At 48.1% G+C, this 58,184-nt stretch overlaps 4 protein-coding genes and 2 long non-coding RNA genes across 9 annotated transcripts; 2 read left to right on the top strand and 4 right to left on the bottom strand.

The window, feature by feature from the left end:
- Nucleotides 1–3,364: 3,364 nt before the first annotated feature.
- On the bottom strand, nt 3,365–8,280 carry SBSN (suprabasin). The gene is given in 7 exon segments (XM_036013108.1): nt 3,365–3,542; nt 4,070–4,114; nt 4,223–4,288; nt 5,886–6,803; nt 6,857–7,357; nt 7,450–7,637; nt 7,640–8,280. Coding segments are annotated over 7 exon segments (2,121 nt in total). The 5' UTR covers nt 8,019–8,280; the 3' UTR covers nt 3,365–3,518.
- A 3,731-nt stretch (nt 8,281–12,011) lies between these two features.
- On the top strand, nt 12,012–21,599 carry GAPDHS (glyceraldehyde-3-phosphate dehydrogenase, spermatogenic). The gene is given in 14 exon segments (XM_028530522.2): nt 12,012–12,321; nt 14,821–15,016; nt 15,818–15,914; nt 16,080–16,186; nt 18,627–18,717; nt 18,816–18,858; nt 18,861–18,921; nt 19,321–19,417; nt 19,709–19,860; nt 20,022–20,140; nt 20,143–20,183; nt 21,195–21,292; nt 21,383–21,419; nt 21,421–21,599. Coding segments are annotated over 14 exon segments (1,242 nt in total). The 5' UTR covers nt 12,012–12,254; the 3' UTR covers nt 21,457–21,599.
- On the bottom strand, nt 15,006–21,743 carry LOC118497723. 3 transcript variants are annotated; one of them, XR_004900253.1, is made up of 4 exons: nt 21,606–21,743; nt 20,476–20,564; nt 15,685–15,850; nt 15,006–15,136 (listed from the first exon to the last, which is right to left on the bottom strand). It is a non-coding gene; the product is annotated as an uncharacterized LOC118497723 (long non-coding RNA). The 3 variants fall into 3 exon arrangements; XR_004900254.1 differs by lacking the exons at nt 15,006–15,136; nt 15,685–15,850 and adding an exon at nt 19,553–19,643 and having other exon boundaries at nt 20,388–20,564; XR_004900252.1 differs by lacking the exons at nt 15,006–15,136; nt 15,685–15,850 and adding an exon at nt 19,553–19,643 and having other exon boundaries at nt 21,606–21,739.
- Nucleotides 17,166–17,858, bottom strand: LOC118497724. The gene is made up of 2 exons (XR_004900255.1): nt 17,789–17,858; nt 17,166–17,756 (listed from the first exon to the last, which is right to left on the bottom strand). It is a non-coding gene; the product is annotated as an uncharacterized LOC118497724 (long non-coding RNA).
- A 54-nt stretch (nt 21,744–21,797) lies between the features above and the next one.
- On the top strand, nt 21,798–23,570 carry TMEM147 (transmembrane protein 147). Its single transcript, XM_036013107.1, is given in 8 exon segments — nt 21,798–21,984; nt 22,053–22,122; nt 22,587–22,611; nt 22,614–22,644; nt 22,729–22,866; nt 23,003–23,087; nt 23,174–23,295; nt 23,379–23,570. Coding segments are annotated over 8 exon segments (672 nt in total). The 5' UTR covers nt 21,798–21,907; the 3' UTR covers nt 23,503–23,570.
- Nucleotides 23,571–26,279: 2,709 nt separating this feature from the next.
- Nucleotides 26,280–54,710, bottom strand: ATP4A (ATPase H+/K+ transporting subunit alpha). Of its 2 annotated transcripts, none has more exons than XM_036013105.1 (22): nt 54,553–54,710; nt 38,844–38,984; nt 38,697–38,756; nt 38,071–38,274; nt 36,822–36,935; nt 36,329–36,581; nt 35,833–36,101; nt 35,013–35,211; nt 34,523–34,632; nt 34,309–34,443; nt 33,740–33,932; nt 32,839–33,014; nt 31,585–31,721; nt 31,347–31,497; nt 31,090–31,258; nt 30,844–30,998; nt 29,534–29,657; nt 28,963–29,108; nt 27,554–27,687; nt 27,062–27,163; nt 26,880–26,971; nt 26,280–26,698 (listed from the first exon to the last, which is right to left on the bottom strand). In XM_036013105.1, exons 1-22 carry the CDS (start codon nt 54,565–54,567, stop codon nt 26,670–26,672), a joined length of 3,108 nt encoding a protein of 1,035 aa, XP_035868998.1. In that variant the 5' UTR covers nt 54,568–54,710; the 3' UTR covers nt 26,280–26,669. The 2 variants fall into 2 exon arrangements, with proteins under 2 accessions (XP_035868998.1, XP_028386226.1); XM_028530425.2 differs by lacking the exon at nt 54,553–54,710 and adding an exon at nt 39,077–39,152.
- Nucleotides 54,711–58,184: the final 3,474 nt, after the last annotated feature.

Genomic DNA, 58,184 nt, shown 5'->3' with positions numbered 1-58,184 from the left:
GGGAACACACCGTTATGGGAAGAGGGGAGTACAGAGATCAGGGAGGAGACTTGGGGCAGTTGTGGAGGCTGGACTCAAGTATAGAGAAGAGATGAGGCCTTGCATATGGGCAATGTCTCTGCTCCCTCCTATGGGGTCTGGGTCTCAAAGTGGCATCTACTGTCTTACCTTGTCCACAGTGCCTGTTCTTGAGTCTAGGTTGAAATTCTAGATTCACTATTTACTAGCCATGATCTTAATTCATATGTACAACAGTTTCCTTATCTATAAGAGGGGTGAATGTGAAGGTTAAATGAGGTTAATTATGAAGAGAGCTTAGAGCAGTACCTGCAACACAGGGCACTCAATATATGTTCTTGCTAGTGTTGGGCACATTAATGTTGTTGGAAGGCTTTCTCAGCAGTTGCTTAATTTTGAGACATACACACACACCTCCTGAAAAGGCCAAATGCAGAAACTTGTTTTTAAAGAGGACTTATTTTGAAGCAGCCCGCTCCCCAAGAGCCCCAGGGAAGCATGCCACGTCACTAGCAGAGATCACCAACAGGGAAGTGCTCTTGAGAGAGCCCCACTATCACCACTTACTAGATTATCAGGCAACTCTCTCCCTTCTCTGAGCTTCAACTTTATCCTCTGTAAGGGGGATAATCATGGTACCTGCCTCACAGGGAGGTTGTGAGGATGGCATGAATCATGTCTGTAAGTGCTTAGCAAAGACATAGTAAGCACCCAACAAAAATGGCTGTGTGGTCCAGCCCGAACCCCTCTCCCTGTTCTGCATCTGCAGAAACTGGCCCCTCCCATCTTCATTACTCCCTAGCTCGGCTCCACCTATCTGTCTCAGCTGCCTCATTCTTGCTCACATTTACCCAAGGCCTTTCCCAGGTCTGCTCAAGCCTCTCCACTACCAGTTGCCAGCCATTTGTGCCTGGCCTTGAGCTCACCTTTTGAATCTCTTAATCTAGAGAGGAAATGGGTATGGAACAAGTAAATATACAACTACACATTGTCATAAGTGCTATGAAGAAAAAATATTAGTGTGCCATGAAAGAGTAACAAAGGTAGCCCTTTGTTCAGATTGGGTGGGCAAGATTGCTAAAACCTGAAGGGTGAGGAGAAGCCAACACAAGGGACAAAAGGGACATGGTGGTTTGTACCTCTAATTCCCCTTTACCTTTTCTACCTGCGCCCCACCCCTCCCCCCTCTAGCAACCATCAATTTATTATTTGTTTCTATGCATGTTTCTGTTTTGTTTGTTTTGCTTTTTAGATTCCATATGTAGTAAAATCATACAGTATTTATTTTTCCCTTTCTGACACTTCACTTAGAATAATGCTCTTTAGGTCCATCCATGTTGTCCCAAATTGTCAATCATACTTTAATTAAAATGGAGGGCATATAGAGAATATTTCTGGCACAGGAAACAGCATGCAATGACTCAAGGCAAGAACGTGTTGTGCCTATTCTACTCTTCAAAACCAGCTAAGCTCTTCTTTTCCAGAAACTTCTCAGGATTGACTCCAGTAAATATTGATTTATCCCATATCTCTTTGACAAACCCAGCAAGAAAATGTGCATATAGATGAAAATCAATGAAAGCTTTTGCTTTTTATGAAAGAATGATTCTCTTGAATATTCCCTTTTCAGAAGGGAGCCCTCCAATCCATATGAAATGATATCTAGCACAAAGTAGACTTCAATATGTGCTATGAATGAATGCTTTTTTTTAATGCAGGAAAGAGATGTCTGAAATTTACTTTGAAATGCATCAAAAATGTTTTGACACATGGCTAGATCCAGAGATGTGTATGCTGGCTGGATGTGTGGTAAAGCAAGCATAGTAAAATGTTAGTGATGGAATCTAAATAGTGGATTTGCAGGTATCCGCACTGAAGCTCTTCACCTTTGTGCTAACTTTGATATATTTGCAAAATAATTATTGCAGGAGAAGAGAAGGAATATAAGTGATAAAATGATGGTATTCTATAAGTAAGGAAAAATGTAATGAATATAAAGTTCCAGGAACATCACTTTTACCCCCCTCTCATATCGTTTAGTTCTTACTGCTGCATTGCCTTGTATTTGTTTTCATATTCTGTTCATGTGTCTTGTCTCCTCAAGAAGCCTATGAATTCCCCAGGAGCAAGAACACTGTCTCTTATTTTTGGTCCCACAATTGATGAAATTTTGAAGCTGGAAGGTGTATTTATAATCTTCTCCTGCAGACACAAGTTCCCTGCTTTATATAGGAGGAAACCGTGGCCCCTAGAAGGGAAATAACCTGCCTACAGGCACACAGTCCTGATTGGAATGCAGGCATCCCAGCAGCAGGGCCAGTGCTTGGCAAGTGTTCTAGAGACTTTATAGGCAGCTGTGAAAGGTTAGGTTCTGGCAATAGAAAGACCTGCTGCTTTCTTGTGGGTTACTCTGGGCAAGTGTCCTGGTCCCTCTGAGCCTCTGTTTCCTCATCCATATGATAGGGATCATAAAAGAACTCTGCCCTTGGGTTGGGGGAGGTTTAAATGGTTACAGAGCATGAACAGCTTTTCTCACAGGACCTAGGACCTAGTAAGTGCTCAGTATAGTAGCTGCTATGATGATTCCACCGGTCTTTGAGTCATCCACAGATCTGAAAACTGGGCCTCCTGAGTCACTATTCTTGTCCTTATAAAAAAGCTCTTCCTCCTGCCATCAGTGTGCCTTCCCTCTGAGCTTTGGTCCTCCCTGTGAGAGGGTCTCCTGAATGTATCTCTGTTCTCTCTCTTTATTCAGTGATTCCCATAGCTATTGATGCTAAACAAGGAAAGACCCCTTTGTTTGCAGAATATCCCTTGTACCCCTTAGGCTGTTTCTCCCCCCAAATACTGACTATGTGACCTTGGTCATGTTTCTTAACCTGTGTAAGCCTCCATATGCTTCTCAATAACAGTACCTCTTACCTAATGGGTGGTTGGGAGGCTTCAGCAATGTCATGCATATAAAGTACTTGTCAGAGAGCCTAACATGACTAAATTGTATAATAAATCCAAGTGATCATTGTTATTCCTTTGGTGCAACATCTCCTAAATGAGAATGCTGCCCCATTTGACTCTCCCTGGGTTCCCGACCTCTCTCCCCTGGTGTCTCTGCCCTACCACTGGCCTGAGTGGCTTTCCCTGTGTGACACTCCTCCCAGTGTTCACCATGAACTTGGCACACTAATGAAACATGGTTTTTCCGGTAACCGCTTTCTCAGATCTGATCAGCCTGAAATCTCCAGCTTAACCCATCCTGTACATCACACTCCCAGCTCCTTCAGCAAAGAAGCAAGAAAAGACAAGCCTCCCCACTCACAGCCCTCCTTAGGGAGCATGTGGACCATGATGAGAGTAGATTGTGTCTTATTTATTCACAAATCTCAGTACCATTCCCATAAGGGACTCCCAAAATCTACCCCAACCCCTATCCCCAGCTTCTTCAAGTCATTTCAGCTATGACAACAGGAACATCAGTCTGCTCAGCAAGGCCAGGCATCAGTTTAGGGAATGATGTTGGCGACGCTCTGGAAGAGAGAAGGAGATAGGGAGTGAATGCAGGGTGTGCAGTCATGGAGGCACTGAAATCTCTGCTCTCACATCTCCCCACCCCCGGGAAACAAGAGGGAAGCTGGCTACCTTGGCCAAGGAATTGCCTATGTTCTGGGGAATATCTTAAGGAAGGTAGCACCTAGATTAAGAAAGAATAGGGAGCCAGGACTCATAGGAGAGATGATGAGGACAGATGGTGGGCACATGGAGGGGATGGTTTCAATCTCCCCTCTTTCCCTGGTTCACAGATATACACACGCCCCTGGAGGTCTTTTCTGCTAGCCTATGTTTGCCTCAGTGGAAATTAAAAGATGAAATCAGGATGTGAAGGGCAAGGAATAAATGAAGAAAGGGACAAGCAGAGATGGAGAATGTGTTGAATGATCTCTGAAAGGCTGAGAGTCTGTCCACAGTGAAGTTGTCCATGAATAAGCAATGCAAAAGAAAGTATACAAATATCTCCTAAGATAGAGCAGAAAGCTGAAACCATATGGGCACTCACCTGCCACAGAGCTGGAAAGTTGATGAAGGGTTTGTTGACCGAAGCCTAAAATTCAAGGACAAGAGAGTCAGTACCCAGCATCCATCCCACCACCATCCTAGGAGGGCCTCCACTGCCCCACCTCCAAGTCCATGCTTTGCTTGGGAGACTTACTCCAGATGTTAATGTTGTGGTTGCGCCCCCTCCGTGATGGACGGTAGATCCGCCTGGATGACCGCCCTGTGGACAAAACCCAGACCATCATTACAACCCCTCAGCCATTGAAGGTCTCCTAAGTTCCTTTTCCCCAGTTACCTACTGCCCTCTAGGATGACTAACCTCCTACCCCCTCACTGTCCAGAAAGAAACCCAAAGGCCCTGTTACCATGGTAATTCTGTGAGAGATGGGGAGAAAAGCCAGGAAGGACATCTATCCCTACTGACTAATCTTTCCCCAATTCCCTTTTATTTTATTTGAGAGGCTCTTAATCATTGAGAAGAGGCCTGGCTAGAAAGGGAACCCAGAGGACCCATGCAAATACCAGGACCATAATTAACTTCAGCCCTGACCTCAACTCTACCCTTTCAACATACACATGAGCCTGATCCCCAACTTGGGTTGATCCCAATCTTTAATCCTATCCCAGACACTCAGCAGTACTGCAACCCAGAGTCCTATCACAAACCTCCCTCTCCTGCCGTCTATCTCAGAGCTGTTTCCCCCTTCATACACACTTTCTACATAGTCCAGGGGTGTCAAACTCATTTCCACTGGGGGCTACATCAACCTCACGGTTGCCTTCAAAGGGCCAAATGTAATTTTAGGACTGTATAAATGTAACTACTCCTTAACAGTTAAGTGAGTGCTTGGCACTGCCACCGGGTAGAAACAAGGTGCAGGGCCAGATAAAACAAGGTGGAGGGCAGGATCCGGCCCACAGGTCTTGCGTTTGCCACCTGTGACATACTCTCTTTCTCCCCACCCACCATTCTTGGCTCACTGCCTGGCAGCCAATGTGGCTATGGGCTTTGAGGCCTGGGCCAGTCCTCAAGAGGGTTTCCCAAAGAGTCGTCATGAAGATTGAAAAGCAGAGAATTGAGGCAGGCAGGATTCAGCCTTTTATAGCCATGCCCCCTCCTTGGTGCCTGCTCAGCTGTGCATGGTGCTGCTTACTTCTTCTGCCCTCCAGTGTCTGTTCCCTCTACACAATTGGGGATCAGAAATCCTTCACAAGACCTGCTCTGATGGGCCAGTATAGAGGAAGAGAAAGCCTGGACCTGAGATTTGCCAAAGATGTGTGCTAGCCACATGACCTTGGCAAATCCCCTTAAACTTCACTGAGCTCAGGTGTCCTTATCTGAAAATTAGGGAATCACGTCAATCTCCTTACCTTGACTACCTCAAATTAAACAGAAAAGGGCTTATCTCTGAAGCTATTCCTTATGCTCACACTCTGATGTTCTGCATTTTCTCAACACTCATTCTGCTCCCACTGTAATAGACCTTGGTTCAGCAACTGTTTCCTGTTCCCCAGCAGAGGCTTCATGTTCCTCCCTGTAGAACTCCTTAACTAGGAGGGCAGCTCCCTGAAATTGGGGCTGGGTGACATTCATACTGTCTAGTATAAAGCTTTCAGATAAGATGGCTTGATCCATCTGACCAGCTAACCACCAGCTTCTTTGTAAAGAAGGAGAGGAAGAAGGAGGACACAATTATACATCTGCCTAAGCTTCTTTCACCCTGTAAAAGCTACCTGGGCTCCCCAAATATCTCAAGGGTTTAACCTCTCCCTCCCCCAACCCCCTTCTCCCCTTTTCCCCGCCCCTGTTCACCTACATTCAGCAGCTGGTTGGCCTCCTTGCCGTCTTGGTTGACCCCATTATGAACATTCTGCTGCAACCTGTCCACCTCCTTTCCAGCCTGGCCAGCAGCATGGTGGACACCTTGGCCAAGTTTCTCCGCTTCCTTTCCAGCCTGGCCAGCAGCGTGGTTGACACCTTGGCCAAACTTCTCTGCCTCCTTCCCAGCCTGGTTGGCCCCATCGTAGAACCCTTGGACCACTTTGTCTGCCTCCTTTCCAGCCTGTTCAACGGCATGGTGAACTCCCTGGCCAAAATGCTCCTCCGCCTTCCCAGCCTGGTTGATTCCATTGTGGACCCCTTGGACCACTTTTTCCCCCTCTTTCCCAGCCTGCCCTGCAGCATGGTGGACCCCCTGACCAAATTTCTCCGCCTCCTTCCAGGCCTCATTAACCCCATGGTGGACCCCATGGCCAAACTGCTCTACCTCCTTCCCAGCCTGGCTGACCCCAGGATGAACTCCTTGGACTATTTTGTCCCCCTCTTTCCCAGCCTGCCCAGCAGCATGGTGGACCCCCTGACCAAACTTCTCTGCTTCCTTCCAGGCCTCATTAACCCCATAGTGGGCCCCATGGCCAAACTGCTCTACCTCCTTCCCAGCCTGGCTGACCCCAGGATGTACTCCTTGGACTATTTTCTCCCCCTCTTTCCCAGCCTGCCCAGCAGCATGGTGGATCCCCTGACCAAACTTTTCTGCTTCCTTCCAGGCTTCATTAATGCCATGGTGAACCCCCTGGCCAAACCTCCCTGCCTCATTCCCAGCCTGCCCTGCAGCATGGTGGACCCCCTGACCAAACTTCTCTGCTTCTTTCCAGCCCTCATTAATGCCATGGTGAACCCCCTGGCCAAACCTCCCTGCCTCATTCCCAGCCTGCCCTGCAGCATGGTGGACCCCCTGACCAAACTCTTCTCTGCTTCTTTCCAGGCCTCATTAATGCCATGGTGAACCCCCTGGCCAAACCTCCCTGCCTCCTTCCCAGCCTGCCCAGCAGCATGGTGGACCCCCTGACCAAACTTCTCTGCTTCTTTCCAACCCTCATTAATGCCATGGTGAACCCCCTGGCCAAACCTCCCTGCCTCATTCCCAGCCTGCCCTGCAGCATGGTGGACCCCCTGACCAAACTTCTCTGCTTCTTTCCAACCCTCATTAATGCCATGGTGAACCCCCTGGCCAAACCTCCCTGCCTCATTCCCAGCCTGCCCTGCAGCATGGTGGACCCCCTGACCAAACTTCTCTGCTTCTTTCCAACCTTCATTAATGCCATGGTGAATCCCGTGACCAAACTTTTCTGCCTCCCTCCCAGCCTGCCCAGCAGCATGATGGACCCCCTGACCAAACTTCTCTGCTTCTTTCCAGCCCTCATTAATGCCATGGTGAATCCCATGACCAAACTTTTCTGCCTCCTTCCCAGCCTGCCCAGCAGCATGGTGGACCCCCTGACCAAACTTCTCTGTTCTTTCCAACCCTCATTAATGCCATGGTGAATCCCATGACCAAACTTTTCTGCCTCCTTCCCAGCCTGCCCAGCAGCATGGTGGACCCCCTGACCATACTTCTCTGCTTCCTTCCAGGCCTCATTAATGCCATGGTGAACCCCCTGGCCAAACCTCCCGGCCTCATTCCCAGCCTGCCCAGCAGCATGGTGGAGCCCCTGGCCAAACCTTCCTGCCTCACTTCCCGCCTGGTTGACCCCATGATGGACCCCCTGAATCACTTTGTCTGTCTCTTCCCAACCTGTCCAGCAGCATTGTTCACGCCATGGGTAAGCTTCTCTGCTTCCTTTCCTGCTTGTCCGACGCCATTGTTGATCCCATGGGCTACCTTGTCCAAGCCGTGGTTGAGCCCCTGGACGCCCTTGTCCAGCTCCTTGCCAGCCTGGCTCCCCATGTTGCTAAGTCCATTAAGAACTTTCTCCACTTCCCTTCCAGCTTGAGTGATTCCATTGTTGATGCCTTCCAGGGCCTTGCCCACCTCTCTCTCTGCATTGCTCAGCCCTCGGTTGATCCCTTCAATGACCTTCTCAAGGGGGTCATTACTGGCTGCCCATCCAGGCAGGGCCCCCAATAGCAATAGGAGGCAGCAGGAACTGACCAAACTGGCAAGATGCATATTGTTAGGAGGGTAGAGAGGATGCAGAGAGGAACCAGCAAAGCCAGGCTGCTATTTATCCTCTGCCTCCCTCCCTCTTCTCCACCCCTCATGACTCAGTTACCTCTGTGAGGCACTGACTTGGTCCCCAGTCAGGGAGGTATTTCCCAGGGAGATTTGGGGTTGAGCAATGGAAAGGAGGAGGAAGAGAGGGTGAGTCATGAATGAAGAATACTCACATGGCATCTTTGCTCTTTGCCCAGCTTGGGCCCTCCACCCCAGAGCCTAGATGTCTGCCCTTCCAACCACCTCCTCTTTTCATTCCTCACCCACTAGCCATGTCTCCTCTCCCAATCCCCCACCTCCCCCACCCCCATCCCTGGTTCCTCAGCATCTTCACTCTCATGGAATCAAGGATCCAGATTCCAAGCACTGAGATTCTAGAAAGATGAGAGGTTAGTCGGGGGAAGGGAGCACTTTCAGTGAGTTGAGGGAATCATCAGATCTTGTATTTATTATTCTTCTTGATCCCCCTGCTATTTAGAATGATCCAACTACATAGGATTTCTCCCTTATCCTCAAATACACCAAGCTCATTCTTTCCTCATGACATTTGCACTTACTGTCCTCTGTCTGATATGTAGAATTCAGACCTTCGCATGGCAGTTTCATCATTCTGTCTTTGGCTCAAATGTCACCTTCTCAAAAAAACCTTCCCCGGTTGTCCCCAATTATACTCTGTAGTATCCTTTGGTTTTTATAGCACTTACCACAGTCAAAAATTACCTTTTTATTATCTGTCTGACCTATAAGCTTATAAATGTCCAGAGGACAGGGCCTTTGTGTGTTGGTTGCTGCTATATCCCCAATTTCTACCACATTGCCTGGAGTTCAGTAAATATTTATAGATTGAGCAAATGAATGGATTAGAAGAAACCAAGGAAAGAGAGGCTAGGTTTGGGCCTGAGTCTCAGAGGGTGCGGGGGGGGGGGGGGGCAGTGCCTGGGTCCTCAGAGGGTACTAGGGGGAAAGTTGCAGGTTTTGAGGCCAGGATCACATTCTCATCACAGAACCTTAGACTCCTGCCTCCCAGCCCTTGGGCAAGGGCAGGGGGCCGATTGCCATGAGCTGGGGCAGGACGCAGTGTCTCCTGAAAAGCCGGTTGAGGCAGCCATGGGGAGGAGCTGAAGACCCAGAGCAACAGGAAGCTGTCAGCCAGAACCTGGGCTGGGGGCCAGGATCTCATTCTTCCTCACTGCCTCTCCCTGGAGACTCATTAGTGCCCACCTGAAGCCTAGTATTAAAATGGCAGCATGGGTTGAAGGGGGAAACAGCTGGGAGTTTGGCCTAGGTATGAAGAGGTGTATCAGGAGGAGGGGCAGGTGGTGGATGGTGGATCTGTGGCAGAATACCTATCTGGAGCCAGTTTAGAGGGATGCACAGACCAGAAGGACAAGAATCAATGGGTGGGTACAGTTGGGCGCAGAGGTGAAAGATATTTGGGTTTTGATGCCAAGGGGAGAGACTGAGAGAGGGGGTGGAGGTGGGATTGCTAGTGGGAAGGCCAGGCAGGAAAGAATGTGCAGGGTGTGAACAAGTAGAGGTGGCAGAGTTATGTGTGTGGGTGCCAAGGTGTGGTGAGAAACTGCACGTGTTTTCAGCCTTTGCTCAAACAAGGACAACAAGGCCCACTCCCCTTGGAGGACCCAGAGTTCCACCTAGATCCTGAACACTTGGCTTTACCCAGAACCAGGCATCCCAGACCCAGAGGCCCAGGAGCTTCTGCCTTCTCTGGGCTGTCTGTAGAGGGTGAGTAATTGTACCACCTCTCTACACTTCAGCTCATCAAATCTGTTTCCTAGTTTCACACTCCAGGGACAAAGCCAAGTCCCTGGGCAACCTCAGGTGTGGCTTTTCTGCTCTGTCCAGTGCCTACATCAGGGAGTTTCCCATGCTGGGAGATTGCTGGGTGGGGAGTTCCAGAATCCTAATCCTCCCTGAGGTCGACAGGTACAATTTCTCCATTTCTCTTTCCACCCTTGTCTGCCCCATCCTACCATATCTGTCAGCCTCTGTCCACCTCCTTGGTGCTCCATTCCCATTGGCCACTGTTGGGTTCAGAACTTTGGCATCTTTCTCTGTGATCCTCTGCCATTCTCTGCTGGTTTTGGTAACAGTGGCTGTGCTGCTGTCCTCAAGGAGCTTTTAGTCACTGAGCCATCACAGCTCCCCCAAAGCACTCCCAAGTTTGCCATGAAGGTACCACTGTGTGCTTGCCAATCCACGGGGCCCCTGAGCACATGCCCTGTCCAAGAGCCTCTTTGGACAGGAGCTGCCATAGGCTTTCCAGCTCTGGTTAGGATCTGCTTGCTGCACTTCCTATGAACTGGGAAATACTTGCTCCCAACACTTTGGCAGATCTTGCCATAATATCAGGATCTTAATCAGTCTTGGGGAGAAGAGGGCTTAACTCTCTGTTTCATGTTATTGTCCTACTCAGATTTGCCATTTCTTTTTGTACCAGTTTTAATCCTTTATATTCTCTAAGAAATATTTTAATTTCATCAAGCTTTTCATATTTATTATTGTAAAGCTGTACAAAGTCAGTCCCTTTTAAGCCTTGGTTTTATTTGTGTGGTCTCCCCCTGTCCTGATGATACATATAAAATTTGTCCCCCTCTGTTTAATTACCTTTTTTTGGCCTTGGTTGATTGAAATCTGCCCATCTATATGTACACCCAGTTTAGTTTCAGTTCCACCTCTCCTAGGCCATCCAAGCAGGAAGGCCTCGCCCTCAGCCTGTCCCATGACAGGTGCTTAGCAAACTGAGTACTCATGGAGGTTTGGGGAAGAGGTTATGTCATTGTGCCCCTTCTTGCTTCCACACCTCTCTCTGAGATGGTGACTCCTTCCTGGCCCAAACCCCTACACCCCTAAATCTTGATCACAGCTGTGTGTCAACTAGCCCTACAGGTGAAGGTGCCTGCCTGTGCAAGCAAGCCCCCACCCCCAGTGCTTTAAGGGAGAGGAGCCATCTGTCCATTTGTTCCTCCTCAAATACGTAAGCAAGCTTTGCTTTGTGCCAGACACAGTTCTAGGTGCTAAAGGTCTAGCAGTGAATAAAATTGTGGGAGAGACAGTGAACAAGTAAATCATAAATAGATCATGACAAACTACATGAAAAGCCACAAGAATGGGGTTCTGTGAGAGGATATGGCTTGGAGGTTGCTTTAAGAGTGGGGATCACCCTGGCTGGTGTGGCTCAGTGAATCGAGGGCTGGCCTGCGAACCAAAGGTTCACAGGTTGGATTCCCAGTCAGGGCACATACCTGGATTTTGGGTCAGGTCTCCAGTAGGGGGCACACAAGAGACAACTACACATTGATGTTTCTCTCCCTTTCTTTCTATCTCCCTTCCCCTCTGTCTAAAAGTAAATAAATAAAATCTAAAAAAGGGTGGGGATCAGAAAAAACCTGAGGAGGTGACATTTATTTATTCATTCTGGTATTATTTATTGAGTACACACCTTTTAAGTGCCAAACACTCTTCTAATCAATGGGATAGAAAACTGATGACTTAGACAAGCACTCTGCCCTGTCTCTAGTGAGTACAATTAGTAAGAAAACAAATGAATAAACAAGATGATTTTTAGAGAGAGACATATGCTGTGAGGAAAATGAAAATAATAGAGTGTAACTCTGGAGTGGTTTTGCACATTGGAATATATAACCCAGGATGGGAAGTCAGACAAGGCTTTCTGAAAGGTGAGTACATTGAGGGGGTGAGGGTGATGGCAGGTAGTGACTGGGAAAGGAAAGAATATTCAACAGGGAGTCAGGAGGACCTCTTTTAAAGGGTAACACCTAGGGAAACCAAGAGGCAGCCAGCTAATGGGAGACTTTGGCAGGGTTTCCAGGCCTAAAGGAACATTCAGGGTAACTATGAGGAGTGGGGTGTGAGCCCAGGAACGGCACGGAAGCCGTGTGGAGAGGGCTTTGAGTATCCGTGCAAAAAGTTGCATTCTATTCTAGACACCAGCTGAGGCCTCAGAATGGTGGTACACAGCAAGCAGATGGCAGAGGCGTCCCCTGGGATGCGCTTTTTGTGCAGCCTCTGTGACATCACTGGATTGTGACGTCATGGCAGGAAGCTGGTGTCCCCAGCCTTGGCGCTCAGTGTGGCAGTAACATCGCAGCCTGGCGTGGCAGTAACATCGCAGCGGGTCCCTGGGTGGCTAGGCCATGAAACCTTGAGGCCATGCCGAAACGCGACATCGTCCTCACCAATGTCACCGTTGTCCAGCTGCTGCGACAGCCATGCCCCGGTGAGGGATGAGGGGGAGAGCCTCTGCGCACATGGGAAGGGGTGGTCGAGGAGCAGCATTTGCTGTGTCGGAGCCCCCTCCTTTCTTGAGAGTCCGAGAGGGAGGGGACAGGAGGCACAGGCTCTTCCATCCGGAGCTGCTTTTCTCCCACTCTTCACCCCTGCCGGTTTGCTGGCAAAGTGGTTTCTATAAATGATCGTGGAAGTGATGGGGACTCCCATCCTGAGGGTGGGCTGTGAGCTTCTAGAGCACGATGGAAGGATAGAAGTAGGGGCGGGGCGTAGGCTGGAGCAGGTTTTTGAGGGGCAACTCTGGGTACAGCCACTGGGGTTAAGAAGCTCGGCAGGCTGGGTTTCACATAAAATGGATGTTTCTGTCGACAAGGGTAGAAGAGCCGCTTGGGAGTTGGTGGGCTTCTTCCCTCCCTGTATTGCACAAAGCGTGGACACTTGCGACCTGCCAGGGCTGTGCCAAGCACTTTACAAGTGAGCTCAGTGAAGCCTTTTCGGAGCGCAAACCACCTCTCTGGGTCTCTCACACCGGATTAGGAGATAGAGTAGGGACTCGGAGTCCCTGGCCAAAATCACAGGCCAGACAGACGGGGACAAACGGACACACACACACACCACCACCACCCCCCCCCAACTAAAGGAGGCAGAAACCTTGCTTCAGGAGGGCAACCCCCATTTCCTCCCGCCCTGGTCACAGAGAGCGGAAGAGGGGGCAGCCGGGAAGCTCCACCTCGCGGGGGTGGGCGTAGCCAGAGCTTCGGTGAGCTTCATGGTTGGGGAGCTCCTGCAAGATACAGCACCAACAGGGTAGGGGCTATGGGCCTCTCCTTGCTCATTACTCGCTCTGGGACCTCAGGCCTGCTTCCCCTCTTAAGGATTCTGTGAGCCAATGTACATGGAGCTCAGCACAGCACTTGGCCCATGATGGAACCCAGGAAATGGAAGCCTCATTGTAACTGGGAGAGTGTACCTGTGCTTGTGTTTCACCTACCAGGTTGTGCTTCAACGATGAAGCTCCTCTCGGCTCCTCCTTCCCAGTGCAGAAGCTCTCCCAGTGTACTCCACCCTTAGAATGGAAGGGAATGGAGGGGAGGGGAGGGGAGGGGAGGGGAGGGGAGGGCAGGGCTGAGGGAAGTTGGGAGAGGACTATCTGAGTTTTCTTTGAAAGTCACAAAAAGGCAAGGTGATAGGTGCTAAAAAAAATAAATGTCACAAAGTGGACCCATCCCTACTCTTAATCCAGACTGACAAATCTCTTTTCGTGGTAGCAGAATCAGAACCCTAAGGAATGCAAACATCCTTAAGATCACCAATAATCACAGGGTGCCTGCCACCAATAAATACTAATACTTCAGTCCAGCCTCAGGCCCCAAGGTCTGTGGTAGCCCATCGAGGTCAGGAATACAACAGGCCAGGTGGCTCCTGGCTCCTAGTCCCACCACCTTCCAGGTGCTTGTGATTCTACTGCCAAATACAACTCCCACCTTCATCCTCCAGTCTCTCTTCAACCCCTTCTCTCTCCCTTTCTTCGTGAATACTTACATCAGTCTTCCTCCCCTCTTTATTAAAATCAGCAACTACTCAGCCTTGAGATCTCACTGAGCCCTCACAGAAGCCCCCAAATGGAGGGTCAGATATTATGACAGGAAACAGGCCAGAGAGGTTCATTAACTTACCCAAGGCTACACAGATGCAAGGTGGCTAAGCCAGGGCCAACAATCAGGCCTGACCCCCAGTATGAAACCCTGTGTCAGGCAGGCCCCTTGACTGCTGTTTGTACATCTCCCCTCGTCTCAAGACTTTACCTGCAGCTCAGGTAGCACACCTCCAAGCACAGGTGCTTTAATATGCAGTATGGGAATGGGAGTATAGAGAGGCGAAAGCTGATAAAGGTCTCTATTTGTTCATGTTTGGTGCACCTGTATTGTGAGGCTAAGAATCACCTCAAGTGCTTGTTCTGCAACACTTGGGCCTCAGAACAGACCTACTTCACTAGGAGAGGCTTCCCAGATGATGCTTATCAGAACTGTTTGGGGACCACTGGGCTACATGAGTTATCAGGCCATTCAGAAAAATATATTTGAAATACTAATGTATAATATGTGGAATGTTCCCAGATTCTTGTCATAAGCACTATATATATTTCCTCATTTAATCCTAATAGTGCCCCTCTGAGAGAAGTACTATTATCATCTCCATCTTAGAGAGGAAACTGAGTCACAGAGAGTGTCACCCCCAAACAACTGTTAAAAATACATAGTACCCACTCAATTTGACTCTCCAGGAAAGGGGCCCTGGTGTTGATATTTTAAAGCAAGCCCATCCCCTGCTCATTCTGTGGATCAGGTAGGTGTGGGAAACACTGGGCTAGATGGTTGGTCATTAGGGGTCAGAATCCAGCAACAGGTTCTAGGTGGGAAAAATGGTTTATTTTCTCTCACTGTGGTGGTGCAATTAACTGCTGCCCCCATCCCCCTACCTACAACAGTGACCAGACCACCACCACCACCACCACCCCAGCCAGCACCCAAAGTTGAGGCACAGCCAGAGCCAGAGCCAGAGCCTGAGCCACAGCCAGAGCCAGAGCCAGAACCACAGCCACAGCCACAGCCTATCAAGGAGGAACCCCCACCTCCTCCACCTAAGGTTCCTAGGGTTCGGGAACTCACTGTCGGCATCAATGGGTGAGTCAGCCCTGGCCCCTGATCCCTTCCTGAAGCCTTAGGGCCCAGGCTTTCCTCTGATTACTAGCAGAATGGGGTACCTCCACATTTTTCACCATCAGTGCTTTTACTCTGTTCACTCTGGAGAAACAGGGAAAAGGTAGACAGGGCTCAACCCTCTCAGTGTGCATATTGAGAAGACAACAATCAAATAAGAAACATTTGGTTTGGTGATGTGTGTATGAACAGTATTGGAGTATAGTAAGACTGGATAGGCCAGTGTTAGCTGGGGTGTCAGGGAAGACCTCTGGGAGGTGATACTGGAATGAGGTCTGAGTGACAGCTGTGAAGCAAGCAATGGCTCTGGGACAGAGGTGACAGTTCAGTGTGCAAAGGGCAGGCAGGAATTCAGTGTGCTGGTGTGCAACAAGCAAGGGAGAAGAGGAAGGAGAGCAATGGAAAGCAGACAGAAGCCTGGTAGGCCATGGTTAGGAGTTTGGATCCGGTTTTCTGACAGAGTATGGAAGTTTTCAGGCCAAGAGATGTAATCTGACCCAAAGTCCTACAAGATCCATCTAGCTACATGGTTAGGAATGGGGCAGAAGATGGGTGAGGAAGCAGGTAAATCAATTAAGAGGCTAGTGAGGTCATCTGAACAAGATGATAGTGGCCCATACAGGGCTGGTTACCTTCTTCCCCCAGACTGAGGAGTCCCACTCAGCCCCTTGAGGAGCCTTCTGCTACCCCCTTCTCTCTTGTCCCCTCCTCTGCCTGCTTGCCAAGGATTCTGAAGATAATCCCATAACACTTGTCCCTGGACAGGTTTGGACGCATCGGTCGCCTGGTGCTGCGTGCCTGCATGGAGAAAGGCGTTAAGGTGGTGGCAGTGAACGATCCATTTATTGACCCGGAATACATGGTGAGCAGCAGGCAGAGGGTAGGACGGGTGGAGAGGGGAGTTAACAGTGCTCTCTAGAAGGCTCCCAGCTGCAATGTGGAACCTGCATCAAAGCAGGGACTCCTCAGGAATGCCCACTTTCCCACCCCGCCACCCCAAGACAAGCAGCCACTCTGTCTCCTGCAGGTGTACATGTTTAAGTATGACTCCACCCATGGCCGTTACAAGGGGACTGTGGAATACAAGAATGGACGGCTGGTCGTGGATAACCAGGAGATCAGTGTCTTCCAGTGGTAAGGGCAGCTGTCTGAGGCATGCCTACAACTATTAGTGAGGGCTTGTAAAGATGACATTAGTGGAGGTGTTGTAAAGAATGGCCTTCCAGCCTCTCACAGAGGGTTCATAACCCCACAGATTGTGTGTGCATACCTCTTGGTGTGGATATAGGGTCTCGGAGATGTCCCTGACTGCCTAAAATGGTAGATGGAAAGATGCCCCACTGTACTCAAGAATTACTTTTTATTTAATGCACATTTGCAAGTTTTGTCACAGGCAAACCAATTCAGCATGTCTAAAACTCACCTCTTGATTTTCCTTCAACTCCCAAACCTATTCATCTCCCTTCACAGGGAGCAGCATCACCATCTAGCCAACCACTTCTACTTAATTCCTACACAGCAGCCACAGAGGCCTTTTTAAAACATCAACTGGCCCTGGCTGGCATAGCTCAGTGGATTCAGCACAGGCTGGGAACTAAAGTGTCCCAGGTTCGATTCCCAGCCAGGGTACATTCCTGGGTTGCAGGCCATAACCCCCAGCAACCACATATTGATGTGTCTTTCCTCTCTCTCTCTCTCTCTCTCTCTCTCTCTCTCTCTCCCCCCCCCCTCCCTCCCTCCCTAAAAATGGATGAATAAAATCTTAAAAAAAAAAAAAAAAACATCAACTGGACCTAGTTAGTCCCCTATTAAACCCTCCCATCACCCCACAAATAAAATCCCACCTCCTGATAGCACCCCACAAGCACTATGAGCCCTTTGCCTTAGCCTCCTCGTAACCTCAGCCACCCTGTCCATTCACCTCTTGGGACCCTGATCCAGCACCTCTACACTTAAGCAATGCTTCTCATACCCATTTCACAGAGTTCCCACTGATAATTTTCCTCCTTCATTTAAAGATATGTTCAGAATTGGTAAGTAGAAGGCAATACTAGATGTACAATATGCTTCAAATACAAACATTTCCAAGATATAAAAAAACCCTAAATATTTATAAAATAGGGAATAGTAAACCTACTTTATTTCTTTGCAAATGCATATAGCTAAGTTTAATTTTTTCCACTTTTTTCCCCATTTTTACTGTTGTTAAAGTACAGTTGTCTCCATTTTCTACCCACCAGTCCTCCCACCCCAGCCATCCCCACTTCCCACCCTGGATCCTACCTCACTTTGGCTTTATATTTCTAAGTAAATTGTTAGCTACTCCTGGCCCTGATTTTATATACACTTGTGCTTGCATACTCACAAGCCTTCCCAGTGCTCCTCCCAGCAGTTCCACTCTCAGCCCCTCTCCTTTTATTTGCTGGCAAGGTGAATGATAAGGACAGACAAGGAAGGCTTGAGGTGTCAGGGAGTGGGAAGTGGTGAAGATGGGGACTGGAGCATCAGTGTGAATGGGAGAAGCTGCTTGACCCAAGTTTGAAATCATACCAAAAACAATTCCAGCACAAAGGTCATTACTCAGACATACTGTGTCCTTTCCTTCCTCATCTGGGCACCATCACCCCTGCCACTTGCAGCATTCTCCCCCTCAACGTGCATTCTTACTCGGGTGCTGCCTTCTCAGGTCACTGCAAATGGTTTGCTCCCACTCCACCCCACTCTCCATTACTGCACTGTCCATGTTCTCCAGGCACAAAAAACCAAACCAATCTTGCTGTTGTGTGTACTTTAAACCTGCTCTAACCCTTCTTAGCAAGGGAACTGAACTTCCTTAACTGTTTTCCTCATGTAACTGATGGAGATGATCAAATCCACCACATTCATAGTGGATAGCAGAGCCAAAGTTAATAGGTGTACGGAGAAACACTGGGAAGAGCATTTTCCCACAAGGCCACAGCCTCCTTGTAGGAAGAGTTCTTAGTTTGTGTCATCACTGTTGTTTTGGCACCTACGGTGCAGGCTTCATTACACCCCCCACCCCCGTTGCTCCCAGGATATAGCCGCCTGTCTTCAGGGACTTGCCGGCCTCTGGCAACAGGCTTCCTATTGCAGAAGCTGGAGTGGTAAAGACAAGAGAGGCAAGAAGGGCCATAGTGAGGTTGCCAGGGCAGGGAACCAGAAGCAGTGGGGTGGGCCTTGGCCTCCTGGGGTCTACATTCTAGATAGCTTATGTAGAAAGGGCCTGACGTGGTTAGGAGTAGTCAGGGATGGTCCCCTAAGGGCAAGGAAGCCCTGAGCCCTGAGTAAGGGAGGTGGGAGCTTGTATACACCCAGGCATAGCAGGGGTGGGGCAGTCAAGAAAAATGGCCCACAAAGGGGTAGTTGGGTAAAAGGCAAGACAAGCAGGGTCAAATCCATCTGGGACAGCTAGGTATGTGTCGGGTGGGGAGAACAGATGGCTGCAGGCCAGGTGGGAAGGTGTCTGGTCAGCCTTTCAAACCATAAAGGCCATGGACTATGACAGCAAGACATGCAAGGGAGATTCATGCACAGTACTGCCACCCCTCCACAGCAAGCAGCCGAGAGATATCCCCTGGAAGTCTGTTGGGAGCCCCTTTGTGGTGGAGTCCACAGGCGTGTACCTGTCCTTAGAGGAAGCTTCCGTAAGTGGGGGAGAGGTGCCCAGGGCTGGCGCAGTGTGGGGGTGACACTCAAAAGCCTTATGAACTCATGACACCACTGCTCCTTCCTCCTTCCCTAGAACCACATTGCAGCAGGTGCCTTACGTGTGGTCATCTCTGCACCTCACCAGATGCACCTATGTTTGTCATGGGGGTGAAATGAAAAGGGGACTATAACCCTGGCACATGAAAATTGTCAGGTAAGGGGCAGGTACCAATCCTGTGCATGGTACCCAAGAGGACATTGCCAGCCCGTGATGAGGAGGGATCAAAATCATACTCAGCCTCCCCAGCTCCACCCCTACTGGTATTCCTTTCACATCCATCTGCTTCTCCCTCCCAAAGTCTTAACAGCCACCATGTTCACATTGCCCTAAAAGTGTTAAAAATACATGACTTCTGGAGAACATGCTTGGGGAGCTTCCCCAGCTGCACTTCTGGTGCCTCCTTGTCTGAAGGCATCCCCAATGATCCCAACTCATCCCCATCCTGATTCTTCACAAAAACCAAGCCTATGAGCGTATCCCCAAAGTGAGGTAAGGGTGGTAGGGTGGCTCTGACCCTCACCTCACAGTGTCCTTGCACACTGGGCTGTTTCAGCAATGCATCCTGTACCACCAACTGCCTGGCCCCCCTCGCCAAGGTCATTCATGAGCGATTTGGGATTGTGGAAGGACTGATGGTGAGTTGAAGGCTGGGGAAGGATGGATGGCAGGGAAATGACTTGCTTAGTGTGTGAAGTTAACAGGAAGAGACAGGTTTCAAGAGGAAAGTCCTGCCAGTGGTGAAGTCTCGTAAGACACTGTGTAAGTCGCATTCAAGGCTAGACCCTGGCTTACAGGTGTCCCTCCTATGGTCTGTGGTGGTGGCCCCCACCAACTTTCCACACCTGGTTCATCACCCTAGGCCTAGAAAAAAGAGGTATAGGAGTTTAGGAGCCCAAAGGCCTCACCTCAGTCCCCTTCTCTCCAAGACCACAGTTCATTCCTACACGGCTACCCAGAAGACAGTGGACGGGCCATCAAAGAAGGCCTGGCGAGATGGACGGGGAGCCCATCAGAACATCATCCCAGCCTCCACAGGGGCTGCCAAGGCTGTGGGAAAAGTCATACCAGACCTCAAAGGGTATGAGGGCAGGAAGCTGCAACCAAGAAGGGGGGGCATACCTTGGGAGGACTGAAGTAGCCCCAGTCCTTGAGGTGTTTAATGAGGGGAAGGGGGAGGGAGGGAAGATGGATGGAGAATTCCCTGGGTTCTTATTCCCACTGCAATGTGGGATTCTCCAGGAAGCTGACAGGAATGGCATTCCGAGTGCCAACACCAGATGTCTCTGTCGTGGACCTGACTTGCCGCCTTGCCAAGCCTACCCCATACTCAGCCATCAAAGACGCCATAAAAGCAGCAGCCAAGGGCCCATGGCTGGCATCCTGCCTACACCGGAGGACGAGGTAGGGATTGAGGAGAGGAGACCCTGGGAGGAACCCTCTGGGGAGCAAGCATGACTCCCCACTTGCCAAGGAGCTGCTCATAATGTATCAAGATAGGGAACTGCAGGGCTGGGAAGATCAGCTCTCCCTGACTCGGAAACCTTTGCACTTGGTGCTCGTTTGGTCTGGAAAGCTTTTCCCCAGGTGGCTATATATCTGTCTCACCTCCTCCAAGTCTTTATTTCAGCCTTTCCTCTCTGCATATGTTCTTTTCATGGCCTTTTCTTCACCTGAAATTTCATTTCATACTCACTGTTGATCCTGCTAGCACATGCATTCCAAGAAGGTAAGGATTTGGGGACTATCTTTTCACCTACATAGCTCCAGCCATCTTCTCAGGGCCTTGGAACACAGCAGGTGCTCAATACATGCTTCATGAACAAGACAACATATCCCATTTTTCAACATTTGCTCAGGGCAGCCCATGGGCAGGTACCTTCCCTGTAAGGAACAGATGTCACTGTCCCTTTGCTCCCACTAGTGTCATTTCTGTGCTGTCTCCTTGTTTAGCTCCTGCAGATCCATCCTCACACAGCCACCAGCACCTCTTGTTCTAACAAACCAAATCACATCACCCCCACTGCTGAAAAACCTTCTTGTGGCCTTCTACCACACCAGGGCCAAAACCTTCAGGGCCCCGTGCTGGAGCTCCTTCCACCTCACATACTGGCTGTGCTTAGAAGTTGAGGAGTCTTAGAGGAGTTGGCCAGACCCTCCTAGGTATCCAGACCCAGCCTAGCTGCCTCCACTCAAGAGCCTCCTTGCCAGCCCATTCCAAGTGTCTGCATTATTCCCAGAAAATGGTATTTATTGGTGCAGCATCAGGGTGTTTCATATCCCAAGCCTGGACACAGTAGGAGTCCGCCAAATATTGTAAATGAATGGATGGCCAATATGCCTGAGTCAGAACCTGGGCTCCTGGAGGCCCTTGCTCTGTGACCCACACTTAACCTTCAAAACTCTTACACCCAGGTTGTCTCTACGGACTTTCTCGGAGATACCCGCTCATCCATCTTCGATGCTAAAGCCGGCATCGCGCTCAATGACAACTTCGTGAAATTAATTTCATGGTAAGGGGGAAGGGGTCTGAGAACGTGGGGGGAGGACTGGGGGCAATTGGGAGGGATCCCCTGACCCCCTCCCTCCTTCCCCCTCCCCAGGTACGACAACGAATACGGCTATAGTCACCGGGTGGTTGGACCTCCTCTGTTACATGTTTAGCCGAGACAAGTGAAGTAGGACAGCCCCTCCTCTGTTTCCCTGTACTCCCAGTCCAGAACCTCTACCTCCCGTTCCCCGCCCTCGGCTCCCCAGGGGAAGCAAGGTGCCCCGGGCAAGGGACCCGCGCCGCTGGGCCACCAGTGAAATAAAAACAGTGCTCACAGCTGCGCCCCGTGTCTCTGCGCCGTTCACCGCGAGGTTCAGTGCGTTTTTCCGTCTGGCGAGAGCCACCCACCCACTGCCTCGGCTCTGCGCCGACTCCCAGCAGCAGGACTGGCTCGCCGCAGAGTTCAGGCGGGCCACGACCAGTGCCTCGGCGGCGCTCGCGACGTCAGCACGCCGGCGCCGTGGACTCCGCTCCAGAAGGCCGCGCGGGCGGCGGCGGAGGACGAGGCGCCGGGTGCGGGCTGGGGCGCCAGGCGGGCAAGGTAGAAACCTGTCCTCCGCCGGGCCGGGGCAGCGCCATGACCTTGTTTCACTTCGGGAACTGCTTCGCCCTCGCCTATTTCCCCTACTTCATCACCTACAAGTGCAGCGGCCTGTGAGTGCGGGGCGGCCGCGGGGCGGGGGGCGCGGGCCCAGACGAGCCCTCACCTCCGGCTCCTATAGGTCTGAGTACAACGCCTTCTGGAAGTGCGTCCAGGCTGGCGTCACCTACCTCTTCGTGCAGCTGTGCAAGGTAAGGACGCCCGGAGCCGCACAACAGTCCCCAGGCTCGCACACCCAGGGCTCCACCCTGCTCTAATCCGGCTGTGTGGGGTGGTCCTCAGCACAACACATAGAAGGTGAACTTTGGGAGGGTGGAACCTGAGGAGAGGCCTCCAAGCAACTTTTGCGTAGCTATTTTTGTAAAATTGAGAAAACTCAATTGTACAATTAAGAGGGATTTAGAATGGTTAAGAACCGCTAACCACCACACTGACTGCAAATGCCCAGGCACTTCCAGGTCTGACCGTGATCCCCAGTGATCACCATAGAGAACTTCCAGGTCTACCCCTTCATCTCCCGGGTCCTGTACTCTTGTCCTCATCTGGTGGTTCCTCTCCACATGGGAAGCCTGGAACCATGTACACACTAACTTCCCACAAAACCATCTTAGTTTGTCACCCTCACCTTGGGGTGACCTCTGTTTTCTGTTCGTAGATGTTGTTCCTGGCCACTTTCTTTCCACCTGGGAAGGCGGCATCTATGACTTCATTGGGTGAGTGGGGCAAAGAAGGCAGGAGGGGGTGCAGAAATGAGGCCTCCTGGTACCTATGCTTAAGCAAGCTTCACCTGACCCACAGGAGTTCATGAAGGCCAGCGTGGATGTGGCAGACCTAGTAGGCCTGAACCTTGTCATGTCCCGGAACGCCGGCAAAGGGGAGTACAAGATCATGGTTGCTGCCCTGGGCTGGGCCACCGCGGAGCTCATTATGTCCCGGTGTGTGCAGCAGCCTGGAGCCTAGATTCCTAAAAAAGGACACTTGGTTTCAGGGAGGTTCTGTAGGGTGGGGGCTCAGATTCTGGGTGCTGAGGGTTTCTGGGTACTGGAGAACTCTTCCCTTTGCCTTCTTCAGTTGCATCCCCCTCTGGGTTGGAGCCCGGGGCATTGAGTTTGACTGGAAATACATCCAGATGAGCATTGACTCAAACATCAGTCTGGTACGTAATCCCATTCTCTTGTACACGACTTTTTGGTGGTGGCACTACTCCTCAGGGCCTAGCCCTGACTTCCTGCCTCCCTTCAGGTCCATTACATCGTTGCATCTGCCCAAGTGTGGATGATAACACGCTATGACCTGTACCACACTTTTCGGCCGGCTGTCCTCCTGCTGATGTTCTTCAGTGTCTACAAGGCCTTTGTCATGGAGTGAGCGGGGTGGGGTTCAAGGCCGGGTCCAAATGGGGATGGGTTATCTTTTTTCCTTCTTTCATTGTAATATTTCCCCACAGGACCTTCGTCCACCTCTGTTCCCTGGGCAGCTGGACAGCACTTCTGGCCCGAGCAGTAGTGACGGGGCTGCTGGCCCTCAGCACCCTTGCCTTGTATGTCGCTGTTGTCAACGTGCACTCCTAGGCCTGGTATCCCACATACCTTTTCCTTGTCTCCAGGTTTTGGTGAAGTAAATAGTATTTGGAAAGTTGTTTCCGCCTACATCTCTCTCCGGAACTGTATACCAATACCATGCTCGCCTACATGCCAGAGTCCCTTGTTCTGGCTTTGGAGCCAGGTGGACAGGCTAGAAAAGTAGCTGGCCCTGATTTATCCAGTGTTCCTGGAGCAGTTTTTCAGCTTTTTTCCCTAGAGTAGACCAAGGGCTTGACGTATATAATCTTTGAGCAGTGGCAAATCAGAGAACAGGTGATAGGGAGCTAGAATCCAAAAGATGGTCTGTGGGGACTTTTCACAGCCTTAATCTGATCCTCTCCTGCATGGACCCTAGCTAGTCACCTCCTAGACACCTGTCCCTAATCTCCTTTGATCCACCCTTTATATGACAGCCAAGGGGATCTCTCTGAAACCCCAGTCTTACTAATTCACCTTCCTTACAACCATCTAGGGCTCCCTATTGCACACTGGCCCTTGGGGCAGACATCTATGATCCTGAGTTCCTCAGTGCTTTCACTCAGTTCTGTGGCCCGCAGATCAAATCCTGGACTGAGAATTTTTAGGGTGGAGTTCAGAGACAGCAGCAGCCAAATAGAGCATTTGAGCCCTTCAATTTGGGTATTGTCCTGGAAGCCACCCTCCCTACCCTAACCCTTCCTTGGTCCAGTGGGGTCAGCTCCCCACCCCACTTCCTCCCCCTCCCTGATAAGTATGTCAGAAGCAGGGCTTTGAATGTCATGTTTAAGCTCCTCCTCGATGCAAATCCTGCCGGCTGAGGAAAGTGCCGACCAGCCCTGGTTCTCCCAGTGGTATGCCCCAGGGTGTGGGATAGGGCAGTTGTACCCTGCCTCAGTCTGTCAGACTGCGAAGGTCCTGCCATTATGTAATTTAACCCTGGGCCTAGGAAAGCACCAGGCACAGCTCTGTTCAGCTCTATGACAGTCTTGGTGTTTTCAGAGGGTACATATAACTACCGTCTAGCCTTATCCCCCTCCTTGCTCGTAGTCAAAACAGGGTCCATAGGTGTCTTAGGAGAGGAGTGGAGAAGTAACTGATTGGTCACCCTGGCTTTGACTTGAAGAGGGATTACAGCAGGCCCTCTCCAAGCCCAGGTGGGTGGATATGTAATGGAGTTACTTTCTCCCATACGTCTACCCCATACACCACCTAGCTCTTAACTCTTACTAGAACAAGTGAAGTTTTCAGAAATTACTCAACAACTATTTACTAAGCAGGGACTCTGACCCAGGCCCCTTGCTGGTGGCCAGCTGTTTGTGAACTAATCCCAGCTTTCATGGAATACAGATAGACCAGAGTGGTTGGAGGAGGTTGGGGGACAGGGTTGGGGGTCCGGGCCAGAGAGATCAGGACTGTGATGGGTAAAACCTGTTTGGAGTAGTAGGACTGGTAAGCTAAACTACATTTATTAGGGCTGTGATGGTAAAACACAGGCTGTGGTGGCCCAGAGGAGCCAGCTGACAGACTGAGGGGCAGGCTGGGCTCCCTGGAAGAGAGGTTTATGTGCTGAGACCTGAAAGATGAGTTAGTGGTCAAAGAAGAGAAAAGCAGATGTCAAGGCCTAAGGTCTTAAAGTCACGACCTCCCCTTTCCAGCAAAATGGTTGGAACCTGTTCAGAGGGACTTGTGAGACAGAAATCAGCAGGGGCCGAATGCCAGAAGGCTCTAAGGATTGGGTGAGGAGTTAACCAAGGGCAGTGGGGAGCCATGGAGAGTTCTAGGAGGGGGCAGATAGGGTCAGATTTAGCTCTGAGAAGATCTCTGTGGCCACTATGGGTAGGGAGACAGACCAGAACACCAGGACAGGGATGACAAGTAGGAAGAAAGGCTATGAGCAGACTAGAGGTGGTGGTAACCAATAGGCTGTGTATTTTTTCCTGTGGGGTGAGGGGGTTGGGGAGATGACAGGTGCAGAAGGACTGAAGAACCCTGAGGACTCATCACATTTTCCAGGGAGAAGGAACCCACTGATGGGACAGTGTGTGGGAGCAGGTTTGGAGGGTGATGCCGAGGCCAGCGTGGGTGCCCTCAGACATGCCTGTTGAGACTGGAGACAGATGTAGGTATCACTGCAGAGACAAAACAGAGGGGCAGGGAGTACTGTGCTGAATGAAGAAGGAGAAGCCAAGGGCCCAGCCAGAGAGACACATTAAAGAAAAGGGAAGAAAGGCAAGAAAGGGGACCAAGAAAAGGTGTGTCCAGAGGGAGGTGGAGGGCCCAGGGATGGGGGAGTTTCTGGCAATTGGAAGCTTAACTTGAAGTGAGGGGGTGTAAGGAACAGCCTGTGAATCTAACCTCCAGGAGTTGGTTGGAATGCCCATTGCAGCAGCAGGGGACTGAACAAGTAGAATAAGAATGGAGACACCTGTGAAGTATAGTCAGAGGGGGCTGCCTGAGGTGGAAAAGATTTTGATACCCTGTGTCAAGGATGCTCCCCAGAGGGAGGATGGGTGCTGAGAAAGGAGAGAGCCCAGAAGCAGTGTTCTCTGGTTAGTGGGTGGTTAAAGCAGTGCTCTGAAGGTGCCTGTGGTCACATCCACCTTGCCTTTAAATGCTGTAACCCTAGGCAAAAAAAATGGGAATTCATTTCCCCAAGGAAGGGTTATTGAGCACCTACTATGTGCCAGGCTGTTGTAGGAACTTGTGATAAGGCCCTGAACAAATAGACCCTAAGTTGAAGGATTGACCAAAGGGACTCGTGAAAACCACATAAGATGGTGCCGCACTGAATTAGAAAGCTGTCACTGTGAGCTGGTTTATTACTATTATGTAGACACAGGTGTGTTTTAAAGAAGAACCCCCAGGTACCCTACCTCTCAGAAGCTGCTAGCTTCTATTCCCCACCACACCCTCCCCTCAGGTGGGGGGCTTCCCCAGGCCAGCTTAGAGGACTCGGCCTAAGGACTGTTTGCTTCTCCAGGGAGTTGGGCCCCTTGTAGATGGGGAAGGAGAGTAGGGAGGATCCCTCCAAGTTTGGGGTGCCATGGGCTACAGGAGTAGGCACAGGTCAGGCTAGGACTCTTGATTGCTCAGATGTTTTGGTCCAGACAGCCCCATGAGTCTTGACCCCACCTGGCTGTGATGGAGGCAGGGATGACACTAAGGCAGCTCTCCCTCTAATAGTAGAGTTCCTGGTCCCACCAACCTGGGAGAGAGAGAGAGCAAAGACTCAGTGCTGGGGGCATGAGGGTCAGGGTGTGGGGTCTGGGACTCAGGTTATGGCAGTTTGATTTGGAGGTCAAGTGTTGAAGATCAAAGGTCAGGACAGCTGCTCTGAAAACATTTCAGCACTCACCCACCCCCAGGTCCCCAGTTTCCACACTCACTCCCTGGACAACAGCGAACTCCAAGTTTCCGGAGCTCATCATAGACAAAAATGAGGAGGCCAAAGGGCATGGGGACCAACCACCACTGGAATCTGAAGGCACAGAAGATGGCAAGGTGAAGGCTATTCTCAGGACTATGTTCTACATGCCCATCCCTCTACTCACACCTCATGACCCCTCACCGAATGGGCATGAAGTTGAAGATGTTGGGCATTCCAGGGCAGTAGCACAGGAAGCAGCCGATGCAGACCTGAAACACGATGGCAATCACCAGGATCTTGTTCCTGCAGGTAGGACACGGTGGGACAGGCTGGGCTCAATAAAGACAGCCATTAGGAATTTGGGGCCAGATAGAAATAAGGTACTGGGTCAAAGGAGACCAGATGTCATTAGCAGCAGGAAGATGTTCTAAACTTTTAAACCAGAGTCGCCTGCACCTCTGCAGTAGTGGATGCTGGTCTTGTCAGCATCACCCCTTAAGCTGATGAAACACGGAAGGGCCAGTTGAGAGGCACTCGGTGGGGGATACTGACCAGCTATGATAAGGAATGTTAGCACCTGGCACCGGCACATCAGCATATTCAGTGCTGGTTTTGCTGCAGTAAACCCTGGTCAGGACCTGATGGAAGTTGAGGCTAAGGCTTGAGGGCAGGGCTCAAGGGGCAGCTGGACACCTGAAGAATCCCTGCTGGAAGGCAGAGAGGCGGCGTGTCTTGCGAATGAGCACATCGGCAATCTGGCACATCTCGATGCTGATGAAGAACACTGTATAGCAGGTGTACTGCTGATACAGGCGCTGCCCAAATGTCTGTGAGCCAGAAGAAACAAGCAGCCTAAGTCCAGATGGAGAGCCTCTGCAGCCAGCTAGGCACTCAGGACATGGGACCAGGAACCCTTAAAAGCTCTTTCCCCTGCATGAGATCCCTGGGTGTGGGGAAAGGAGAGGTGCAGGATCTGCTAGTGTGAGACTCAGAAACCTTGGTCAAGCAGAGCCAGGATGTCAGTGTGTAGACAGACGACAGGTCAGGCCAATTGCTTTCATAATGAAAGAACGGAGGTAGAATTTCCTGTGCACCCAAAAGGGATCTGGGAAAAATGAATTGGACTCCTAAGGCAGGATTTGCAAAGTCCAGTGATTCCAGGACCCAGGCAGATACCAAAAAATAAATGAAGTAGGCCAGGTGGGCACATGGGGAACAGGGCACTGAAGGTGGCAGTCACTATTAAGTCCACTTCTTTAATATAACTATTTTTAATACCAGCTAATTGTGTAGGGGACACTTTCTATACTCCAGGTACAAGTGTTTCACATATCTCATTTAATCTAATACTCCAATGAGGTAGACTAGTGGCACCCAAACTAAAGTGTGCATCAGAACCCCAGAAGGGCTGGTTAAAATACAGATTCCAGGCCCCACCCACAATGTTTCTGACCCCAGAGGTATGGGGTGGTGACTGAGAATTTGCATTTCAAATATGTGTCCATGTGGTGCTGATGCTGCTGGTCTGGGGGCCACACTGAACATCACTGAGGTATGAGTTATAGACATCAATGTCCTCTCCACTTTAGATGTGAGAAAACGGGCACAGTGAGGCAAAAGAACTTGCTCAGGGTTACACAGCAGTTAGGATCAATAATAGCATACCATGAATCCAAGGGAGTCTGGCTCCAAGGTCTACATTTATAATTGCAACAATAAATGTGTAAAGGTATCTGTAACTCTACAGGGCAAGCTAAACACACCTACCAACCAGGTCTGGCCTCTCTGCTCCAAACCTTCATTAAAGTCAGCCACAAATGCATAGTCGTATACTCTGTATTAGTGATGCAGGGAAAATAACAGAATAGGGGCCTGGTTTCACACCTGAGATGATATGTTACTGTCAGGGCAGGGAGAGGACCCATCTGCAGCTGGGATCATCAGAAGCAGGAGTTTGGAGCTCAATACAGTAATAGAAAAAGGCCCTTTACCCCAGAACTGGCAGAGTCTAGGTGTCTGGGATGCTCTAGCTGAGCTCAGTCACACATGTACCAAACACACTAGACTGGTGGCATTGCAAATGAGGGAGTCATGGGACTCACCCACTCCTGGCCATAGCTGTCCTGCAGATCTTGTAGGTGGTGGTTCTCCCATTGTGGCCGCAACCCCACACACAGCAGTGGGAACCAGCCCTCCTGGGCCATGGCTGTGAAGTAGTCAGTAAAGCCAGCAAATGACTGGATGGCACCTGAGAGAGGCAGGGAGACAAGAGATGGAACACAGAGAGACAGGGACATAGCAGTGACATAAGAATGACAGGAACATAGGCAGTGACAGGTATGGAGACACAGAGAGATAAGGGCCCCAAGAGAGATTGATAAGAACACAAGAGACAGGGCACAGAGAGTGACAGAGACATCTGGAGGTCTCAAAAAATGACAAAAGAATGCAACGACCCAGAGTCAGGATCATAGAGAACAGGGCCAGAGATGGAGAAGGGATAGAGGGGACCATAGAGATCATTATGTACAGATAAGGACTCAGAATGACAGGGACCCAGGATCAAATGCAGAGATCAAGATCCAGAACAAGACAGAGCCACAGGTAGAGACCCCAAAGCAGGTGAACAGCTTTTCAGGAGAGCTCAGGCTTCCCAGCCCCATGGGCACTCACCGATCTGGAAGTAGGAGTAGGCAGCCAGGGGTTCATTGACCAATCGGTCACGCTTTGGGTTCCGTGGACGCAGATGCATGATGTCACTCTCAGCCTTCTCATATGCCAGGGACACAGATGGGAACTGGCCAAGAGCAGAAGGAACCTGGGTTAAGAGTTCGCCTGGGCCCCTGTCCCTACTCTCTAGATCTCTCTTCCCCATTGCTAGTGGGGAGGGATAAAACTGAGGTTAGAAGACAGGACCAGCAGTGACCACACCTTCCTGGACAACCTGGATCCAGCTGGCCCCAATCAAGAGTATTGGCATGTCTGTCCTGGTGTCCATCTCCATCAGAACATCTGTATTAATCTACTCTCTTGCACGTTATCTCCCTATCTCTGTCTCCTCCCTTGCTGTTGCCTCTTCCTTCTCTTTCTCCTCCTCTATTTTTGCTCTGGGGTACTCTGGTCTTGGCCCTTCTTTCTGTCCCTTTGTTTCTTTGCCCTTGTCCCTGGTCTCTTTTCTCTGTGACTGTGTCTCTGCTTTTGTGTCTCTCTGTTCCTTCCTCTATGTCTATCACTATCTCTGTTTCTCTGTATCCATTCTGTCTTTGTATTCTCCTCCGAATTCCACCCCATATATGTGTGACTACAGAGTGTCAGTAGAATGTACTGATCAAGAACACAGGCTCTCAGGCATCTCACTGCCTGGCCTCAAATTCCCACTGTGTCACTTATTAGCTGTGTGACCTGAGGCAAGGTACTCAACCTACCTATGCCTCAATGAGTTCATCAGTAAGATGAGAGCGATAAATAAAACTCATGTCATAGAGTCATTATGACAAAATTAAGTAAATTAATGTGTGCCTGGTCCAGACTAGGCACTGTGTAAGTTGTTGAATAAACACGTCAACATGGCCAGCATCTGGCTACATCTGTGGCTATATCTGTGACTCTTTCCCATCTGTCTGCCTTAAGATCTATCTGATGGTATTTTTTGTCCATACCTGTTGAGCAATGTCTATCTGTGATCCAAGTTTAGCCAGACATCTGTATCTGTTAATAGATTTATTTATCTGAGTGTTTGTATCTGAGTCCATGTGTGTCCATGGGTTTTGGCCATCCCTACCTGAGTGTCCACCTTTGTGTCCATGTCCATAGTTCTGCCTGTATCTATCTGCCTGCCTGTGTCTCCATGTCTGGCTGTTGTACATACATCTTATTTGTGTTGATCTGTGTCCAAGAATGTCCATGGTGGTCTCTGCCCATCCTGTCTATGGGCACACATCTATGGGCATGTGTGGGTGGGGGCATTGGGGCTGTAGACTCACAATGTCAGTGCAAAGTTCTATGAAGAGGATGGTGATGCACCCAAGGGGCAAGGGCACACTGACAGTGATGTAGATAAGATATGGTGTCAGTTCAGGGATGTTCTTGGTCAATGTGTAGGCGATGGACTTCTTCAGGTTGTCAAAGATCAGTCGGCCTATGGGAGTACAGCAGACACCTCAGTCTCCTCACAGCCCACTTCCTCCTGTGCCCACAATGCCTGCCCCTATCTCTGACCCAGCCCGGACCCTGCTCTACGCCCGTCACAATAGAGGCAAAGTTGTCATCCAGAAGGATCATGTCGGCTGCATTTTTGGCAGCATCTGAGCCAGCAATGCCCATGGCCACACCAATGTCTGCTTTCTTCAGAGCTGGGGAGTCATTCACACCATCCCCTGTCACAGCCACAATTGCACCCTGCAGGTAATGGGCAGGTGGTCAGTGAAAGGCCATCATCCCAGGGCCAGTCCAGCCCATCTGCCCACCTTCATCATCAGGGTCGCACCAGTCGCTGGCAGCTCTCCACAATCACTAGCTTCTGCTGGGGACTGGTGCGAGCAAACACCATCTCAGGGTGGGTGCGCAGCACCTCAACCAGCTCTGATGGGTCCATGTCCTTCAGCTGCATGCCATTGATCACACAGGCACGGGCATCCCTGCAGAGGAAGATGAGAGGGCATCATTGGGGCCTTGGTCTGCGTAGGGTATGGAAAGAACCATGAGGAGGGCTGAAGAGGCCTTACTTCCGATTAACCTGGTCCACAGGTACACGGAGCCGGGCAGCAATGTCCTCAACTGTCTCACTTCCTTCTGAGATGATGCCCACGCTGGCTGCAATGGCCTTGGCTGTGATGGGGTGATCACCTGTCACCATGATCACCTGTGCAGAGGACAAGCAGATCCTTGACCCCTTCATATCAGCCCAATCTCCCTGTCTTCCCTTGTTATGCATGCATTCATTTATTCAACCAATTGTGACCACCAGCTCTATGCCTGCGAAATAGCAGGGACGAAAAAAATCCCTGTTCTCATGGAGGTGACATTCTGATGTGGGAGGCAGACAAGTTTTATATTAGAAATGAATGACATAGCATGTTAGAAGGAGGGGAAAAATTAAACTGGGTAAAGGAGATTGCAAGCATTAATTTAAAAAAAAAAAAGTAGTGGTTCAGTTTTAAGTGCATCCAGCGAAAGTCTTGTCAAAAAGGTGACATTTGAGGAGACACCTGAAAGAGGTGAAAGTTGGCCACGTGGATATCTGGTGGAAGAGTATTCCTGGCAGAGGGAACAATCAATGCAAAATGAGAGAGCAGCGACCATGCCTGAACTGTTAGAGGAACAGCAGGTGGGACAACATGACTGGAGAGGAGCAAATAAGAGGTAGAGTCTGAGTAATGAGCTTAGAAAGATAATACTGCCCAGATCTTATGGGGTCTTACAGACTATTGGAAAGATTTGGGTGATGCTTACTTAGCATTGGCTCCCCAACCCTTGATTTGTCTTTGGAGAGCCACTCATCCCCTCAGCTTGAAGTTGAGGCTCTGGCCAAGATTGGGCAGGTAAACCCAGACCTGGACAAACAAGATATTCCACCCCCCAAACACAGTGACTGGTTCAGGGATGAACTTGTGATCCAATCTAGTGCAACTACAAAAGAGGCACTCTTTCTGTGGATGCCTAAACAGGTAAGTTGGAGCTGCTGGGCATTGAGGTGGGGTGGTTGGTCACCTCTATCTACCAAAATGAAGAGACTACTTGAGAATAAAGCCAGCAGAGAGAAAAGCAGAGCTGGCATAAGAAGAAGGGCAAATTCATAATGACAATGAACACCTGGATCCAGCTATATCTGAAGCTTCATTCCCCAGAACTTTTTAGTTTCATGAACCAACATATTCCATTTTTGGTTCAAGCTAATTTCAGATATCACAGGGTTCCTCATCCCCAAATACTCCCATCATCTGTTCTTACCCCACCTGGTCCTTTCCCAAGTGACTTACCCGAATGCCTGCGGTGCGGCACTTGAGCACAGCATCGGGGACAGTGGCCCGGGGTGGGTCTATCATGGATACAAGTCCCGCAAAGCACAGGCCACTAGTTGGAAAGTTCATGGCCTCCACGTCAAAGGCATAGCCAGGTGGGTAGTCCTTCTCACTCAGGTAGAGCTGGCAGAAGCCTGATCAGAAAATAGGGAAGTCAAAGAAGAACCTTGGGTGGAACCTTTGCTAGGAAGGCTAGGTGGTGAACAAAATAATCAGGCCTCTTGTACTAAGCATCCATGGATGCCTGACCCTGTGCTGAATTCTTCATTCACATTATCTGAATCCATCCTCACATCCACTCTATGAGCCTACTAATATCTTCACCTTGCAGATGAGGCTTGGAGAAGGGAAAATTCTTGCCAGTGGTCACACAGCAAGTAAAATGAAAACTCCAGACTTGGACCACAGGTCTGTGACTGCCAGAGTTGAGGCAGGGGTTAGGGAGGTTTAAGGAGTCAGGACAAAATTGGGGGAGGCCAGAGGTCAGGACAAGGATTTGGGAAAGTCTCAAGGTGAGGCAGGGATTGTGGAAGGTCAAAGGGTGGAGAGGAGAACTCTAAAAGGTGAAAGTGTAAGCAAACGCAGGTCATCAGCTGGGGCATGAGCTGGGAAAACCAGGGTCAGTTCAGGTCAGGATAGGGAAGGTCCAGGTGAGGACAGGTCTGGAGAGGCTGGGTCAAGATAGGAATTGAGGATAGACAGGGAAAAACGAAGGTGAGTGTGTAGACTGGGGCAGGTCAGCTGTCAGCCAGGGGTGGGAAAAGACAGGGTCATGGCTGTCCAGGGAAGATTGGCCTCAGCCTGTTCCAGCTCCACCTTACATTCCGGTTTATCCCCTACCCTGCCTTGAGGGTCTCACCCAGCACCCGTTCGCCCAGGCCTCCCAGGCTGAGGTATGCAGTCTGGAAGGCCTCACGCCATTGCTCGTCCAGCGGCAGCTCCTGGCCCTTGATGAGGATGGAGCTACAGCGCTCCAGCACGCGCTCGGGGGCGCCCTTCATCACCAGCACGTGCCGCGGGTCCCGCGGGTCCTCCAGTGTGTGGATGGACAGCTGTGGAAGAGGCCGAGGGGGGAGGGGACGAAGCTAACAGCGCAGTGGCGCTGCCCGGAAGAGCCTTGAGAGGGTAAGGTGGTCACGTCCCCTCTAGAGGCCCAGGCTAGGGACGGGGCTGTATGTAGTTAGGGGCCTGGGTGTGGGGAATGGACTTAATTAGCACCGGAGTTGGGCTGGCGGTATTTGGATTGCGACCTACCACCATGGAAGGCCAGACAGCTGAGAGCAAACTAAGGGGCTGTGGGCGAGACAGGAGACAAGTGGGAGGGAGGAACCCCCACCATAGGCCAGCCCACAATGCGGCCCACAGTCGGCCACGCTCGCTGTGGATGGGAGTGAGCCTTGGGCAGCGCTGGCCCTGGCGGGCTCAGACCTGGAATTTGTTGGTTGAGTTGAAGGGGATCTCGCAGACTTTGGGGAAGCGCTCGCGGTAGCCCATAGCGTTGCCCAGCGTCAGCTCCGAGAATTTTAGCAGCGCCGTCTCTGACGCGTCCCCAATCACGATGCGCTGGGAATGGGGACCGGTGTCAGGTGTGAGCTGGACTGCTCCAGGCTCCTGGTATACCCCGAGAGCCCCGGGCTCTCACCTTTGGCACGGGAACCGCGTCCTGGCCAGACTTGAAGGCAGCGCGGTTGCACAGGGTGAGCACTCGGCACAGTGCCCGCCAGGTCTCCGAGGACTGGTCAAACGTCTGCCCTGAAGGACAGACGTCCAGGCTGGGTTAACGAGGGGACTACATGCCACACCAAACCCGAGTGTGGGCACTCCCACATAGGAAACGAGTCCTCCCGGTACATTTCGAACAAGATTCCCTCCCCAGACCTGTGTGGGACCCAACTGCTTCCTTCATACTCGGGGACAGAGCCTTCTCTCCAGACCCAGTATGGAGCCTCATAGGAGACTCCATAGGAGACTCCATACCAAGCCCCTTCACAGACCTGGACCCATCTGGATGGAGTTCCTCTCCATTAATCCAAAGCCCTCCCCAGATTCCTTTCAGTAACCTCAGGGCTCCCATCTAAGCCTCCATGGTCTACCAGAGCCTGCCAGAGCCCCATCTCCTTCCACTCCCAAACCTGACTGATCTTCCGTGGTATCAGCTGAGTGGATGTGATTGTCAAACCACAGGTGGGACACAGTCATGCGGTTTTGAGTGAGGGTGCCCGTCTTGTCAGAGCAGATCACTGACGTGGAGCCCAGTGTCTCCACTGCTTCCAGATTCTTGACCACACAGTTCTTGCTGGCCAGCCTCTTGGCTGTCAGAGACAGGCAGACCTGGAGGAAGGGTGAGAAAAGCCGGTGTGGGGCCTGTCCTTGCTTCTAGCCCCACTTCCCTTCTCTCAGCATTGAGGATCCTTCACCCCAGCCACAGTACTGAGTATGCAACATTTCTTTTCAAAACCCAGGCTTCTTCTTGTCTCCACACTTTTGTCCAGCCTGTACTTGCTACTTGGGATGCCTCCCCAATTCACCCAGATAAACATAGCCAGGACCCTCTGTAAGCTGCCTTAGTGGAGGTTCTATAAATTCTCTTATCAATATGATCAAAATGAGAAAACAAACATTCCCTCAGCCTCCTCTGAACTGACTGTTGACAGAAGTCCACACCCTTAAGCTTCAGCCTCCTTTAGTCAGGGACCCTGCCTGTCCATCTCTGAGTCCTCAGCATGTGGCACAGGACATGACCCACAGTAGCCTCAGTGGATGTTTGCTGAGTGAATGGATAGGGGTAGAGACGAGGGGTGGGAGGAAAAGATGGATGATAAGGTGGGTGGGAGGATGAGAGGTGAATGGATGGAGGGACACACAGGGAGAGGGTAGAGGGAAGCCTGGATGAATGGACAGGTCGACAGCCCTGTCAGCTCTCTGCACCTCTCTTCTGCCTCCACAACTCACCGTGACAGTGGCCAGCAGACCCTCAGGCACATAGGCTACCACAATGGCCATGAAGAAGACCATGGCCCGCAGGAAAGTGTAGCCAATGCACATGGCCACCACAAAAAATGTGGCACCAAAGAGGATGGCCAGGCCTGCGATGATGTCCACAAAATGTTCAATCTCGATAGCAATGGGTGTTTTCTCATTTTCTACTCCAGATGCCAGTGATGCAATGCGCCCAATGATGGTGCGGTCACCTGTGTTCACCACCAGCCCCTGTGCTGTGCCTGCAGTGGGGCCAAAAGGGTGACTCAGAACTGAGAGGGCAGCAGTGGGGTGTGCACAGCATGAAGGAAGAGGGTAGCAATAATGGGAGCTAGAGAAGTAGTATGACCTAAAGAGGTGGCAGTCATGTGAAGTGGGAGGCAGTGTGCCTCAGAATGTAGCAAAAGAGGGGCAGTGGAGGCAGTGATGGGGAATGTCAGCTGGGCAGGTAGGCAAGGGCCTCACAGACCCTCAAGGCACATGGTGGAGAAGAAGGCGATGTTGCGGGTCTCCAGTGGGCTCTCGTGTGTACATTCGGGGGAGCGGGTCTGTGGCTCAGACTCTCCAGTCAGAGAGGAGTTGTCCACCTTGCAGCCCTGGGCCTGGAGGATGCGGATGTCAGCTGGCACTCGATCTCCACCTTTCATCTCCACTAGGTCACCAACCACAAGCTGATCTGCATTGATCTGGAACTTGTCCCCATCTCGGATCACAGTTGCTTGCTATGAGACAGGGGAAACTGAGTTGTAGTGGGCAACAGATGGGGGTGGAATTTGCTGAGTGAAATAGGGATGTGGGGAGATGAACAAGGGGACGAATTAAGGATCTATGGGGACAGACGGAGGCCAAGGACAAAGAGCAAGCTGGGCCTGTTGGGAGAGGGCCACACAGATGCCAGGAGCCTGCCTGAGCTGATGTGGAGTCTCTGGAATCTGGAATGGTTGGAGGCTGGGGGAACCCACCTGGGGCACAAGATTCTTGAAGCTGGCAATGATGTTGGTGCTCTTAAATTCCTGATAGTAACCAAAGCAGCCGGTGACCACAACCACAGCAATGAGGGCCACTGCCAGGTATAGCTAGGGGAGAAGTGAGGACTGGCTTATGTATAGGAGCTGGAAGCTCCCTGTACAAGATCTCCTGTCTGCTCCCTGGTCCTCTGGTGTTCTTGTGGCCACTTCCACCATGGATTTCCCCACTCTACTAGGAAGACTCATACACTATTCCCTGTGGCCTTCATCTCCTATCCTCATATTCTTCATATCTCATGTTCAACTGCCCTGTATTGTTAGTGTCTTGTGTTCCTGTATAGCATATTCTCTGGCTCCTGAGTCTTAGGTTGCCCATGTCCCCATATCCTATGATTTGTGCCCCGTGTCACCATACACCTTGGTGGTATGTGTTCCTTTTTCCTGTGTCCTTCAAGTCTTGCATTCCACATGTCCACTTCCATTTGTCTCTTCATGCTTCATTTTCTGTCTTTATAATCTGCCTGCCATCCTCTGTGTGCTCTATACCCAATAGTAACTGTGCCTTCATGTCCCCATTTCTGTGTGTATGTGCTGCTGATCTTATGCTTCATATTCTGTGAACTCCACAGTGTCTCAGGTTCCAAATTCCAAGTACCTATGTCCAGTGTCTTTCAAGTCTATGTACTTCTGAGTCCTCATCCTATGTCACATTCAGTGTCATATGTCCCTAAGTCTCCATGTCTCTTGTTCTGACCCCTGTCATATATCTCATGTCCTCTTGTCCTGAATCTTGATATTCTCTCTGTCTCTATGCTTCCATGTTTAATGTCTTATGTCTCTCCATGTACTGTATCCTGAGTCTTGTGCCCCTAGTCTTGTGTCCCTTATGTCCCTATGCCCTTGTGGCCCATATCTGAGTCCCAATGTCCTTATGCCCTCTGTCCTTGATCTGTCCCATGTTCTGTTTCCCAAGTCCCTTATCTTAAGTATTGCATTTCTTTGTCCTTGTATCCCTGCCTATGTCCTCCATACCTGAGACACATTCTCCACTGTGACTCCTGTAACCTTGGGTCTGTTCCACATCCAAATGCCCTTCATCCCCTCCATGATCATGTCTTCAAACTGCATTTCTGTGTCTCTATATCCCCACCCTATGTCCCTGGTGTCCTGAGTTCCATGCTTCAAGTTGTCTGTCCTCTGGGTTCCTGCATTCAGTGTCTGCACCCCAGCATCTGCCACTCACATTGTCATCAGTGGTGAGGTCACCCTCGCTGGCCTGGATGCCAAAGGCAATGAGACATATGGCAGCAGCTACCCACATGAGGCATTGCAGACCACCTGCCAGCTGCCTTGCGAACTTGACGTACTCTGGTGTACCCTTTGGTGGCCGCAACGCATTAGGCCCATCCCGCAGCAGCAGCTCCGTGGCCAAGCTGGCAGACAGGCCCTGGGGACAGGGTGGGATGGGGGTGATAGTGGCCACTAAGGGCTTTCCTCTCCCTATACACTCTTCAGGGGCTGGCTCTTCTGTCTCTCCTTCCTGTTCCCCTCTCTCTGTTCCCCTTATCTGCCTTGCACCTCTTCATTTGATTCCCCGTCTTTGTCTCTGTTCTTGTTCCTTTCCCCTCCCACCCTTTATGTAACTCTTTGTGTCTCATCTCTCCTCTTTCTATCTGTCTTCCTGTTGTCTTTGCTCCTGTTTCTTTTTCTTGCCCATGTCTCTGCCTCTCTCTCTATCTCTGATTGTCTTGTTTTTTTTTCTCTCTCTCCCTTTCTCACTAATGCATTTTTCCCTTTTTTCTCCCTTTTTCTCTCCTTCTCCACCTTTCCCTTTCTCTGTACCCACTCCTCCCTCTACCCCCAGCTCACCTTGGTTGCACTGGTCTGGTATTTCTGCTCCAGTTCTGCCACTGACAGCTGGTGGTCATTCTGTGTAGTGAGGGCAGGACATTCGCTGTCCACCTCTCACTGGCCCCCACTCCAGCCCCCAACCCAGCCCTTCAGGTCCATGCTTACAATCTCCATCTCCTTCTTCATGTTCTCCAGCTTCTCCTTTTTCTTGCCCCCTCCACTGCCTGCCTTCTTCTTACTCAGCTTGGCTGCCATGTCTCCACCAGGGCCAGGACCCAGCTCTACTGAGTACAACTCATAATTCTCCTAGGAACAGAGGAAGAGGTGAGGCATCAGATCCCACCAGAACCCCTGCCCCCAATCCCTGCCCCTGACCCCTGGCCTCAGGCCCCACTCACTGCCTTCCCCATGGTTCCCAGTGCAGTCACCCTCCTTTGCCAAGACAGATCCTGGGTCTGGACCAGCCAGCCCTGATATACCCAGAAAAGGAGGAGGTGTGGCAGGACTGGCCTGATTACAGCTGATTACAGGGCTCCTTGGGGTAACCTCTAGGCCTGAACAGCTCAGGCATTCCTTATTGGGCTTCCCAATGAGCCCAGACCCCATCGCCACCTGCCACTGAGATCAGGGAACCAGTGGGAATATCCATAGTAACATGAAAAATAGCAAATGTATGTGCCATTATCTGCCAGACACTGTGCTGAGGACTTTCATGTGGTAATTTATTTAACCTCACAACCCTCTGAGATGAGTACTGTTCTTACCCTGCCTTATAGATGGGGAGAGTGAGGCACAAAGGGGTGACATCCCTTGTTCATTGACTCCAAGATAAGATGTAAAAGAATCAGAACTCAAAACCAGATAGGTTGGTTACAGAGTGTCCATTTTTAAGCCATACTGTCACACCTGGATGGGGAGGGTGCTCCCAACAGTTGCTATAACTAACAGCTGTCATTCATGGAGTTGTTACTGTGCACTGGGTCTGCTCCTTGTGCTTTGTGCAAATGTTTCATTAGTTTCTCATAACAGCCATGTTCCATTGTACAAATGAGGAAACTGAGGCACAGAGAGGCTAAGAACTCTGCCTAAGGTTCTAATGAGTAAGTATCAGGGACAGGATTCCAGCCCACATTGGACATGGAGCCTGGTTTGTATAAGGGATCACCAACAAAAAACCCAAAACCTCACAGTTGCAGTGCCAAGTATGTCCAGATACTGCATATATGTAATCTCATGGATCCTTGCAACAAACCCCTGTGAAGGTAGCACCCTAATTCCCATTGTGCAGAGGGGGAAACTCAGGCTCCAAGAAATTCGAGGAAGATTCCTAGAGTTACTCTACACACCCAGCTGTAGCCATCACAGCTCTCAGTCATTCTGCTGTCTCCACCCCAACCTGCCAGATGGATAAACCAAAGTGCAAAGTGGGAAAATGTGTGTCCCGGGGTCCTGGATTGATCTTGGTACTTGGTGTATGGTGCCAGGTTTGAGGACTGGGGACCTCCTCCCAATCCTCCTGGCAGGAATCTCTGTGGGCAGCAATGTGGGACTGGTTGAATGGTGGGTCCTTGATATCTCATGTTTGGGCCTGAGGGGTAGACATGTATCCAGGGGCAGGTGTGGGTGTATCCAATAAGATAATTGCCTTGGTGATGTCCTTCTCCTCTGGGGCAAGTCACCTGAGAAAGTCAAAGCTGTCAAGCAGTCCCAGCTCCTTCCCACACCTACCCAGCTGATTATCCCAAGCCTGCTACAGGAACCCCCAAACCAGAGGCAGGTGGGGCCACAATGTGTCCACTAGCTTACTGGGATTTCATTTCTCTGGGCTGCACGTGTAAAACAGCTTGTGTCACTCCCCTGCTTACAACCTTCTAGCGGCTTCCCTTTTCTCTCAGAACAAACACCACAATCATTCCAGCAAGATCTGGCTCAAGTTTACCTCTCCTGGCTCAATCTCTACTATGGTTCCACTGGCACTTGGCCTCCTTGCTGCACTTTGTACAGACTATGGTCATTCCTGCCCCAGGGCCTTTGCACTTGCAGCTTTTCTGACTGGTACACTTCCTTAGATACCTGCGTGGCTGTTTCTCACCTCCAGATCTCAGGTCAAATGTCACCTCTTCAGAGAGTCCTCACTTATATATTGCACATTCTATCAGGCTCCATCCACTCACCCTTCTTTACTCACACTTCTTATCCCAATGTAACATTGTATTTTATTTTTATTTGTTGACAGTCTTTTGCCCTAGAAGGAAAACTGGGACTAGGTTATGTTTGCTGATGTCTGCATAGCACCCAGAACAGTGCCCCAGGCTCACAGTAGATCCTCCACAAACATTCCTGAATGTTGAATAGTATCCATCTCACCCAGTGGTTAGGAATGTTCATCAAGAAACCTGGTGAACTGGGCAGGCCCTGAGGAAGTCTTAGTCACTGGGAATTCCTCAAGTGCCCCTCACTGTCACCACTCCTCCCACCCTGGCCTACCAGCCCACTACCTGCCAAAGTGTCCAGGGCCTGAGGCAGATATGGGGTCATGTCTGCACAGATTAGGGAAACTCAAGACCTAGTCACAGATGCAGAGACTGAGACACTATCACTGGCAGTAGATGGCTGACCTGTGATATTGTGCAGACCTTTGTCAAAACTCAAAGGCTGTCCTTCTCTGGTGTCTGACTCCTTTGTTTTCTCATTTATTAGTTTTATAATTCTATAATAATTTCTAACCTTTTATTTTAACTATGTCAAACCTACAAGTTATAGGTATAGTAAAATGACCACTGGCCTACTGTTAACCTAAACTTAATGATTTCACCACATTTGTACTAGATAGATGGATGATAGATAGATACATAGATACATAGATAGATATCTTTTTAAGTTTTGGCTGAATCATTTGAAAGTAAATTGGGAACAGGATGCTTATCCATAAATACTCAGGCATGTGTCTCCTGTAAATAAAGACACTGTCTTCATAACCACAGTCCAATGACTAAATTCAGAAATTAACATTGATATGACATTATTAATTAATCTAGAGAATTTATTTGAATTTGCCCAGTTTTCCCACTCATATCCTTTTCTTGGTCCAGGAGCCAATCCAGGATCACACTTTGCATTTAGTTGTCACATCTCCTGAGTCTTCTCCAATTTGTGACATCTTCTCAGTCTTTTCTGACCTTGACATTTTGAAAGAATATCAGTTATTATATAGAATTCCCCTCAGTTAGGGTTTGCCAGTGGCTCCTTATGATAAGATTGAGGTTGTGCACTTTTGGCCAGAACATACCATGATGCATGCACAGAGTATCTTGTCAGGACAAACCATGTTTTTGAGTCTAGAAGGTGGACATTTGGAGATATCAAGGGGCTTGGGGAATGACCGGAGGGCTTTCTATGATCTCTTTATTTTCTATCGAAAACACTGTCACAGCCACACTGGCACTCAGCTGTACTGATGATTAAAGTGATGGAAGCAGCCACTGCCTGAGCATTAGACCTCCCGTACCTGACCACCTCAAGGGGCCACTGGCCCAGCCCAACCAGGCTCCAGCTCCATGGCCTTGTCCATTCTGACTGGTCAATGCCCAGCCCTGTTAATGGTTAAACATTTTTACCAGCCCCTTTGATTGCACAGCCTTGTGGTGCTACTCAAGTTCTGCATCTTTGGTTGGGGTAGGGGTTGCTTGTGCATTTATTCTTTCAATGTGTGTGCCAGAAATCCTAATCTGTGTCTGGGGTTAGACACAGGCTGCTGCTCACAGGCAGGGTCTGGGTAAAGCAGGAATGTGCCAACACGTTTGGCACCCTGAAGTGGAGCCCTAGGTGGACTGTGCCATGCCATTTCAAGCTGACAAGGAACTCCTCACATGACCTACAGGCAGAGGCTTCTCACAAGAATGCTGCATTGTACTGAAAGGTTTCTCTGAGCCTGGCACATGGGTCATTGGAGACTTTTGAGAACAACAAGCAATTTTAAAAAATCTTTTTAAAAATCCTGAGAAAGAGCAGAAGGCACACTATTAAATAGTGAACAGTGAGTGGGTTTTAAGGGGAATTTGAACAAGTCTCCCAGAATCATGTAAAACACACTTTAGGGATTCAGCCCTACAAGGCCAGGTGCCACGTTCCCTTTCATGTTTTAGGACTCGAAGCACCTCCTCCCCACCCCAGGCCCTCTGTTTGTCAAAAGCAGCATATCAAGACCTTGGCATATGCATGTCCTCTGCCTGAAACATTCACCCTGCATCCTCCCCATGTTCAGCTGCTCCTCCTCTTTTCTGTTCTTATACAGATGTTCCCCACTCCAGGAAACCTTCTTGGACCATATACCAGGCTGAGTCAGGGACTCCCCTGCACTGTCATGGACCCCAAACTTCCCCATCCCAGCTCTGACCACTATGATCCATAATTACTCCATCATACTCCTGACCACTCTGGCCATCAGTTTGGTGACATTTTATCTTCCCCTTGGACCCATGAGGGCAGGATCCAGGATGTCCAGGTCCTCACTGTGCCCTGCCTTGTCCAGCCCAGGGCCAGCCCCTGTTGGCCTCAGGGAGTATTTACTGAGTGAAAGAACTCATTGTGACGTGACTTCTGCCATGTGTTTGGTCTCTCTGATAAGATAGTGGAATTAGCAATGCCCTTCACCTCTTGGGCATGTGACCCCCATCCCACCCCCAGACCTTGGGAAGACTGAAATTACAACCTGGGCAGGCAGGAACCTACTCCCTCCTCTTTAAGCTGGCATAAGAGCAGGCAAGAAGGTCAACAAAGTAAGGTTGAGGTCTGGTCCCAGCCTGGCTAAGCTGGCAGGCTGGTGTTCTATGTTCTACTCTCCCACTTTTGTCCAGATATGGAAAGGTCAACCATCCCCAGAAAATTGCCAGGCTGTTCTTATCTATGATCTTAAAATTATATCCAGAATGCAACCACCTCTCCCTTTTCCTCTGTTCTCACTCTGATACAACCTCCATCTTCTCTCTCATGGATATCACAGCTGCCTCCTCCTTGGTCTTCTGCTCTGGTCCCCATCCCCACAGTCTGCTGCTCCCCACATGCAGACAGAAGGAGCTTGGGAACCCAGAATCAGGTAAGGATGCTTCAGGCTCAGAGCTCTACCCAGCTGTCCCTCACTCCTGGTAAAAGCAGAGTCTCCACATTGTTGCCTAAGCCCTTAGTGATACGCTTTGTTGCCTCCCTGACCACACTTTCCAACCTCTACCTGACCCATTCCACTCTAGCCACGCTGGCTCCCTGCTATCTCAAACACAGCAAACAGCTTCCTGGTCTTTTCATTTGCTGTTTCCTCTCCTTGGAATGCTCTTCTCCCAGATATCTTCATGGCTTCCTCTCTCCCTCCACCAGGTCTTTATGCAAATATTGCCTTCCCAATTAGACCTCCTTGACTAACTGTAGCCTGCCGTCTCCCACCAGCCCTCTCTATCTCCATTACCTTCTTCACTTTCCCCCCATAGTGTAACCAAACAAAACAGAGGACAGGCTGCCTGCCACAACAAAAGCCAAACATATGAGTCAGGTGCTGGTGCAAAAGGAAAGAGATTTTATTCAGGTGCTGGACAGCCTGAGAGAAGGGTGGACTCCCTTCTCAAAGACTATTTCATCTTCCTGCTCAAGCCCGAATTTCTTACAGTGAATGGGAGGGGAGGACTTCTCCCCCTATTGCCTTTCTAACTTTTGGTGTGCTCTGGGCCCTATCCATTCATATTTCTAGCTTTTGGCACATTCTAGGCTTTATCCATCCATATTTCTAGCTTTCAGCATGCTCAGTGTAAAAGAACCTCCCCCTGCAGCCATCTTGGCCAATGGGGGAGACTCCCTGGTGCTCCTATTGACTGTCTAACCATAACAATAGCACTTACCACCCTCTGACATACTATGTATGTTTTCTCATTGGGTTGCTTCTGTATTTTCTGAATCCCTAATAAAATATGAACTCTATTAGGACAGGGATTTTATGTGATTTTTTGTTTGTTTTGGGTTTTTTATTTTTGTTTTTTGGACTGATGTGTCCCTAGTACCTAAAATGTCAAATAGTAGATGCTTAATAAACTTTTATTGACTGAATAAATCTCAGGGTCTCTGGGACACTCAACAGCATGCAGCAGCTGTCATGGCCACAAATATTAACATAGATACCTTGTCCTGCCTTGGAGTAATGTTTTTTGTCCCACATACCCCCAAACAGAGGGACAGACACAATGGAAGGAAAGTGATGATGACAGCTGACATCATTAGGACTCCCTGAGCTCAGCCCTGTCTTCCGCGCTTTAGATGTATGAGCACATTTCAACCTCACAATAATCTCATGATAAAGGTACTGTTTTTTTCTTTTTTAAAATTTATTTTTATCATCGACACTATTTATTACAGATGTCCCCATTCCATCCCCCCCCAACTTTGCTCACCTTCACCCAGCGCCTCCCCGCTCTTCCCTCAGGCCATCACCACACTGTTGTCTGCATCTAAGTGTTATATACATGATATATATAGTATTTGGCTAGTCCCTTTATATTCATTCATCCAGTAACCCCTTGCCCTTTGACAGGTGTCAGCCTGTTCCATATGTCTATGCCTCTGTTTCTATTTTGTTCCTCGGTTTATTTTGTTCATTAGATTCCCATACAAGTGTGATCATATGGTATTGTCTTTCTCTGCTTGGCTTAATTCACTTGACATATACTCTCCAGGTTCATCTATGCTGTTGAAAAAGATAAGATTCCTTTCTTTTTATGGCCGATTAGTATTCCATTGTATATATGTACTACATCTTTTTTACCCACTTTTCTATTGATGGGCACTTGGGCTGTTTCCATGCCTTGACTATTGTGAATAATGCTGCAATGAACTTAGGGATGCACATATTCTTTCACATTAGTATTTTGGGTTTCTTTGAATATATACCCATAAGTGGAATTGCTCGTTCAAAAAAACATGTATGTTTACCAATTGTTCAAGTTTAAGAATGCACAGATGGCTCATCAATTATATCCAAAGAAAGTGCCTATTCTAATAATTTCTATTAGGAAAACTAAGAAAACCTAAATTTTTGCTAAATGTGCATCAGCAATGATAGGATGTAGCACGCAAAATCTTATACTTACTAGGTTATCAAAATATAAAATTATAATAGGTCAGATTTGAATTTTAAAAATCAATCAATAGAATAAAACATTCTCAAATGTGTTTTCATTAAAAATCATTTCAATTTTTAATTTTTTGAGGAACCTCCATACTGTTTTCCACAATGGCTGCATCAGTCTGTATTTCCACCAGCAGTGCACTAGGGTTTCCTTTTCTCCACATCCTCGCCAGCACTTGTTGTTCATTGGTTTATTGATGGCAGCCATTTTGACAGGCATGTGGTGATATCTCACTATGGTTTAAATTTGCATCTCCTTGGTGATTAGTGACATAAAATATTTTTTTATTTGTTTATTGGCCATCTGCATGTTTTCTTTGGAGAAATGTCTATTTGGGTCTCTTGCTCATTTTTTAATTGGATTGTTTGTTTTCCTGGTGTTGAGTTATATAAGTTATTTATATATTTTAGAATTGAAACTTTTATCAGATGTATCATTGACAAATGTTCTCCCATACCGTGGGTTCCCTTTTCATTTTGATGATGGTTTCTTTCACTGTGCAAAAGCTTTTTAGTTTAATGTAGTCCCATTTGTTTATTTTTTCCTTTGTTCCCATTGCTGTAGGAGACACATTGCCAAAAATATTGCTACATGAGATGTCTGAGATTTTACTGCCTATGTTTTCCTCTAGGAGTTTTGTGGTTTCATGACTTATGTTGGAGTCTTTTATCCATTTTTGTTTATTCTTGTGTATGGTGTAAGTTGGTGGTCTAGTTTAATTTTTTTGCATGTACCTGTCCAGTTTTCCCAACACCATTTATTGGAAAGACTGTCTTTACTCCATTGTATGCATTTACCTCCTTTGTCAAATATTAATTGACCATAAAGACATGGGTTTATTTCTGGGTTCTCTGTTATGTTCCATTGATCTGTATGCCTGTTCTTATGCAAGTACCAGGCTGTTTTGATTACAGTGGCCTTCTAGTATAGTTTGATATCAGGTATTGTGATACCTCCAACTTTGTTCTTCTTTCTTGAGAATGCTGAGGTTATTCAGGGTCTTTCTCGGTTCCATACAAATTTTTGGAATATTTGTTCTAGATCTGTGAAACACTCACAGGTGTTTTAATAGGAATTGCATTGAATCTATTGGCGTGTGCTCACCTGCCTGCAGTGAGTGCAGAACACTGTGGATGGTTCATCGAAACACAAGAAAGACATACACAGAGACAACCAGGTCCTGTGGGGGAATAGGGACAGAATGCCACCCTCTCTCTAGTGGGGAGAGTGCCCCGTCTCCATACCCAAGCAGAATTTATTGAGAAAACAGACTTAGTTTGTGGATTCACAGTCTGGCAGAAAAGATCAAAAGATGTAGGCAACTTACAAAGGTGGGGACAGAACTCCTGCTGTGATTCTGGGCAAGGTTTGTGGTCTTTAACATATGAAAGAACTACAGGTTCCAAAGGTTTCCTGCCTGTGCCTTTAAATCCCAAGTTAATAACATCCTCCAGCAAACAGATCTCACAGGATCTTGCATATTCTATGTCCCAGACCTAATTACCCTGGGGTCTGCAGTTTCTGGTCTGGACTGCACTGCCCCTGCAGGCAGAAGACAGAGGCAACCAGGAGACTTGGATTTCTCACATCTAAGAACAAAGACTCAGGCTTTGACAAAGCTGAGGGGGCAGAGGTTGATGTTGATCACCCCTTCATTTCCACAGCCCCATGAATTTCTTCCCTCAGGTCATCCCACATGATCGCATCTGTCTTAGATCCATTCTCTTTCTTAGACAATTGTTACCTGACATTGACTGCTGATCATGCAAAAGGGAAACCAGGCATTAGAACAGGCAGTGTTCATGCCAGGGAATAAGATTTGTCTCCTCAGTGGCTCCTGGTCCAGAGGTCTTTCACCCAGCCTAAGTCACGGGGGGTTACAGCTTCCTGAGACCAGGCAGGACGGTCCCCAACAATCTATAAATTGCTTTGGGTACTATGGACATTTTAATGATATTAATTCTTCCAATCCATGAAGATATATGCCCCATTTATTTTTATCTTCCTCAATTTTTTTTTCAACGGCCTATAGTTTCCTAAGTACAGGTCTTTTTTCTTCCTTGGTTAAATTTATTCCTAGGTTCCTTATTTTTTTTGTCAGGATATTACTTTTACTAAGATATTACATGTGTTTATCAAGCATTTTTTACATCAGCCTAACATTTACCTTCTGAAAGCATGAGTTAAAATAGATATTACATTCAAATTAATATTTTAAAAAGAAAGAGTGCAGGCAATTATCAGTGCTTCCTTTTTTTAGGTTTTTGAAATTTTTTATAGATTTTAATACACTTAATTTTTATTTTATTTTTTATTGTTGTTCAGTTACAGTTGTCTCCATTTTCACTCCACCATGGCCTCCCACACTCGAACCTACCCCCTTTGGGATCTGTCCATATGTTCTTTATATATGTTCCTTGATGGCCCTTCCCTTATCATCCCCTATTCTCCCCACTCCTCTCTGGTTACTGTCAGTTTGTTCTATAGTTAAATGTCTCTGCTTGTATTTTGCTTGCTTGTTTGTTTTGTTGATTAGGTTTCACTTACAGGTGAGATCATATGGTATTTGTCTTTCACTTCCTGGTTTATTTTATTAATTAAAGATTTTACTTATTTACTTTAAGAGAGAAGGGAAGGGAAGGAGAAAGAAAGGAGGAGAAACATCAATGTGTGGTTGTCTCTCGCGTGCTCCCTACCTGGGACCTGGTCGCAACCCAGGCATGTGCCCTCACTGGTGACCCTCTGGTTCACAGGCCAGCACTCTATTCACTGAGCCACACCAGCCAGGGCCTAGGTTCCTTACTTTCTTTATTTTTTGAAGTATTTTAAGTACCTCACGCTTGAATCCTGCTGCAGTCAGCTAAACTCTGTCCACTTGAGTGGGGTGCTGATCAAACCATAATTATCAGAAATTATCATGAAAAAAAGGCCTAAGATGAGTTCCTTATATTCAGAAGACATTCAGATATTTTTGAATGAGTAAATTAGTTAATAACAAAATTGAACTTCCGACCAAGATGGAGGTGTAGGTAGACACACTGTGCCTCTTCGCACAACCAAAAAAAGGACAATATTGAAAAACAAAAAACAACCAGAACTGACAGAAAATCAAACTGTGTAGAAGTCTGACACCAAGGAGTCAAACAAGAAACATTCTTCCACTCCAGTATGAGGGGCAGAGATGGGCAGCTGGGTGGAGAGGATTTGTGGCAAGGCAGTGGCTATTGGACCAGTGAGACTGGGTGCTCCCACATTTGCATGCAGATAACCAGGAGGAACAACTAGAATGCAAGATAGACCACACAACCCAGGGCTCCAGTGTGGGGAATAAAGCCTCAAAGCCTCTGACTGAAAACACCTATGGGGGTTGAGGCAGCAGCAGGAGAAACTCCCAGTCTCACAGGAGAGTTCATTGGAGAAACCCACAGGGTCCTAGAACATACACAAACCCATCCACTTGGAAATCAGCACCAGAAGGGCCCAATTTGATTGTGGGTAGCAGGGAAAGTGACTGAAAACTGGCAAAGCAGAGCAAGCAGCACTGTTCCCTCTCAGACCCCTCCCCACATACAGCATCACAGTGCAGTGACATGGGTTGCCCCGGCCAGGTGAACACCTAAGGTTCTGACCCTTACTACATAACAGGTGTGCTGAGACCAAAAAAAAAAAAAGGCCCAGATGAAAGAATGGTTCAAAGCTCCAGAAAAAATACAACTAGGCAATGAAGAGACAGCCAAACTATCAGATACACAGTTCAAAACACTGGTTATCAGGATGCTCCAGGAACTCACTGGGCACTTCAACAGCATAAAAAAGACCCAGGCAGCAATGAAGGTTGCATTATGTGGAATAAAGAAAAATCTACAGGAAACCAACACTGAAGGGAAGGAAACCAGGACTCAATTCAATGGTTTGGAGCAGAAGGAACAAATAAACATTCGACCAGAAAAGAATGAAGAAACAAGAATTCAAAAAAATGAGGAGAGGCTTAGAAACCTCCAGGAGCTCTTTAAACATTTCAACATCCAAATCATAGGGTTGCCAGAAGAAAAGGAAGATCAACAAATTGAAAACTTATTTGAACAAATAATGAAGGAGAACTTCCCCAATCTGACAAAGGAAACAGATTTCCAGGAAATCCAGGAAGTCCAGAGAGTCCCAGGGAAGTTGGACCCAAAGAGGAACACACCAAGGCACATCATAACCACATTACCCAAGATTAAAAATAGAGAGTCTTAAAAGCATCAAGAGGAAAGGCGTTACCTACAAAGAAGTGCCCATAAGACTATCAGCTGATGTCTCAAAAGAAACCTTGGAGGCAAGAAGGGGCTGGAGAGAAGTATTTGAAGTCATGAAAGGCAAGGACCTATATCCAAGATTACTCTATCCAGCAAAGCTATCATTTAGAATGGAAGGGCAGATAAAGTGCTTCCCAGATAAGGTCAAGTTAAAGGTTGTTGGGAACTGCCCTGCTTGGTTTCAGAAGCTGTAACTTCCCCCATGGCTAAGGCTGACTAAGCAATCTTCGGACCAGAAGCCACTAAGGAGACAAAGCTTATCTCCCTGGCAGGAGTGCCACTTCTGATCCTTTTACTTCATCCATAACTGGCCCCCAGTGCTTGATCAGTTAGCCAATGACAGGTAAGATTCCCCAAGGGGGGAATGACCTAAGACAGGCACGATCACATGGAGGCTCCAAGGAAGCACTTATGGGGCTACAGTAAAAGGGGGTGATGGACCCTCACCCCTTGGCTTTGACAAAGCCTGAATCCTCATTCTGTTCTTGGCTACCTTACTTCCACTGCCTGGCTTAAGCCTGAAACAGAGGACAGTGCAGCCCTGTGCTGGAAAGGGTGGGTTCCCCAGGTGATCAGGCCTAAGAAAGAATACATAAAATCCTGTGAAGCCTGCCTTGCTAAAAATGCTCTTAATTAAATGATAAGGGTCTGAGCAGGAAATAAGTTTGTTTCCCAATGTTTTATAGCCTTTTAGCTAACACATCCTGACTCAGAATAAACCCTAGTAGTTCTTTGTATGCTATCCATTGTTTGATCCTTACTGCCTGACAATGATTAATGAGTTTTACCTGTATTCCTGTGCAAATTGAAATCCAATAAAAACCTGTCAAGGTGAGGATCAGGGCTCTCTCCTCTTGAGGGAGTAGCCAGGCTGCTCTGAGGAACTCTCCCCTTGAGAGAGTAGTCGTGCCGTCCCTTTTCCTCCACAGGACTCGGTAGTCCATGTGAATTTGTCTCATATCTCATCTATAATGCCATGGACACTGCAGGCCAGTGTCCATGTCAAAAGGTGTTCATCATCACCAAGCACTTATTATATGAAATGTTAAAGGGACTTCTCTAAGAAAATGATGATCAAAAATATGAACAGTAAAATAACAACAAACTCACAATTACCAACAACTGAACCTAATAAAAAATGTTTGACACCAATGCCTTCTGTCCTGAAGTGTTTCTATTGAGAAATCAGTTGACAACCTTTTTTTTCAATTTGATAAAAACAAGTTAAAAAATGTTTTTTTAATTGTTGTTCAAGTACAGTTTTCTGCCCTATACCCCCATCCCAGCCCATGCCCCCAGCCCTCTCCACCTCCCTCCTGCCTCTACCCCCCCCATTATTGTCCATGTGTCTTTATACTAGCTCCTTCAAACCCTTCCCCCCTTCCCCTGAAGTTGACAGCCTTATAGGGACTCCCTTGTAGGTAACTTACTATCATCTTCTTGCTGTCTTTAAGATTCTTTGTCTTGACCCATAGATGGAGAACAGATGACAGATAGTGGGGGTGGGGGTGTAGTTAGAGGGTAGAGGGATTGAGCAAAAATGAAAAAGGACTCATTTCCCCTCTTTTAAAAAATAAATAAATAAATTTTTAAAAAAGAAAGGAAAAATGTTTCTAGATGGGAGGATGGTGTGGGGGAATGGGTGAAGAGGTAAAGGGGTTAAGAAATACAAGTTGGTAGTTACAGAATCACCATAGGGATGTAAAGTACAGCACAGGAAATGGAGTAGCTAAAGTACCTAATGGAGTAGCTAATGGAGTAACTTATATGCATAAACTATGGACATGAACAATGGTATGGGAATTGCCTGAGGGAGTAAGGGGTGCTGGTTTGAAGAAGCTAGGGAAAAAATTGGGACAACTCTAATAGCATGATCAGAACATTGCAATGAAATGTTCTATAAATATCAATTAAATCCATCTGATATAGTGTGTCATTTAAGGTTGCTGGGGGGTTTTTTTGTTGATTTTTTGTCTGGAAGATCTATCCGTTGATGATAGTTGGGTGCTAAAATCCCCTACTATGCCTCTATTGATGTGGATCTCTCCCTGATAGTCTTCCAAGATTTTATTTTCTCTTTTTTAAAGATTTTATTTATTTATTTTTAGAGAGAGGGGAAAGGAAGGAGAAAGAGAGGGAGAGAAACATCAGTATGTGGTTGTCTTTCATGCACCCCCTACTGGGGACCTGGCCTGCAACACTAGCATGTGCACTAGACTGGGAATTGAACCCATGATCCTTTGGTTTGCAGGCCAGCACTCAATCCAATGAGCCACACCAGCCAGGGCCAAGATTTTCTTTATATATTTAGGTGCTATGTTTACAAGGATTAATCCTCTTGCTGGATTGATCCCTTTAGTACTATGTAGTGACCTTTTTGTCTTATGTGATGGCCTTTGTTTTGAAGTCTATTTTATCAGATATAAGTATTCCTACCCCAGATGCTTTTTGTTTCCATTTTCATAGAATAATTTTTTCCATGCCTTCACTTTCAGCCTGTGTGTATCTTTTGTTCTGAGGTGAGTCTCTTGTAGACTGTGTATATACAGGTCATGTTTTCTTATTCATTTAGCTACCCTGTGCCTTTTGATTGGAACATTTAATCCATTTACATTTAAGGTTACTTTTTAAAAGATTTTATTTATTTATTTTTAGAGAGAGAGGAAGGGAGAGAGAAAGAGAGGAAGAGAAACATCAATGTGTGGTTGTCTCTCATGTGCCCCCAACTGGGGATGGACCTGGCCTGCAACCCAGGCATATGCCCTGACTGGGAATCGAACCATAGACCCCTTCAGTTTGCAGGCCAGTGCTCAACCACTGAGCCACGCTAGCCAGGGCACATTTAAGATTATTATTGATAGTGCCATTTTTCCTTTATACCTGTGTTCCCCCCTCTATTTTGTCTTCTTAAAGAGATTTCTTTAACATTTCTTGCAATACTTGTTTGGTCAAAAAAAAGGGCTAACTCCTTTAGCCCTTTTTTGGGGGTCTGGGAAGCTCCTTATTTTGTCTTTAATTTAAAGTAATAGCCTTGCTAGAAAGAGTTCTCGAGTTCTCTTGGTTACAGGTTCTTGCTTTTCATCATCTTGAATATTTGATGCCAATGCCTTTTGTCCTGAAGTGTTTCTATTGAGAAATCAGTTGACAGCCTTACCCTTGTAGGTAACTTATTATCATCTTCTTGCTGTCTTTAAGATTCTTTGTCTTGACCCATAGATGGAGAACGGATGACAGATAGTGAGGCTGGGGTGCAGTTAGAGGGTAGAGGGATTGAGCAAAAACGAAACATGAACAACAGAGAGGTGATTGCTGAGGGGAGAGAGTAAAAGGTAATAAAAATATAATAAAGATTATATTTAAAAGATTATTTGTCTTTAACCAAGGCAAGCCTGGCTAGAGTGTCCTCACAGACCTTTGGATACACTGAATCACATCAGACACCATTTTATAAGCAGGCCTCTCATTAAAACTATCCTTAGTTTAATTATTTGCTATATGTTTATTGAGCATGTATTTTATGCCAATCTTTTTGTTGAGTACTAATATTTGCAGTGAACAAAATAGTCATGGTCCTATCCACAGTGCTTGCAAGCTAGGAGGAAAGCCTGGCATTACTAAGTAATCAGAGAAATGAATATTTAATATCGAATTGTGAGAAGATAAAGGAAAGTAACAGGGTGAAACGGCATCTGTCAAGGAAAAGGAGAATGAGGAGGTGAGGGCAGAGCTGGCATACAGCACTAGGAGCCACACTATTAAAGATGAATGTGCAATCAAAGGTGTAGGAGAATCAGGAAAGAGGCACCAGGGGTGGCTCAGGAGGCAACAACAACAAAAAAGAGCCTCATGAAGGAGGTCACATTCAGCAGTTCTGTGTTTTGAATGCCTCCAATGCCCGGCACAGAGCTTGGCACACAGCACATGGTTCAATATTTACTGAATGAGGGCATGGATGGAGAAGTCAAAGGCAAAACTCATGTAGATTTTTGATACACACTGTGAGAACTCAAGGGCTACATTTTGTGCTTAGGGTAGGCTGACTCCCCACTCTCCAACCCTGGCAGGGGTCTTGACAAAATCAGAGGTAGAAAAGGTATTCTGGGAAGAAGGACTATGCAAAGGTTCAGAATGGGGTTCAAAAGCCAAGGTTGAGGGGTACAGGCCTCTTGATCCAGTTGTCCAGTCCAGGAGCTGAAATTTTGAGTGGGGTGTGTATGTGAGGGGTATGGGTCTTCTTCAATCAAGGCTTCTTCCAATTTCCTGCCAATTAGAAGAGGAGAATCAATAAATGGTACTTGACCAGCCTAACAGGAAAAGTAAAACTGTCCCTACCAACTGTCAGCCAATCAGTAAAAAACAGAAGGGGCTGGGGTGTTCTGCAGAGAGGGAAAGATGGTTAATTCCACCCACCAAGCAGAAGAACATAATGACAGGTATTCTGGTGGGAAGAAGCAGAAGACTGAAAAATAGAGAGTTGCATGTAGTTCCTTTACAGGAATAATGAAGGCAGTCTTGTAGATGAGCTAAATCACAGTGACCTTGAACTCTGGGGTCTGGATGTCAGCCACAGCAGCCATGGACTCCAGCAGAGAGGATGGGGTCTGCAGAGGGAGGAAGAAGTGTCAGCAGGTGACAAGTAATGGGGACCCAAAGAATCAACCCCACCAACAGGAGGGTGCTGGACATACTCATCCCACAGTGACCCTGGCTACCAATGTGGTGAAACAAACCCTGGAACACTCCACTGACCCCCTATAATGCCCTCATTGGCCCTATAACTCCCTCCAAGTAACTTAGAAAACCTGTGTGCTTCTCTGTCTTCCTAAACCTACCTTTGCTCTCCAATAATACACTATATCCTGACTTGCCTGTGCTGTTCAGTTAGTTAAGCCTAGCCCTGGAAACTTATTGAGAGCTCCCCTTTCAGTCTAAAAAGTGCTGTATTTGGAGTCTCTCTAAAGTTCCAGCCAAGATGGAGGTGTAGGTAGAAACTCTTTGCTTCTTTGCACAACCAAAAGGAGGATAACCACCAATCTAAAAACAATAAACAACCAAAAGTTCCAGAAAATCAAACTGCATGGAACTCTGACATCCAAGAAATTAAAGAAACAGTCAACCAAACCAACCAGACCAGTAGGAGGGAGACGGGCAGATAGGCAGATGAAGAGAACCTGGAGTGCTGTGCGCATGAGGCTGACTGAAAGGACCCGAGGCAAGGCAGCAGACCACTTGGACGGGGCTGGCTGAAGAGGGAAACAGACTCAGAGCTGACTGGACTACAGCAGGGGTTGCCACAGTGAGAGAATCTCCCAGTCTCACACCAGAATTCATTGGAAAGTGGGGCTAGAGCCCAGCAAGCAAGCTGCATTGTTCCCTCTCTGACCCCTCCCTACAGGCAGTGCCAGAAAGCAGCAAAGAGGGTTGTCCCGCCCTGGTGAACACCAAAGGCCCTTCCCCGCTTACAACTTAACAGGTGAACTGAAACAAAAAAAAAAATATGTCCTAAATGAAAGAACAGAGCAAAACTCCAGAGAGCTAAGCAATGAGGAGATAGTCAACCTATCTGATATGGAATTCAAAACCCTGGTAATCAAGATACTCATGGAACTGATTGAGCTTGGTCAAAAATGAAAGAACAAATGAAGGCTACCCAAAGTGAAATAAAGCAAAAGATTCAGGGAACCAGCAGTGACAGGAGGGAAACCAGGACTCAAATCAACAGTTTGGAACAAAAGGAAGAAATAAACATCCAACCAGAACAGAATGAAGAAACAAGAATTCAAAAAAAAAAAAAAATGAGGAGAGGCTTAGAAACCTCTGGGACAACTTTAAAGGTTCCAATATTCAAATTATAGGGGTGCCAGAAGGAAAAGAAGAACAGCAAAAAACTGAAAACTTATTTGAGCAAATAAGAAAGGAAAACTTCCCCAATCTGGCAATAAAAATAGACTTCCAGGAAGTCCAGAGAGTCTCAAAGAAGTTGGACCCAAAGAGGAACACACCAAGGCACATCATAACCACATTACCCAAGATTAAAGATAAAGAGAGAGTCTTAAAAGTAGCAAGAAGAAAGGAGAGTTACCTACAAAGGAGTGCCCATAAAGCTACCAGCTGATGTCTCAAAAGAAACCTTGGAGGCAAGAAGGGGCTGGAGAGAAGTATTTGAAGTCATGAAAGGCAAGGACCTACAAGATTGCTCTATCCAGCAAAGCTATCATTTAGAATGGAAGGGCAGATAAAGTGCTTCCCATATAAGGTCAAGGTAAAGGAGTTCATCATCACCAAGCCATTATTATATGAAATGTTAAAGGGACTTATCTAAGAAATAGAACATCAAAAACTGTGAAGAGTAAAATGACAACAAACTCACAACTATCAACAACTGAACCTAAAAAAAAAAAAAAAACCCAACAATGAAAACAAATACAAAACAAACAACTAGAACAGAAACTGAATCAGAGAAATGGACATCACATGGAGGGTTTCCAGTGGGGAGGGGGAGAGGAAGAATAAGGGGGAAAGAAACAGGGAATAAGAAGCATAATTGGTAAGCATACAATAGATGGGGTGAGGTTAAGTATAGTATAGGAAACAAAGAAGTCAAAGAACTTATATGTACAACCTATCAACATGAACTAAGGTTGGGGAATGCTGGAGGGTTGGGGCATGCAGGGCAGAGAGGGGGATAAAGGTGGAAAATTGGGAAAACTGTAATAGAATAACCAATAAAATATACCTTAAAATAAATAAAATAAAATAAAATAAAATAAAAATAAATAGTGCTCTGTTTGGATGTTAAATCAAATGTTTACTTTAGCCCAGTGATTCTCAAACTTGAACACACACCAGAGTCACCTAGAGGACTTATTAAAACTTTGCTGGGCCCCAACCCCAGAACTGTTGATTTCGTAGGTTTGGGGCAGTGCCCAAGAATGTGCATTTCTAACAAGTTCCCATGTGAAGGCTAGGGACTATGCTTTGAGAACCATTGCCTTAGGTCATTACTTACTTTCTGTACCCCTTGAACCCTCTGCCATCCTGTAATCCTTTATCTGTACCCCATAGTCCCCACCGTATAACTCTGCCCTAGTCCTGCTTCACTTCTCTCCCTGATTCTGTAACACCCTTTTTGTCCATCATAATGTCCCCCTATCCCATAACCCATTCCTTGCCTCTGTAACTCCCTGTTCCCCATAACCCCTCCCTGTCCCCCATAACTCCCTCCTATAGCTCCTTCTCTATTATATGCTTCTCATCCCCAATGCTATAAGCCTTTCCACCTCCTCACACAAATTCCTATGTCTCCCTGGAAACCCCTTCTTGAGATTGACCCTAAAACCTCCCCCTCATCCTTTCCTAACCCCTTCCCTGTCCTACAAGAGCCTCCTTAGCCCACACACACCCCTCCTGTACCCTATAACTTTCTCTTTGTCTCTCATAGCCTTTTATGTTTCCCTTCTAACCTCTAGCTGCCTTCCTACACAAATCCCTCCCTCTCCTCCAAACCACTCTCCTGTGATCCTACGATACTCTAACAGACAACTCTTATCCCTCTATCTATTCTGTATTAATCTTGGCTGTTCTTTCCTGGCCCCTCCTTGTCCCCTTAAACTTCCCACTCTTTCATGATCATAATCCACAAACCCAGTGAATACTGGAGGCTGTCCTCTCATTTTTGCCCTGGGGCTGCCCTGGTGATCTGAGTCGTAGGCCTGTGGCCTCAGTTGGTTACCCCTTTATTATGATTGTCTTTAGACCCTGATTCTGGTTGGCTCAATCTATTAGGGAGGCATTACTTAGGCCCCCAACCTTATTCTCTGCCTACCTTTTGATTGATTCAGTGAATAAAGAGATGGGGTTTCAGTTACTTGCCTCTTTTGTCATCATTCCAAATTTGAACTCCTGTTTCAGTGAATGAAGTTGGCAGGCCTTAATTAAGTACTGGCTAGTAAATTCTGGACTGGCTTGTTGATTGGTTCCATAAGTGTGGAGGGCAGGATGTAAGTTTTTTTTAATACAAAAATAATGGGAGACTACAGTGC

This window comes from Phyllostomus discolor, chromosome 12 (genome assembly GCF_004126475.2).
Source record: "Phyllostomus discolor isolate MPI-MPIP mPhyDis1 chromosome 12, mPhyDis1.pri.v3, whole genome shotgun sequence".
NCBI lineage: Eukaryota > Metazoa > Chordata > Mammalia > Chiroptera > Phyllostomidae > Phyllostomus > Phyllostomus discolor.
The sequence above is the reverse complement of the archived record's forward strand: the minus strand, read 5'-3'. Positions and strand labels throughout refer to the sequence as shown.

What these genes read in the sequence shown, in the direction of transcription:
- ATP4A (XM_036013105.1), bottom strand. An exon ending in TGTGACGGGCGTAGAGCAGG is followed by an intron (nt 30,999 to 31,089) that starts GTCCGGGCTGGG and finishes GTACTCCCATAG; the next exon opens with GCCGACTGATCTTTGACAAC. An exon ending in ACAGCTATGGCCAGGAGTGG is followed by an intron (nt 27,688 to 28,962) that starts GTGAGTCCCATG and finishes TCTGGCTCACAG; the next exon opens with ACATTTGGGCAGCGCCTGTA.